Here is a 72,089-nt window from a genome sequence, read left to right as displayed (position 1 = left end):
TCAAAGTAAATGATTCTTCCAGGGAACCAATATGGGATTGAGTTAACACCTGTAGAATGCAATGGGAGTCGTGAGTCCAATTCCCTTCACCACCACTTGAAATCCCAGCACAAATTCTAATGGTAGATACTCCAGGCAGGAAAGTGTTCAGATAAAACTCTCCAGACTATAACCAATTCCAGACAAGATATTATCAGTATCAGTCATCTCTTCCTATCTCTCTGTCCAAGGTTATCATCCTCAAAATGGAAGCCCAACTTCCTTCATTTCTATTTCACTCTTCCATGAAATAAGTAATATTAAAACACATATAAAAAGCTGCTTCCATCTTAAAAAAAGACATAAAAATCATCTTCCCAGGAGCCAAAAATCTGTCAGCATCTGGAATTTTGACAAATGGTTTACCAAAACTTGCTAGCCCAAGAAGGAGCAAAATGTAAATTGACTCTGGTAGCACAGAAGGTGGAGTTTAGGATTTGTTTAGATTTGATCTTGGGTTTTGACAACTGCTGAAGTAAAACAATAGTCTAGCATTAATTTTACACTTATTTGATAATAATCTAACCTCAAATCATCTCTTGTAAACTCATTTTCAATTTCTAAAAAAACTAACACCCAAACCACAAATGAACAGTAAAAATCAACACAAAACAAAACCAACAAAAAACCACAGGAAAACCTAACAATGTCACTTTTTGTTCATGACAAAAAATACCACACCAAAGGCAGGCAGCCCATGCCTTGGGCACTCTGACAGGCCTCTTTGAATTCCAGTTCACATTCTCTTCCTGCAAGGAACTCCCCATAACAAAAAGAACCAGCAATACAAATAAATCTAGTTTATCATTTACTGCCCCAAACTTGCTCTGCCTGAGCGCTGCACTTGAAGCAGTGCTGTGCTCAGTGCTTTAGCAGAGCTCTGTAGTGCTCTGCTACAGCTACCAACCCACACACAGACCCTAAATTCCAGTGTTTCCATTGAAAACGTTCATAGGAAGCATCATCCAACTGTGGATGGACTTAGGGGACCATGCTAACTCCAGGGAAAGGAACTACCCAAAGTCCCAGTTCTGAAATCTACAGGGAGCCTCCTTTAAAGTCATTACTACTTTGTTTCTTTTTCACCTGAATGACACTCGGATTGAAAGTCCTTTACAGCTATGTCTGCATCCTGGTTAACTACAGATGCACTAAGCTTTGAGCAGAAGTTAACACTCATTAACAAGATTACCTGTTGTGATTCAGAACAACCAAAAAACAAACCCCCTTGGAAATGCCTATGACTGAGAGTGAACCAAAGTTTAAACTACTCCCTTAAATAAAGTCACACACACATACCCCTTTAACATCAACGTCTGGACTCTGCTCAAAGTACAATCTCTTTGCAGTTGCTGGCATGGCAGCCCTATTCTTAAAGCAGCACAGTAAGAGAGAGTCTATTGCAACAAGTGCTTCACCAAATTCTTAAATGCTTCAAATGCTGAAATCTTAAATGTTTCAGTAATATTGGGAATCTAATTCGAGTCTCTCAAGAACTCTTTTAAAGGAAAAACCACTCAAATTCATCTCTAAATTCAAGGAAAAGTATTGCTGGTGAGTGAAAATAATTTGTTAGAATCACTAGAAAAACCCTCCCTAAGAAAGTTTCAGTTTAGCAGTTAATTCCAACCTGCAGTTAAAAAGGCACTAGCTGTCAGTCAGTTTTCTCACCCAACTCTATCATGAAAAGAAAAACTGACAGATCACAGGAGCTTGCCTTTGTAAACCAATTCGGGAACTTTCATGCTTCTTATTTGTTAGGTTAAAGGTTAAATTGCTGACCTCTGCCCTCCTGCTTAGCAGCCTTTCCCTTTTTCTGTAAAGCTTTATTTTGGGGCTGTATTTACATGGATTAGTCTCTTTTCACGCTAAGAAGGAATCTGTTCACAGCCAAAGCCTTAGTTCTGGTTGTACAAAAAGCAGTCACAATTATTCAGCAGCAGACAATGACCATATTGTGGATTTACAAAAAAACCACCTCAGCCATGGCAAGTTCTGTCCTTGCTGCACAAAACAATAGAAGAAAAATCTTATCAAGCATTCAAGAGAAAGCAAACAAAGCAGGCCCACTGTGAACTTGATGAAGATGTCAAGCTCCTTTAAAAATATATAAATCAACAAAAGAGTTTAAAGTCTTGTGAGTGAGACTTTCTGTGCTGAATTTTTCCGTCTAGTTAAACAGTGCCAGCATAGCAATATACTGCAGATTAGTAAATACTTGTGAAATAGGAAAGACTGTAGACAGAAGAAGTTAAAGCATGAAGCAAAAAGGCCAAAGAGCTCTCTTCCCACAAAACAGCACACAGCAACAGAGAAACACTCAGTTAGATTTGGTATTACTGGTTTGGGGGTTTATTAAAACTAGTACTATCAATCAGATAAGAATATGCCTAAAATGTGTTCAAAAAAATGTATGATGACTTGTAAAATGACAGATTCTAGTATTTTTTTCATAGGGTGAGTTTCTCTTCAAATTGAGTTCTGTATTTCATTTATACTGTAAAAACCAAACTGTAAACTGTCTTCACAAAACACAGCTCAAACTGTGCTATTGACTTACCCTGACACTGCAGTCCCAGCAAGCTCTTTGTTAAAATCTTCCACCTTGTTTGTACTTACAAGCAAAGCAATCAAATGGAAACAGAAAAACAAAGCAGCAGCTTAGGAGAATTAGAATTCCCAAATACCACCTACCTACTAGCTTTGGTTACTTTTCCAATCCTGCTTTAGGAAGTTTGGTGCAGCAACACAACACTGCAAAGATGGGATGGGAAAACTCGTGATATGGAATTCCAGCCCCCTCAAGAGGAAGCCCTTATTTAATGGAAAAAGACCTGAATTCTGCACTTCCCTTGACATTACTAAACCTTCAAGATTTTATTTATTTCTCAATACATAATGGGCATATTAGAACCAACAAAATGATTTCATCTTAAAAAAATAAAGGCTGCTCTGAAAGGTGCATGGGCAAGGTTTACAAACCTTTGAATGACCAACTCTTAACTTAATCCTAGTCCAGTAACTTGGCTTATGCTCAAGAAAATCCTTCATCAGTTTAGGAGGCACTGCTCTGCTATGTAACATTATAATCTATAACAAAATATAATGGTAGGGAGCAGCAGTGTGTCTGACAGAGACAGAAAGCTGCTAGTTCTCTCTACCTGGGAAAGTCCTACCATAGAAACCACAGTGACAACTGTAGAATAATTTTAAGGCCCAAGTACATCGTGACTTCTCCCAGTAGAGTTAAGGACTTCGATTAGTTTAAGTTATACATTTGTGATCTACTGGGGAGGGGGGGAGGGAGAGAAAGAGCTATTACAACCCAAGGCTAGAACATGAAAAGTAAAGAAGGAAGTACTTAAACTACTCACAAGCTTCTAGTAGGAACAAGATTAGTAGTACATGCTACTCTAGGAGCCAATTCAAATGCAAATTTCATCCTTTCACTCAAACAATGATAAACTACCTCAGAGTTAATAGTTTCCTTCTAAGATTCATCTCCCTTTTCAACCTAGCGGTATGTTTTCGAGAAAAGAAAGAAGCACATGGAGAGTCTTACAGCAAGACCTTTTAAATTCTGTCATAAAAGAAGTAGCATAAACTACGTTTCCTTTCCTAATCCAGTGAACATTTGTTAAACTCTAACATACCTACACTTTGTCCATGCGGTCGCGTTTAGGCTTCTAACTTACCATGGTTTTTGAAAAAAACACTCAGAAAGAAATCCTTTAGCTGTACTAAACCATTTCAGCTTTTTCCTTGAACACACAGCAAGAATTTATGCTACACTCACAAAAAGATGAAAGATGAGGTCCTTGGAGAGAAAGGCCTTTTGGCACACTACATGGTAAAGCTACAGATTTGACATACTTTTATAATGTCTGCTTTGGCAAGAACACAAAAACCCCACACAAAAGCATGGTACGTCCTCCCAGACAGGGGTGTAGGGGGTGTTTTACTCTTGTGAGCATTTACTTTCAAATGCTCTTACTTCAGAGACTATTTTGATCGGTTACTTTAGACTAACAAATTCTCTTTTGCTATATGAACAGTTTGACAGTCAGACTACAATTCTCACAGCCCTTTCTAACAAGAGAGAATCTTTGGCTGAAGTCCAGCAACAGCCTTAAATTTGTCACATCCTATTTTTGATGAATGATCTGCAGCAGTTTTAAGATCATAAAGTGCTTTGAAAGTTAAAAGAAAAATTTCACAAGTAGTAAGCTTTCACTTTCTTTATAAAGGTATTTAAACTAAATTTGCTAGGAGATCCTTTCTACTTCTGCATCTCAAAAAACCCGCACAAAACAATCTTCTGGCTGAGATTAAAAACATAGGAAACAGTTGCAATGCACTTCTCTACAATGTGTCAATAGCATAGAACTGGATATCTAGGAGTGCTTAAGTGAGTTTCAGCAGTTATCTTCTGTAAAAGAAACAATAAAAGTTCTTTGTAATTTACTACCTCAGTTTCTGTGAAGTTTCAGTATTATGAAATGCCACAACAAATACAAAAATCACAATCTTTTAAAATGCTTTTTTCCTTCCTTTACACAGAGATTAAAAATCAGAAAAGAAATCCAGTAAAATAGCTGTATTTCATGAAAAGCTTTTAATTATCCACATCATGTTCCAATGCATGAGAGAAGATCATGCACCAGAGTCACAAAAAATATTAGCTTTACTTTAAGCCAACATTTTCCCTAAAATATTTCATTTTTACAATAAAACCATGGCTATTTCCCCCTCTTTTTCTGAAAGCAAATGTGTGGGAGATGGTGAGAAGCATGAGAATTGCAAAGTTCCTGCTTGACATACTTATACCTGACACACACAACATAGATTTCTCACTAGACAAATTCCATGTACTGTCACTGTAAAAACACAAGCTCTGTTCTAGTTTGCAGCTTCTCACTTTTGGTGAGGAGGCTCCAGAGCAAAGCATCCCTACAAAGAGGAAATCAGGGGACAGGAGGCCTCTAAGGATGAACAAGGCACTCCTGGACAAACTAAACAAAAACAAGCAGCTTCCAGAGGCTGGAAGCAGGGAAACATGACCTGGAAGGAATGCAGAGGAACTGTCTGAACAGCCAGGCATCAGGTTAGGAAAGCTAAAGCCCTGCCAGAAGTAAATCTGGCCAAGGACACCAAGAAAAGCTTTAATAGGAACATTGGTAATGAAAGAAAGAACAGGACGAATACATGTCCTCTCAGAAAGGGGAATTACCAACTTCCACTGAAACACCAATCATTAGGCAAACAAATGATTTGGTGTTGTCTTCTCCTAAGGAAACATATATTTTAATATGAAATACTCATCTTCATGTGGCCAGTCAGAGCTGAAGCTATCCTGCTCCACAGTTCTCCAAAAAAAAAAGGACATCACATTTACTTAAGTAGGAAAAATCTGTAAATTTCCAAGTAAGACCTGTGAATTCAACAAAGAACAGCACAAAAAACACCTTTAAATACAACTGAATGCTGGAATTGTATAATCTACCAAAGATTTCATGTACCAAGAATATACAATGCTGAGCACAGATGATTATTATTTCTAAACAATCCTGAGGGGAAAGGACAGTGAGAGCACAGGAAGCTGATCCAGTGATCATTTCCAGTCTCAGTTCACACATTTCACTGTGGTTTAGCAAAGTTCTGCCTGGACTGAAATAAAACAATGTTTGCTTTTTCAACTTCTTTGGTTTCAATGACATTTTTCTCTTTGCACCTTATTAAGTGTACAAAATATTCCCCAATGATCCTGAAGCTTATATTTCTACTAATCAAATCTTAGGATCACAGGATAATTGAGGCAGGAAGGAACCTTGGGAGGTCTCTAGTCCAAACTCCTGCTCAAACACAGGCCAGGTGTGAGGTCAGACCTGGTTCTTCAGAGTTTTGAAGCAGTTTGGTCTTGAAAACCTCCAAGGATGGAGATGCACAACACCTCTTGAGTGACCTGGTGTAATACGTGACTCCTCGTGGTGAACAGGTTCCCCATATTCACTTGGAATGTCTCTTGATCCAGCCTGTCTCTGCTCCTTGTCCTCCTGCCATGCATCACATGGCGAGCCTGCACACCTCATCCCGATGGGTACACACCTCCCAGGTATGGAATGCTGCTGCTCAGCTTCCCTGGAGCCCCCTCCAGGGCTTCAGCTCACTCAGCACCTTTGCAGCCCTCCATTGAACTTGGTCTGGTTTACCAGCAGCTTTTGTGGAATCCAGAACAGATTTTTTTCTTCTGCAGTTGACTGTGAACTTCAAAATACATTAAAGCTTAAAATTTCAGTTGATACTTCACAGCCACATGGAAACATCCTTTGCTACTTTCTCACTTTTCCAATTTGCTCTCCCATCCCACCATGGCTGGGGGAGCGGGTGGCTGCGTGGGGCTGAGCTGCCAGCTGGGGTTAATGCACGACAGCTACACTCATTTTTGGATAACAAAATGGAGGCAAGTTTTACCATGCCACAAGCCAGACAATCCCCTACACTAGGGCAGTTACAGCTTTGGAGCAATTCTTCTTCTTCAAGACCAAGTCAGAAGACTGGTACCAGAATTAAGCACTATTATACAAGACACAAACTTCAAAAACAGCTGCCTTAGTTAATTTTGGGACCAATTAAACAGGGAGAAATAGTTTCAATCCTGCCTGACAATTTGCTTCTTACTCAACTTTTATGCATTTTACTTTTCTCAACAGTAGCTGCTCCTTGCCATGTAACATACATTCCCTGACTACAAAAAAAAGAGAAGTTAATCTATATTGTTAGGGTTTTGGCATGGAACAGACAGCCAAAAAGTGACACGGACTACATGGAGGTTTCTAGGTGTGTATTTCTGGAATGGTGATTTGCCTGGGATACAGTATGCAGCTGACACTGCAGAGAACAAGACAACCTTCATTCAGAACAGAAGGACAAAATATTTGGGTATACACAGATCTAAGGCTCCTGAGAATAAAGAACACTGTTTAAGTATAAAAAATTCGGTTGGGAAAAATCTCTTAAAAGATTCTTCAGAGAGAGCAACTTCAAAATATATGGCTAGTAAAAACAATTATTAAAATTATTTTTTTACTCCCTAAAAAGAATTTTGGAAGATTTTGCACCTACAAGTGCATACAACAAACCTAAAAACACAACTAAGTGAAACTCCCATAGAATCAGTTGGTTTATAGAACAAAATGTATACTAAATTCTCCAATTAAAAACCTGTAAAGTAGTTTCCGTGCTTTTTAACCCACCTTCCCACAGCAGGGAATTAATCCCTCCAGGGGGATGCAAACAAACTTCAAAGAGAAGATTATACCCAGACACTAGTACTGTACAATGTAATGTTTATGGTCAAATTTGTTCAGATTTTCTGGCACTAGAATCCAGGTCAGATGTGCAGAAACAAAGACCAGTTATTAAAAGGGCTCCTGCAGTTACATCAAATAGTTGTGATGGCACAGAGCAGTAGGACAAGCCAAAACTGTATTCCAGCTACAACTCCCATGGAGGCTTTGGCAGGCAAGGAAGGAGTTGCAGCTATTTGACTTTCACAGACAGTAACAAATACAGATATAAAAGGAGGTAAGTGGCTTTCCAGTCAATAAAATAGAGAAATCCTTTCTATTGGTCCATTACACCATATCTATCACACACACGTGATTGTTTAATAAAAGACAAAAGAAATACTACTTCAGTACATGCTGACTAATCATAATTATTTAATTCTGGCAAACTTCCTTTTATATCATTCTAGGGACTGAACCCTCATAACAGTACCTTGAACTAAATTTTGGCATTATGAATTTCAACCTTGGCTTTTCCTGCTTATTTGATCAAGTTCCTCAGGTGAGAGAAAAGTGCAATCAAAAATTCCCAAATGTACTTACATGTTGGTTTCAGCAGTTACAGGACTTCTCTATATTATTCAAAAATAATATTACAGAAAAATACCTGTGTAATTATGACTTGATAACAATGGTAAAAACAGTTAATCAAATCATATGGTGCATCCATGCCTAATTTCCAGATAAAGTAATTTATTAAAGTGAGAATTCTGGGAGCAGATAAAAATACTTCTGTAGACAAGTAAGAAAAAGGAAGAAGTAAAAATAAATTCCAAACAGGATGCTTTAAGAATATTTTTTTGGTTTAAAACTACCCTTTTTACATGAGCAGCAAACACCAATCTGAAAAAGCACTTACTTTTTCAACCTAATCAAGAAAAGAGTTATTTCTATTTTAAAAGACAAAAAGAGACAAAACAGTCACAGAAACCTGAAAATTGTCCACAATCAGGTACAGAACCACAAATTTCTAATTTTTAGTCCTAACTGTAAAAGATTCCATAGAACCAGTAATTAAGATATTTTTAGAAGGTAGAACAGCATAATGTTAAATACATTTCATTCTCTCACAATCCATGGTCCTTAAGAAGAGTTTTAGCCAATAAATAGGTAGAAACAGTGCAAACAGTACCTTTCCCAATGCAACTGACTCCTGAGTGGGTCACTTCTGCATACACCTCAAAGGTAGTTTCTGGATTTTGTCTGAAACAAAAGAAGGCATTTAGCACACTGAGAATTTGGTTTAAGTGCACTTGCAATGAGGCAGTCAGAAAGGGTTCTCAGCATGCACACAGTACAACAACAACTAGAGAATCTCCATTTCTTGGTTTACAGCCTTGAATGATTTCTCATCAGACCTTTGTAAGGTGCTAAATACAGGGATTTTTTCAGTAAAAAAAAAGGATTGGGAACTTTTCACCAAACTGAAAAGTCAAACTGTCCAACACTGAACAAGCAGCACCCAGATTCACATTTTCATTACTGAGATCCTTGGGTTCAACTTCATGACATCTATTTGCCCAGGAAAAGTAGGGAAAAAAAAAAAGTAGATGCAGTCGAGAGGAGGCAAAATCACTTTCTGCACACACTACAGAAAAACTTAAGAGGCTGTGTTTAGGATGAAGACAGTGCCCTTTTTAATACCTGTCAAAATATTTCTACCTCTTTGCCAAAAAAAGGCCATGCTGGAGAATATTACAAATGCACGAGGTTTGGTCTCATGAGACTCCAGAGTCTTAACTCCAGAAATTTGCCAGATGCATGGAAATAAGTGTGACAGTCAAAAACCATACCGCATTGAGCTAGAAGATGTAAATTATGCTTGAGGAAAGAGATTTACTTTGCCCAAGAGTTAGAAATACACCAGTAGTAAAAGTAAAAAGTTAATGATATTACTACAAAACAAATAAACAATTTAGTGTATCTTTTCCGTTCTCACTAATTGAACTCTCTGAGTGATGCTCTGGAATTACATCTCATAATGAGTATGCAAAGGCAGCAGGTGATCATATATGAAAGAATATTTTGACTTAAGTCTTGACTAACAATTTTAGCTACTCCAGATATTTTTTATGAGAGTAAAAAGACTGTAATCCTGAAATAAGTATTTTGCAGGTCTGAACATGTGACACTCTATTCTTGGACTTTCTGGTTAAAATCAAGAATCAAAATTGCATAATTACTGCTCCAAATTTACAGCTGCTTGTATAGTGATAATATTGTCTCCTATGTGTTAATGCAAACTAACATTAGAAAATTGCTGTGGTGTAACTTGTGAATTTTGTAACTTCCTTACAGCTAAGGACGAAAGTAATGACAAAACCCATAAATACACATGCTAGAATTCCTAACTGAATGATAATTTTAAAATTAAACTCATCTTACCCAACAATTCAAACCAAACATATAAGCATGCTGAGGAGTTCAGCTTAACTCTTCAGAGAATTTCTATTATTTTTAATCCTACTTTAACACCAAAAGGATTAAGGAAAACATTTCTAACCGTGCCACAGGCCCACTTAGCCTAACTCAAGTGGCTCTAAGCCAAACCCCACACCTATTTAAACTGACAGAAAAGCTACCATGGCTTTCAGTAGCACAGGATCACACTCCTCAGTTTTACAGAGCACCTCTCAGGAGCAACAATGGTTCACAACTCAATTAATGGTAATTTAATTTGCCACCAGTTCCCAACTGGTTTGTCGTAAGTAGCTGTTTTTTCAGAAAACTGCACTCATAAGTTATGAGAAATCCAAAGTCAGCTGTTATTGTGCAATATAAAAGCAAACTTGCATAAGTCTCACTGTGCTACTCAAGTTGCAGCCCATAACCTGCAAATACTGGGGTTTAGCTGCATTCCTACAGCCACGCCATGGGCTGAGGATGGAACGACACCCACAGAGCACCAGAAATGTATTTTTCCTTTTATACACACTGCTGGGCAGCCTAATCGTACCCTCCTTGTTTGTGTCTTTATTTTTAGCACCCTGTTGCCTTAATTAAAAGTTTATAAACTTTATATTTTTACAGCTAATGGTTAAAACAACAAACACCTTTTTAGTATTATGTTAGAATCCAAGTTCAAATTCTTAAGTAAAAGCACTGGGTAACACAGCTGGCAGGAGCACAGACTATATTCCAAACCTTTCAGACAAAAAGACATCACATTTTGTATTTTAATTTTCCATGACAAACGGCAGTTTATTTCTATGAACAGTGAATTAAAGTAGCCTTCCCAAGTGAGAATTTCAGTATTAAAGGTTGCATTCAACAACCAACACCTCAGTATGAGAATGAAGTCATTGTTGGATTGTGGATATTTTATAACTTTTCAGAGGCATTAAGGAAACAACTCACTATGAGACTTCATACAGTTTGCAAATACAGCATAAACATGATCAGAAATGTGTATTCTGTAGTCCAGTGTCACCTGAGAATTGCACAGAAACCCCAGCCCCAGCAATCCCCCACTGCACAAGAGCCTTGAACACACAGCAAGTTTTCCCTCCTCCCAACAATCACTTACGGACCCACGGTCACTTACCAAGTGAACAATAAGATGCAATTTTAAAAAATACATAGAACACAGAGGTACAAAGAGACATAATGCCTCACTTATTTGAGAACTAGGTAATTTCACAAGGAAATGCAATACTTCTCTGTAAACACTAACTGAGGAAGGAGCTATGAGGTATGAGAAAATAATACTTCTATGATAAATGCTAGTTGTATGAATTACTTCAAATCTCTGATCTAGAAATAACATCCGTTTCAAAGCAATCAATATGAAATTCAATTTTACACTGCAATAAGATATTTCAAATAAGACATTTATGCACCTTTTATGATCAAAAAATGTCGTTTTTATCAAACTGTAAGAGATTTATTCAGAATAAAATTAAATCAAGCCCTCCTCTGAAGCTGGATGGCTGGAGCCTATTTCAATTCTGTCAGGAGCATTTTTGGTACACACAGGAAAATGCAATAGCACTTAGGACAGAAAGTATCATTCTGCTGAAGAACTGAGGCGTAAGAATCTGACACTACCTGATAATTAGTTGTCCTGTAACAAGATTTAGTTGCTCAACTCTTGCAGAAAGTAAATTATTAGCAGAAACCTGTAATCACTAATTCAATTCAGAAACTATAACTGAAGCCTTGATTAATTTCCATATATTTAACTTTTTTGCCTGGTATTCCCTAGGTAGATAAATTTCATCTTAGTACATAACAAACGTTCTGTTAAATCTCTGAAGGCCTTCCCAGATGTACACTTGGCATCTATTGTGTCAGCAGTGAAATACAACCACCTCTAGAAAGGGACATGCCAACTGTTTTTACAGTGCAATGCCATTCTACTGAACAGATTGGTATTGACACATTACTTAAGACAAATAAATAAGAAATCCTTTGTGTCTTGTAACACGGAGTACAAAGGCTTGGGAGCAGTGACAGCAGCAGGTTAACAAGGCTCCTATGCTACCTCACCTGGCTGGCACAGAGTGCCTGGCACGTTCCCTGAGACATGCCCCAACAGAGAATTAACCCAGCACAACACTCAATGTAGCTTTTTTTTTTTTTGCCTGCAGCTATACAGAAGCCAAAAGCTTACAGGACTGCTGGCAATTCCTTGATTTCTTTCACTTCAGTCTGATGCAGCTACTGATACTTTTCTCTAAGCAATCTTTCACTCAAATGACTCATTATTATACACCCATCAGAAATCTAACTGACAGATTTGCCCAGGTTTCATGCAGAGTCTATCACAGTGCATGCAAGGGATCCTGTGCCAAGCAGTTTAATATCCCTCATAGTTATCAATCTACTGCAAGAAGCAAGGGATCTGACTGCTGGATGTTTACTGGGGCTCCAGCACATACTGGAGACACCCCTAAAGGAGATGTGCCTCACCCTACCCAGTTAACAAACAGTTCCCCCATTCACACTTCCAACCTGTCCCCATAGGGAAGTTACTTACCAACGTTAAAGTCTTTGTTGGATTAAACATCCAGCTCAGAAAGGCAGACCAGATCATACAGGCTCTCTCACTCTACATACTTTAAGACTGTTTTGAAATTTTGTCCGTACACTACTCGGGCACAGTGTTCTGTCCAAAGTGGAAAAAAGCAGTTTATTAAGTGTTGCTCGAGGCAAAGTTGCTTAATCACTCCGTGGACAAAGTGCTTTCTCACAAAGTCCAAGAAGAATGAAAAGCAATGTTTACCTGGGTTTATTATCTCTGCTGCTCTGGTGATTGGGAAAGACAAGTTCACACTGAAGGACTTAGCACAGAAAAAGTCCTTAACTCCGCTGGCTGCACTAAGTATTTCTAGCAGCTACAGCTCCCTGACACCAGTTCCTAGTTGGAGCATCTCACCTGCCTGATGACATTCTCATTCAGCAAAGTCTGCTCAAAGCCACTGAAGTCCAAACAGCCACCACAAACCCAAGGATGGCAAACACAGCCTGCGTACCACAAATTAAACTGCATTTAAAGTAAGCATCAACCTCTTAAAAGATTTAAGATAAGGTCATCATAAGAAGTAATTTTGGATCATAATCTTGAAGCGATCCAAGCAAGGGTGACTGCTGCAGGGTCTGAAGGTGCAAGTCAGAGATACAGCCTGCTCTGCTGCCAAAACACGTACAGTTTGCAATTCTACCTGTATTTGTAAGAGTTTAACCAGTTTCTCAGGCTTTCATTTCTCTGCAGCAACAGTTGAGAACACATACTCCAAAAAGGTGCAAAACTCATGCCCACAGTATGCTTAAGAAAGGAAGAAAGGTTCATCCCTTTCTGGAACCAACCAATTGCCACAGTGCTATCATTACAAACATTCATTACCCGCTTACATTTTCCTAAAACACCTGGCTGAAGAGACACGTTTTCATCTATTCAGCCTGTGGGCTTGGGAACACGAAGATGCGTCATCACACAAATTATGTCCCCTCCAGTCTTGTATCCAAGTTAAACAAAACAAGTGAAAAGTTAAAGCCCAATGTAATCCTGAAGAACACTGCGTTCAAGAAGGAAAAATAAGTGCTCAACCGCACTCGCTGAATAAAACAGGATCTCCCTGGGACTCTCCACTCTATAACCCTTTCACACACAGGAATGTCAGCACTCCCTGCTTGGCAATAGCTTTATAACACCTCTACCTGTGTCCGAGGAACTGAATTTTCCTGGAATGGCACATGAACAAACTGAGACTTTTAAAGTGACTATACCAAACATACCAACAAGGCTTACCAATAAATCAACAACCAATTTTATGAAAATTTTAAAAAAACCCAACATTAAGGGCATGGAGCTGCAGGCCCAGCACATCAATCACTTGCATCACTCCTCTCCTTCCCCCAAACCTCTTTGCTAATGCACTTTGGCTATTTCCTAGCCAGACTTTAGTCCTTCCGTCAGCACGCTCTGGGCAAAGAAATTTGCACTCCCTCGACCGCTCCACACCCCCGAACAGGCGTCGGCTGAGCTGGCAATGAAGATGTTCCCAACACAGCACCCCCGCCCTCCCTCAGGCCTGCACCGATAACATTGCACTGCCCTCCTCGCCCGGGCCGGAGAGCGGGAGGGGCAGCGGGCTGGGTGTGAGGCAGGGTCGGCTCTCGCCCCTCTCCTGGGGCAGGGCCGGAGGGTCCCGCCGGGGTCCCGCCCGCAGTTGGGGTCGTCCTGCCCGTCCCTCCGGCCGGCGGGGCAGAGAGCGCTCTCTCCCCTTCCTTCTCCCTCTCCTTCTCGCCCAAGCCGAGGCCCAAGGGCTCGGCCAGGGTCCCGCCCGCGCGGCCTCACAGGGAGCGGAGGGAGGGCGGGGAAGTCAGTCCCCTTCTCGCTCTCCCGAGGGCCTGAAGCAGGGCTGGAGAGCTGCGGAGGGCACTCACTTGATCCTGGATCCCATGGTCTCCGGGGGGCCGCATAGACCCGGGGCGGAGCGAAACACAGGCGGGGGCCGCAGGGCCGCGCTCTGTCCGCCGCTCGCCCCTCACTCCATCCCGGTCCGCGCCGCGGCGCCCCGGCCGAGTCACGGCGCGGAGGTTGCCGGGAGCTGTAGTGCGGCGGGGCCCGGGGCGGGCGCTCTGTCCCTGTCTGGGGCAACCGTCAGGGAAAGACCGGGGGGTTCTGCTCGTGGTGCTGAGCCACAGGAAAACAGGCAACGGGCAGGAACTGATGCACAGCAAGTTCCACTCGAACACGAGGCAGAATTTATTCACTGCGCGAGTGCCCGAGCACTGGAACAGTTTGTCCCGAGAGGATGTGGAGTCTCCCTCACGGGGAATATTCCAGAACCGTCAGGACACAATCCTGTACCATGTGTTCTCATGACTGTCGGGACAGGGAGGTTGGACCAGATGCCCCAAAAAGTCCCTTCCTACCCGACCTATCCTGTGTCTCTGTGACTGCGGCCGGGAGCGCCGGGGGTCGGCAATGGCAATGCGGAGTGGCCCCGCTCCCCTCAGGGAGATTCAGGCGGGAACCCCGCGGCGGGACGGGCCCCGCTCCCCTCAGGGAGATTCAGGCAGCACCGGCCGCGCTCCTTTCGGGATTCCTCAGCTGCCCGCCACGTTTAGCAGCTGACGAGCGGCCTGGAGTGACACCGAACAGCAGGGCCAGGCCGGGACTGACGGGGCCAAACCGCGTCACCGCTTGATCCCGAGCCCTGAATATCCCCTGATATCCAGGCCAGATGAGGAGCAGGACTGCCCATTTTGGAACACCCCGTGCAGAGGGGAACCGTCCCCATGGGCACAGGCTGGAGCCTCAGGCAGGAGCAGGTATTCCATGTCCAAGGATTGTGGAAGTCAAAGGAAAGAGGCAGAGGAAGAGGCTGGGAGGGGTGCCTTGCAGAGCTGTGACAGAGCATTGTGCATTGTGGGCACAGAGACCAAGGCCACTAAAAAGACATTAAAACGTGACTAGAGAGAATCTCAAGGCCAAGCAAGGTCATAAAGGGGACTGGAGATTTCTCAGAAATGGAATGCAGTCTGCTGAAAACACATCTTACATTGACTCAAAAATCACAGATAGACAGCTTTTGAAACAGCCGTGTTGGAGTTGGCAAACAGGAACAAACAGGTACCCAACTATTTCATAAAACATGATTTACGAGAAGTTTTCAGGAAGGTTTGGAGGATTTCTAGTATAATGTAGCAATTTTAAACTTTATTTAGAGTTGAGTATGATCTACAGTGAGAAATGAAAGAATTGAAAATTTGCCTTTAAAAGGCCTCCAAAGTGCAAATCATTGTGGACACCAAGTGTTTGGCTGAAGAACTTAGATAGAAAGATGGGAGAGAGTATATCCCATCCGAGATCCTTTAATACCCCATTTGCTCCCCAGAGAGCCTGGGTGGGAAGAATCATACCACCCTCATTCAAGTAATAAATTTAAAACGTGTTAAACACTATGCACAAAGTCCTGGAAGATTTATTCACAGTTACAGTAAGTCAAAGACATGTTTGGGGAGATGAGGAGGAGTGTTTCTGGTACTAATTTGAGTACTTGAGATGAGGTGCTTCCACCACAGGTTCCACCCACAGCCTCTGCCACAGCAGCCATGTGTAAGCTCAGACCTCAGCATTGAGCCCTGGCTTGTTCTGTGCTGGGGATATACCTGTCCCCAGCCCTGAGTCGTTGTTTGATCTGTAGTGCTGTTCCCTGTCTCCTTCAGTCATTCCCATATCCATGTAAAGGAGCTTTGTAACTAAAATTACAAAAAATTACAAAACTACAAAATGACTGTTCAGACAGGGATATTCTAACCCTTTAAACATATCTGTGCACCAAGGGTGGCACATATAGCCATCAAATGGTGGTGAGTTTAGAGAAATATTGTAAAAATTGGTTGCAAAAGCAAAAAAAAATGTCAGTAACGAGTTAAAAAATAAGAAAGCTGGTAAACACAGTTCTGATGCCCTGTAAAATAACGATGTGGAAAACCCCCCAGCATTTTAGGAGTGTCTAACAGAATTTCTTACATTCATCACTGTTACATTTCATCACATGTTTCTTTTTTGGAACATGGATTGACATTAAATTCAAGAGGCAGAGCTAGAGACTCACAATTTTAATTTTGGTCTGTTTTGTGAAGTGAGCTTTTTAAAGATTTAAAGGTAAACTTATTAATATGAACAGATGTAGTAAATATTTAATGGGGACATGTGTGCAAGAGTGGTAGACTGGTTTATATTTCATTGTTTTTAGACTGAACATACTAAGGAATAAAAGGCTGGGTGATTCAAATGAGCAATTTAAACCTCTGCCACAGAAAGTGCGTGGTTGGGAAGTAGGCATTCAGCCCAGTTTGGGGAAGACAAGATATAAAAGGTGGGTTCTGTGAACTGGACTGGATAACTGAGGTGGGGATGAACTGAGAGTGGCTGGTAACTATCAAATGTCAGGAAAAATAGAGTTTGGCAACTTCATTTAAATATGTCTTGGTGAAATACCTGTTTTGTAGGTAGTCACCTGATTTGTAATGAGCGTATTTTCCTACCCCAGGGAAGAATTGTAACAGCAACCTCATGTTGGTATCTGTTCATCAACAGTTTCTCAACCAGGGTCTTGTGCAGGTGTGTGCCTGAACTTTTGAGCAGATCTTACACCCACATGGGTCATGTGATAAGCATGAGATAATACATTTGAAAAACAATATTGTAGTGTGTTTCAGGAGGAGGATTACCTACATCAAATTCACCGTTAATAAAGAGGAGTTTAATTAATAAAAAGAAATGGGCATGTGTATGGAAAATTGTGAGGTTCTGTCCTTGCTAAAGAATTCACACTTAATGGGTCTGGAAACATGTGAATTCAGGGTATGGAAGCTCTTTTCAAAAGACTGCCTAATAAAACAGGTGTGAGCTTGTAAATCTGGTAATGCTAAATCAGAGGAAACCAGAAAGGTGAGGACAGGATGAGCGTGCAGAATTTCTTCTACTTAAAAGACAAAACAGACGCTAATACAGAATTTGTACTGTGCTTTCTAACAGTGTTTTGTATATATGATGCAAGAAAAGCCAGGTATATTCCAGAATTCACAATACTGAATATGCTGGTACTCCCCAAATGTTGATAATGAAATAGGAGAATTCATTCAAAATCTCAACTGAATAAATCCTGAATATTTAAATATTTGTTCAAATTGTGAAAACTATATTTTCTGTGGAAAAGAAGGGGGGGGGGGGGGATGTTAAACATAATGTAGATGTTCCTGTTCAAGTGCAGGAGATTTTTCTCTTTTTCTGCCTAATAAGAATTTATGTTCTGAGCTGTAGAACTTTTTTTCCTCTGCTTTACCTGGTGTACTTATGTAAATTAGCTGCTCATTAGATACCCCAAATCCCATTTTCTGCAATTGTCGATGGCCCCCCCGTTTGCAGCTGGCCCAATGGTTGATGTAATTGTGTGGCAGTGACAGGCCAGCAGGGACAGCAAAGCCCCTGAGGAGAGCGAGGGGTTCCAGCAATGCCTGCTGGCCTGGCCACGGAGCCCTGGGTGTGAGTGGCTCGGAATAGATGAGCTGATTAACTGTGAATCACCCTCCCAGAAGAGATGAAGCATTAGTAGCAAACAAAAGGGAAGCAGAAGGGAAACTTCAGGCAGAAGAAAATAATCCAGGAATTAAAAGCTTGGTGAAAGCCTTAGGATGCTTCCAGATTGACCTGAGCATCTAAGTTCAATGCCTTAGAAATAGAGGTCTGATACTCTAGGATGGATGTGGTGAATGTGGCTGAGCCTGTATTTTAATATATAATACACTCACAGCACCGAATGTACATGAGAACACAGTTACAGTTTCTGCTCCACCGGTGACAGCTCTGCTGAAGCACAATGTAACCTGAATTTACTGGGGACATTCTCCCTGCTACATTTCAGCCAATGAGAATGGCGAGGGAAGAGATGCAGACTTCCGAGATCAATAGTAAAGCTTCATCTGAAAGGTTATGCCGTGGAAGAGAATATCCTGCTATCTGACTAATATTGATTATAATGTTCATGTACATTTTTCCTAATTTGTCAGTGGATGAATATTAGGAAAATCTCTACCCATGTTTAGAAACCAATGAAAAGCTTGTTACAGATATTTTTTAGATGTGAAGCAGGAGTTATTTCATCAACCTTAATTTGGTAATCCTTGTTGTTATCAAACAATGAGCCTCATGAGTTATGGATCAGGTCATGGCAAACAGCCTCCAGAAGTGTTCACATATGTTACTTGAGAAAAAAGCCTGTTCTTAATAGTCCCAGACTGGGATTCATCAGGCATTGTTAGGATAGCTGGTTACCCTCAGAGACATTCGCTTATGCCCTGAAAAAAGAGAGGTGTTTAAATCAGCCTATGTACCTGTTTGTGTGGATGGAAATAGGTTATATTGACTAGATTTCCATTACAAGTTAAGAAACAATAATCTGTGACTGCATGGAATAAAACGGATCTTTAGAAAATACAGAAGAAAACATAAAAACCAAAAAAAAAGAGGGAAATCTCCACCAAAATTCAGTTACAAGAACATAACCAAAGAGTTAAATCAAAAGCATTCTGTCTCCAAAACTGGACGCTAGGAGATGTTTAAGGAAGAGTGTAAGAATGTGGAAATATGTAGAAGTCTCACAGCCTCCAATAAATTAGTGTGCTTTCTCAGCCACGGATGCTGCTTCAAAATAGCAGCTGATGTGGGATCGGGCACTGGGCTCCACTTGGATATGGAGCTGAGGCACTGACCACAGCTCCGTGTTGACTGTCACCAGTCATCACCTGATTTTCCACGTGCCTCAGCACAGTTTCCAAGAGGTCTGCTCCATAATGTTGCCCAGCACAGAGGTGAGACTGATCATCCTGCCTTCCCATCAGGGGGAACATCGCTGGATTGCCCTGACTCCTGAAATACAATGGGTAGTGGCTCAGCAACATCATCCACCAGTTCTCTCAGGGCCTGTGGATGTATCTCAGTTCCCATGAGCTTGTGCACCTTCAGGTTCTTTAGATGGTCTCAAACGTGATCTCCTCCCACAGCTGGTGGTTCTTCATTCTCCCAGTCCCTGCCTTTGCCTCTGCAGTGTGGGCAGTGTGGCCAGAAGATGTGCCAGTGAAGATTGAGGCAAAACCATCTCTGAGTATCTCAGCCTTCTCCATGTCCTGAGTCACCAGGTCCCCCATCCCCTTCCTGAAAGGACCCACTTTTCCCCTGATCTTCCTATTATCAATGTACCTATAGATGCTTTTCTTGATGCCCCTGACATCCTTGGCCAGAACTAATTCTATCAGGGTTTAGCTTTCCTAACCTGATAGCTGGCTGTTAAGACAATTTCTCAGTATTCCTCTCAGTCTACCTGTAGTTGCTTCTACCCTCTGTAGGCTTCCTCTTAAAAGCTAAGCAAGCAGTAAAATACTTTCCCTTTCAAGTGTTTGAAGTACCATACACTGAATGACCTTTTCATTTTCCATTCACAAAGAAATAAGAAATAACTATTCTTATTTCTGATACCTGTGATTATACCAATAGCTATAACTCAGGCTTGTGAAATCCTTTAATGTAATGAGCCATGCTGGAGAGTCATTCCTCTAAAGAAAAGAGCTCAAGATGATTGACCTGAAATGGCCTCTTCATTTTTAATGAAAGGAGATCTAAATATGGCAAACATTTCCCCGTGCTACTGTCTCTCAACAGACATCTTCCTCATCAGAATCTCTTATGATTAACAGAATTGGTTATTTAATTTTAGGAGGAAACTAACATAAAGTCTGTGAGAACTATCTGGGTTTTGTCTTTAACTGTGCAGTGATTTTTCTATCAGAGGTTTTTTTTCCCTTTACTGATTCCATTCTTTGTGTAAGAGAGAAGTAGCCCATTTGGCATCAGGAAGTCAGTGCTTAGACAAGTATTATGGTGAAAGAGTAGACACCTTTTTTTGGTTGTTTCACATTTGGTGTGTGCAGACACCATTTTTACACTGTCTCCTGCCAGCATCTTCCCTATAATCACTTGTGTTCTCACCTGCTGGATCTGTTTGCCTGCATCATCTAACACAGCCCTTCTCTAATTGCAGTTCTTCCCTTTATAAACGTGTTAGGCTTTTACCTTTAGCTTCACCTCAGAACACTCTGTAGCCAATAACAGGAGTTTTGCACCCAAAATATATCCAGCTCACCATGAACATACCTGTGTGAGTTACCAAAGACACCAGGAGGTGAAATAAAGAAAAAGCATAGGAAAGAAAAAGAAAACTGGTGAAACACTCAAATCTTTAGAAAAACAGGAAATGCCCATCTTTCAAAGGGACAGACAAAGTTCTGCAGCATTGGTCCCACCTTTTTTTTTAAATGCAGTTCTAACTAGATGGAATAGGCTTTACAGTGTTTATCCCCCTCTTCCTGCAGCCTACCAGAGCTAGCAGAACTCCTGTGTTTCTGCTACCTGCTACTGTCTCACACATACTTCATTCTCCAAATTTTCACCCAAGCAGCTTTAAATTAACACTAGGTAGGTAATAACAGTAGGTTGCCTACTCAGTGGTTTGCTTTACTCTGGGGCTTATAGACCCATCCTTGCATGTTGCAAAAATCCTCTGGCTCTGGCTCTGGCTTCTTGGAACGGCTCTGCCTCCCCAGCACAAACACTGCCTGCCTGGTTCTTGCTCTGAAGCTGTTGAAGACACTATTTCATCTGCCAATAATAAAGAAGCAACTGACCTAAGTTACTCTTCTCTGTTCACCTTGCTGTGATGGCAGAGTGCTGACTGTACCGTTATTGCTCTATAAAGTGAAGTCAGATTTGTGAAGCAAAATCTATGATGGTGTGATTCCAGCTAGACGAAAAAAAGCCCAGTATGAAAATAGTTATTCATATCTGTGATAGCCTTTGTCACAGAAAAGATAACCCTCCTGAGCTGAAAGGAATAAGATCACTGATGTAAATCAGACTGCTACATTCAAGTCCCTCTAAGTTACTAATGAGCCTGGAAGAACAAGGATTCTTAGGAGAAATCCAGAACAGCAAGACATAAGTTGTTGGAGCAGGGGGAAGTACTTACTTCAGATAATACTAAACTCTTGTACAGTAGTGCCCGGCTTAAGCTGGTAGGAGCATGAAAGGGAGGGAAGGAAAAAGAAAGAGATAAAAGAAGAAGTAAGAAAGGAAGGTGTGAACAAATGAATGAATGAACAAAGGAATAAGGAATTTATAGAACGCAGTGTTTCTAACTTGGTGATGTTTATTATTTGAAACATTTGTTATATTTTGTTGCACTCATTCTAGAAATAAGAATAATAAAATCTTGGTATGAAGCATTGGTGTAGGCAGTGTTATTTTCTTTGTGTTTTCCCCATCTCACAGAATTGATGGGATCCTAGTTTCAGAGTTTCTAGTAGCAATTAAAACAACTTTTTTATATAAAATTAAAGCATATTTTGAGCCAGGCTTCAGATGTAATCACTACAATCACCATAAATCAAAAGACCACTAGCAGTGTCAGCTTCACTGCTCTTCTAAGGAGGAATCACTTATCCTTTCTGCCACAGGATGGGGGAACATGATAACTATTGATGGCTCACTACTTATTAAGTTGTCATCAGACAACATGTTGTCATAAGCTATTATTTTTAAATTGTTCTTAAGAAAACATCAAGTGGCACTTCTGTAAAGTAAGCTGGTTGTTTGAACAATGGAAAGGTATGTGTTGATATCAAAATTGAACTGCATAATGTTAAAATCAAGATTTAGTTCATGTTCCTATGTAGGAAATTGACCAAATATTTAAATTTCTACCATCTTCAAAAGCGTAACAGTGTTGAATAGTAGGGGTCTGAGTCTTATGTAGTGTATACTCATTTTATATGAGTCTAATTCCATATGATTGCTGAAGCATGACATTCCAACTTACCTTTCTGGCAACAGCTTGTGCTAAGCAGGCAGTAACTGTTCTGAACTTAAATATATAAAATGGAGTTGATGGCCTACAAATTTCTTTGAGTGATTTTCCTGCTTTGATGTTCAGAAGACATCAGTAATGTTACCCCTGATTGATACTGGGGTAAGTAAGTTCCAGATCTGTCCATTCTTGTTTGTACTCCCATTTTGTCCAAGAAATTCAAATAAGATGTGTCTGATGTCCTGTACCTGGTGGGGGAAGAAGCCTGGTCATATTAAGAATTCAGAGATTATTAACTAACTTGGGGATTGTCTTTATATTGTCATTGCTTGTGTCTGTAGTTTACTTAATCTTTTAAAACATGTAGCATTGTTCTTCAGTATGACAGGATAGCTTTCTTCTGAACCTGTAGGCATTGTTTAAGGAAAAAAAAAGAGTGGTGCTTTATTGCTAAATGTTACTTTATTTCTAAATGTTACTTTGATGCTAATGATCCCATTATGTTTTGGGGGGTAAAAACCAAACACAACCCAAAGTGCATTTACCTAGACACTGACACTTACTTTATACTTCACAAAAAGTCCATTTTATTTGTGTAATTACTGCAACTATACATGATCAAGGTATAACGAGGTGATACCATGAGCTAGCAAATACAACCTCCTCTGAATTCAATAGAGAAACTTTAAATAGGCAGTACTGCAAGCCAGCAAATATGCTTTCTTTCTCTGAAATGGGGTTAACATCCTGCTGGAAATGCTCTTTTGAGTCTAGTTCTGACACTTTTGTGGTATAATTTAAAATTATAAGGTGGGGATACCAGTATGCTCCTGTCCTGCTGCCTCCAAACGGAGCCATCGTTAACTGTGGTTTGATTTGTCCTGCTCTTACAGTTAATGAAGACTGGGTGGTATTTCACCAGGGTTAATGCTCTTGGTCCTTGTTATTAATTCCCCTGTAAGTACTCACCTTTTTCTAGACTTTCCAGTTAGTCCTGTAGGATGTTAAAAAAATGTTTTGATACATATGTTCGTTGTTTTAATCGTAGAGCTATAAAGAACTAAGTCAAGAAAAGCCTCTCAAGTAATACACAGGAGTTAGTTTATAAAGTAAGTAAAGCTGAACCACTAAGTAATAGTGACCACAATATAATTAACTTCAACATCCTCAGGGGAGAGATTGTACAAAAAATGAGGAAGCTAGTTAAAAAGACCCTAAAGTCAGAAGTGAGGAAATTAAAATCCTTCGACTCAGCATGGAGGCTACTTGAGCAACCATAACAGGGTAGCAGAAGGCACGCATAATCCCAAACAAACACGGATGCTGACAAGCAAAAACAAGCCGTGGGGCTGCAGGAAGGTTCACCAAGATTGTATAGTCAAACATGCATTTTTCTGAAGGTAAAATTATAACTTGTGAAGTCAATAGGGATAAAACACAGTGGCTAAGATACCCAGTGGAGATTAGAAGGATGACAGAGGATTTGAGGAGCAGATAGCCTGACATGAAAATAAGATTTTTTCAAGTATTAAGAACCAGCAAGCCTGCAAGACGTTTTGTAAGTCCGGTGGGCTATTTGGTAGAAAAGTAAGAAAACTAATGAGAATACAGTGCCACTGAAACGAAGGTAAATGACTTGTTTGCATTTGCATTTCCACACAGAATTTAGGGTAAAATAGACATACTACATTTTCTCTGGTTATGTAATATAGAAGAGGTTTTGTCAAATGCAGGAATTAAAAGATGTGCTGGAACAAATTCTTAAATTAATTAAAAATAGGCTCCTAAGACTGGAAAGTAACTAAATAAATTCTAAGGGGATTTCAAGCAGAAATTTCTGAACTACCAACAAGAACAGACAATCTGATTAAAATCAGTACACATAGTAAAGCAGAAAGCATTTATCCCCTAAAAGGTGTGAAGGGTAATCTGGAAATGTCAACACAGAGGTCCATATACATAAGAAACATAAACTCATTAAAAAAAAAATTTCCCATCCCTTAAGTTAGAATGATGTGATCAGAATTTGGAGGCCTGTTCTGAAAGGACATGCTTCTCCAGCCTCCAGTGTAGTGACCTCCAAACCTACAAAGCTGTTTCAGTGTTTTAAAATGTACTCATTTCCAACGAAAAATGGTCTCATGGGACACCACTGGTGGAATGAGAAGTAAATGTGAGGCCTGCGTGTGCTAGAGGTGTAGGGGGGCTGGCCTGACCTGGGCTGTGCAGTAGTGAAGAGCCAGGGCAGTCTGGGCTCACTGGCCAGCCTGTTACCAGGAAAACCAGACAGCCCTCATGGCCTGGGATCCTACCAGAATGGGGGGATCAATCCCTCTCTGCAAGTGCCTTTTTCTCTCTGTAGGGTTGGCAGCTCAGTGCAGTTGTAGGATATTAACTACTGCTAACTCCTGCACATGTGAGCAGAAATGAGCCATGTCCCAACTACCTGGAGTTAAGGAGGGTTTTCCCTGGGAAACGTACTGAGTGTTCTGATAGGAGCCATCTTTTCTGGGAACAGGCCACTGGGTTAGATAGGCTACTGATAGACTGGGCCATTTTCTATTCTCCTGGCTTGCTGTAGAATACACTGCTTTTCACAATTAAGGAGATTGCAGTTTGAACATTATCTAATGTTGTCCTTCTAGACTGAAATGTTTCCAGAATCAGCAAACTGGCAAAATTCTGTGGTTTGTGAGGTGAACCTTTAGGAGACTGATGTTTTTGCATTACCTTGGCTATTTATTAGATAACCAAAAACTGTTGGAAAGAAACCTAAGGATGTTATAAAGTGACCAGCAAAGAAACAGAAAATGGAAAAAAAAGTAGTAAGTCTGATAGTTTATTGAAATAAAGCCTACTAAATTCTGAAAAAACATTTGGGGAAAGGGAACCTGCAGTGTTTTTGAGAAAGTACATGTTGCTCAAGTCTGCATAGTTTTCCATAACTGAGAGGTCCTGGGATTCAAATTAATTCTATTTCTTTGTCAAGTTTATAATGTTACATTGTTATACTCAAAATTACATTCTGATACAGTTGAATGGGCTTGTATTTCTAGAGAAACTCTTCTATTTCCAGCCCTTAGCTACCTTGTGTCAGAGTTGATGTAGCAGTTGTGCTGCTTTCTGAAGTCACTTGCTGCCATCAAACCGGGGGGCTGTGCACAAACACAAGGCAGTGAGTCCTGCTGTGGGATGGGATTAGAGATCTAGAATGAGAATTGTGTTACAGGCACACAAACCTCTCTAAGAGGTGAATACCCGAGGTAGGCTGATCTGTGCACAGCGCAGACTTCTCTGTTAAAGCTGAGAAATACTATTCCAATTTTGTCCTCCTTTACATTTCATCATTCCGAATTTTTGACTGAATTCCAGATTTTGACATCTTGTCTTTCATGATTTCCCTGACCTTGTCTTTTCATGGTTCTTCAGTTGCCTCTATAATAATTTCTACATTTATCCTTCATCCTGACATCACATCTCCAACTCTCTGAAGATATTTAGCGGAATTATATTTTTTGCTGCCTTCTCCCCCTTCCAATCCAGTCTTATTTTGGTGTAATCTCACAGTCAAACAGATTCAGCTATCATCCCTATGTTCCCAATTGTCAGATCCACTTATTTATTCTGAACCTGTCTTCTCCTGTTTGTGAAAGTGAAATCTCACTTTGTGTTCTTGAAATGTCTTTGTAGATACCTCATCATCATCATCTACTGTTCAAAATGGGACTAAACAGAATTCCTGCCTTCTTTCCTGCTCTGCAATCTTCCCCCACTCTTTCCTAATCACTGTATATGTACTGCATGTCATTCAGCTTCTCACCATGTGTGGTCAATGCCTCTGGTTTCGAAATGTATTTAACTTGAAGAATGTCCAAAACACTTTACAGTAACAAACAAACAAAACAAAAAAGCCCACAAAGGGTAGTTGAAATCTCGAGCAAGGTAAGACATGGAGAAGCCTGAATATGGCAGCATTCTGCCTACAGCACAGGTAGAGCACCAAAGGGGAACAGCGGCCTCGTGCATCGCCCCCGGGGCTGCGCCTGTGACGGGAGGGAGTTCACTGCCAGGGCCCGTTCAGTCCTGAGCTCCTCTGCAAGGCCTCCCAACACGGGCTCCAATTAGTGCCACTTCTATTGGGGGATATTTTTTACAGACCTGCTGAAAGCAACTGGAGTAAGAGTCTCAGATTAACTTTATACAGGCCACAGCTCCAAAGCCCTTGATCATTTTCATTCAAGGCAGATTTTGACTGCAGTCTCTAGGAGTTTTTGGCTAATGAAGGATCAGGTCCATCCTTTTGGTAGCTTTTTATCATTACCTGGTTCCTATCCTGCTAGCCACTTTTCAGTTTATATTTTTATTACCTTTCCTAGAAATTAGGAATAGTAATGTTTACTACTTCTGTTAAGTGCTTATAGTTATATCAATAAAAACCAGGTAATATTTAATTTCTAGAATTACCCACCTGCCACTGAACTAACAAAGCCCATATACATCATTCCAAATGAGCACCTTGAGAGATGTCAAGTCCCAAGTTAAACATTATAAATGCTGGAAAAATGCAGAACAGAAACTAAAAGGTCCATCAGCTAGACTTTTTATTAAAAAAATAAAAGGTAATTATTCACAGATATCAAATCACACTAGTATGAAAAAAACAGAGGGAAAAAATTGCTTAGTAGTCATCCAACCCTGAATTTGGGGGGTTGTTGTCCCATCATTATTGTCTTTTGGTATGACTCAAATATGAACTATAGATAGAGAGAAAGAGAGAGAGAAAGAGAGAGAGAAAGAGAGAAAGAAAGAGAGAGAGAAAGAAAGGAAAGAAAGGAAAGAAAGGAAAGAAAGGAAAGAAAGAAAGAAAGAAAGAAAGAAAGAAAGAAAGAAAGAAAGAAAGAAAGAAGGAAGGAAAAGAAAGAAAGAAAGAGAGAGAAAACTGAGCTGAAATTAGCCTCCTGCTCAGAAGGCACTGGGTTATCTTGTCCATTTCTTATCCAGAGACAGTAAAAAATAAGCTTAAAAATGTGTGTAGTTTTCGAATATACTTGAGCTAGAGCATATTAACTGTTAAACTATCACTTATTTGTACTGACCACTGTTTAAAATACAGGAGAAAGCATTAGCATTGTAAAATGTTAATTGGTTATGTTGATCCCAGGAGCCAGGCAGACATCCTTTGTGCTGATCAACACTTAAAGCTGAATTGTGTTGCTTGAGTAAATTACAAGAAAAAAGCACAGTAAGATTTGTAAATAAGTGAAATGATTGATAAAATACAAGGAGGGGAAACATAAAAATAGAGAACAGTATCTTCTGTTTAGGAACTGATAACTGTTCAAGCAGATAATGACTTTGCTCAGTGGGACTAAAGGCAAGGACCACTGCCGGAGTTGCTGGCTCAGAGCAGACAAAGGCGAATCACACAAAACTATTTTAAGAGAAATTGCTCCTTGCCATGTAAATTCCTGCTAACCAGTGATTACTCACAAATACTCCATCGGGGAAACTGAAATCATTAAGTAAACAATTTAAAAGCTGAAGTAGAAAGTGCTGATTGCTCTAGCTCAGCTCACCAGGCTGCTCAGATACAGGACTCCTTGCCAGTGTAACAACATATTTGGAAATAACCAGAGTGCCCGTTTTGCCCCTTGTAATGAGGTGGTGAGGCCAGAAGTGGTAACTGGTGGAAAGACAATGAGGACATGAGCAGCTTCTGTTGCTAATCCAGGCATTGTCCCTACTCCGTGGGGAGAGCAGAAGACTATAATCAGTATTTCGTCCTACTGCAAAACATGTTATTTAACATGTATTGTTTAACACAATGCCAACTTTATGGATCTGCTATGAAACTAATACTTCTAGTAAGTTTTAAAACCGAGTGCTTACTACCTCTGAGTTTCTGGGTTTCATTTCCCTTTCCCCCCTTTTTCTGATCTCTGCCCTGCTGGTGGCTGAATAAAACAAAGGATGTTTCCCTGTCGCTGGCGCGGTGCTCGCAGGAGTTCCTGCGTACCTGTGGCGTTTGCACCCTCGCCGGATGCCAGGCAGTGTGTGGCACCCTGCCCTGCCGGGATGCGGTGTCCCCGTGCCCGGCGCTCCCTGGGAGCGGCGCGGGGGCTGCGGGGCCGGGGGTGCCGGCTGCCTGCAGGACCCGGGCGGACCAGGCTGGATTTAATGAGCGCGTCTTCACTGACAGATTCATTATTTGTGTTCGGTCGCTTCAAGTCAAAACTGATTAGTTACACTTACTGCAGCAAAGATTTAATGATTTTATTGTTTATCTTCAATTTATTTTGATTAACATCTCCGTTCTTTTCATTGCAAGTGCAATTAGGTGTAATATAACAGCGACTACTTTAATTTTGCTGAAATTAAGATGAATAAGTGACGGATTATGGCACTTTGTTTAACAAATAAATCATAGTTAAGAGGGCTGTATTAGTAATAAATGAAAAAACAGGCAATCTAATTAAAATGCACGGAGCTGATTGTTCAAGTTTCCAGAAATGTAATGAATTTTCATTTTGGAAATCGACTAGATTTCGGTGCAGTACTTATGTATTGACAGTAAGATGACAGAAAGGCACATTATTTTGTAAATCATCTTAATTTCTTTTATTATATTGGTAGAAGGAAGTACAAGCGATGAAATGAAGATGCACATTTAAATTTTTTTAGGAGCTAGGATTATTTTGTCAGAAAACACTGCAATTAAGGTATGGTAAAAAGAGAGACTGAGGGACTGAAATGAGGGGAAAACTCATTAGTTCAATTCTCACATGTTCAGACTTCAGCATTTTCTGCAACAGATTAATATTCTCCAGGTCCCAACCACAATTTTCTTTTAAGTTCATAAGATTCAATTCACTGCCACACAGCAACAGCCTCAAGACACGTAAGATGGAAGAAAGAACTAACATGAAGAAAACTGAACTCAACAAACAGTGAGCAAATCAAGATTGCTCTAGCCAAGCATCCCCAAATCATGGGGCAAGTAGCAGGGCAGCAATCCCAGAGCCAGCTTACTGTGGGGGTCGAATGGGCTTAACTTCTGATTGAGGAAAACCAAGAGGAAAACGAACCCTTCAGAATCAGAAACTTTATCCCTCTGATGTTTAAAAGACCTTGTATTTGACAGGACAGCTTTGAAGATAAAGACTGAAGCACTCTCCAGCTACAGGCTGTTCAGCACCCCACACTGCTGTCTGCAATGCACTTCAGTTTCACACAGTTCACTCATGGTAGGAAGGAGACAGGGGAGACATTTCTGAGTATAGTGTGCCATTTCTTGATGTCCCTGTGTCTGGCCCAGGCTCTCTTTACAGAGCCTGGCAGAGCTGGGCTCCATTCTGCCCATTTCCATCATGCCTCTTTCCCACCCCACGGCACACTGGCCAGTTGCTCTCAGATGGCCACCGTGTGAATGGGTGAGTTCAGACATGCACTGCCAGCCCTGGCTGCAGCCCAGGAGGTTGGCACTGGCCATGAGCGAGGATGAGAAGGGACTGCTCCCTGTCCTTAATGTGCAATATTCTATTTTTGGGGGGGCGTAGGAAGATTTTATTCCAGACATTAAGGTTACACAAGACTTAAACAGAGCAAGATATACTCTGTTAAGACCCTGTTTTGATTTTTTTCCCCCTGTGTGTTAGGAGTTGGGGAGAGAGGCGTGGTCAGGAGAGAAGAGAGGAAACAGAGAATGCAATTCTTACGATCACAAAATCTGCAAAAGAGTACTTGTTCTTCCTAAACTTTTAAGCCCTCTTCTTCTATTGCTGTTTCTCTTGTAACTGCTTTAAAACACTTTTTCAGATATTCAGAAGAAAGTCAGCATTGAAAGAAGTATTTATTAGGATTTAGTAGCAATTTTTGAGGGTTTTTCCTACCTCATTTAGAGCTTTATTAGTGTACACTGCTTGAAAAACAAGAATTTCAGTGGCAATGCAAATTTGTTTCAGGCAAGGAGCTTCCTCATACCTTTAAAAGGGACCTAATATCATATTTTAACAAATATCTGCAAAAAAAAGAAAATTGAAAAATAATTCCTGTCCTATGGATATAGTGGGAAAAATCAGTGAGGTTAGTTTTTATTGGTGTAAAATAAATATAGGGAAGGAGGAGGTGAAGTGAACATCTTCTAAGGCCTCCTTTCTTTGTTCCTGATTATACTGATCAGATCAACTCATTACATTAAAATAAGTAGCTCTTCCTAAGAGTACCAAATCAAATAAAAAGATAAATCTGGATTCTTTTAGCAAAGAAATATACCAACTTATTTGCAAATGTTTCTGGTTATCTCAATCTCTCTTCTAATATTAGTTTTCAATATTTAATAAATAAATAGATGGTAGGTAAAGACAGAACAAGAGGGGGAGATAGAGAAGAAGTGATGCTAATGACCAGATCAACCTGTAAAAAGCAGCCCTGCTCTGACTGGAGCCCCCGTCATCAGCTGAGTGTCATGTAGGAGAGCCCGAGGAGCCGGGGGAGGCTGTGAGGGCTTGCTGAGCTGGAGACTGGCAGCACCATTGGTTTGAAAGGGCCGTGATTGATTTGTCACCAGAGGCCCATTTGACTGGGCGAAAAGCCCTTCTGATCTCAATCTCTCTCTGCCTCCTTACCTCTGCTGTCCCCTCTCCCTTCTCCTCGTTGGGAGGCTGGCACAGCAGCTGGGCAAGGGGGCTGCAGTCGGGGCTGACACACAGCAAAAGGGTTGAAGGTCACGGCTGCTGAAACTCTGTAAGGACTGACAGGGGACATCCAGCTCATCCTACTTCTCACTTTCTGTCTTGCCTTTAGAACCCCTGAGGTTTGCAAAGCCCCCAGTACACATCCACACAAATTCACCAGCACTCCATTCCCCAAGCAGAGACACAACCAAAGGCTCTCTCTGCCTCTCTCCTTCTCTCTGCCTCTGTCTCTCTCGCACACACTCACACACTCACGCACACGCACACACACGCACTCTGTCTCCCCACCCCTTCCACCTTCCTGTTATCTGGCTGGCAGAAACCTCTAGATCTACAAATATTAATTACAAAGGACAACGAAAGGTAAGAAGGCGTCAATTATCCAAAGGTGTCGTGATGTTATTTCAAGTCAATTGCAAATGTGTGAGGGGGAAGATTTCGCCCCAGTGATTCCTGTCTGCTTGGCTGATGGGGACCGGAGCTGATTCCCTCCCAGAACTGCTGCAGCTATGCCTTAAACCACACACTTTCCAGCAGGAGCCATCAGCATGGGCCTTTCTGAATTCTCTTTTTATTTCATTCATTAAGGGCATTAGGCAAGTTGGAATTTGTATGAAAAGGATCCTATGGGAATACTGTCTCCAGGGTAGGTATTTTCATGACTTTCCACATCCTGGGGCTCTCTCTGTATCTCTTCTCTTTCTCTTCTGTTAGATGGAGCTTTAAAGGAGGCTGCCCTCATCTTCCACCTAATCTGGGGAAAGGAAATATTTTGAGCTGCATATATTAAGTGGCAAAATATTTTATTTATTTTATGAAGTGAAAGCTACTGAGAAATTGTGGAACCTTTCTTGCTTAATTTTGTGAATGGGCTTTTTATTAGTATTATTCCTATTCCTGTGTTCAGGTTTTTCTCACACAGGAGTTTCTAATGACAATTGCCTTCATTATCCAAAAAGAAAGAGATAGCAGACTGGACAACAGCAAAATAATATTAATCAAACAAAGGCAGAGTTTAAATTAAAAGGTCTGTTGTGTTCTCATAAAAGCAGGACAATCTCAATACTCTAGCTCATTTCACTTGGCAAAAGAACGTGGCATCAGTTTTTTAACTTTAAAATAGTTTAATGAACACGAATGGAGAAATAATTTTTCTGTGTATTTAGCAGTCTATAAAGAAGAGAGAATGCTTTAACTTTGATCGCCACAATTAGTTCCCTGGGTATCTAGAGGGGAACAGGGCAGCCCTGGGAGCCTCAGTTCTTTAGATACAAAAGCATTTAGATCGCTTTAGAGCAGTTAATCCTGAGACTGGCTAGGGTCCCTTTTGTTTTCTAACTCCATTGTGGGTTTTGTTCAGTTTTTTCTATTCGCATGATTGACTGCCCAATGGATGCTAATTATCCAAATGTCGCTTCTGTCCTTTGAGTGACTTTCTATGTATTATGGGCAACTGTCATGCATTCTGTCATTCTATATCATATTACATGTATTATCATATGAAAATGGTACTCTGCATAAAGGAAGGTGTCTGAACCAGCAGATGCTGCAGATATTTAGAGGACTTGCCTAATTTGAATGGATTTTCTATAGAAAAATTGGTCAGAAAGCATATAGGGGAGAGTCAGAAATTGAAAGTTTATCAGGTAATTATTTTTGTCCTTTTGCTGTTTACATGATAATGTACAAGGCATTAACTGTCTCTGCTTCTGAAATCTGCAGCCACCTTCCTCCTCCCGAACCAGGCAACCCGTCTGTATTTATTAGAGTATGACAGCTTAAGCTAATTAAACTGATATCTGTCTAAAATAATAAGCCCAGAAAGTTAGAATAAACATTATGATTATAAGCAGAGAAGGCAGCTATACAAATGTAGCATCAGTGTTATAGTTTAATGATAAACTAAAAATTCCTGTATGAAAAACACTGGATGTGGAATTACGAACAATAATAAAGTTCGGCAAAGAAATTTTTCACTGTAAATATTTTTTGCTTAGATCTTTATCTCTTTCCATTATATTAATAAGGCTGAGGGCTAACACAGCTGTGAACATGAATATTTTTTTTTTATACATATGTGAACATATATTTAAAAGGATATCAAGGGAAAGATTTTTGCTGCAGTTTTTCCACTAAAATAAACTTAACACACCTCAATGAAATGTGCATGCCAGCACTTAACAGGAATGCAAGATTTATAACGATAGGGCTTTTTAGATTTGCACTCTGGGGTCCATTGAATCCATAGGCACATCCAGAGTTCCCTATCCTAAAATGTTAGGATACTGTTTTATATTTGCCATTCGTATGAAATACTCTGGATATATAACACTGAAATTCATGATCTTGAGCTTCATCAAATATATGTGCAATAAGTTTCTATTAATGGTAAAGCTAAATCATGGGAAATATGTGCTTTAGGAAATAACACAAAGATGCCATAGAAAGCCTTGCTCTGCTGTATCAAGGTGCTTTGAAATTTTACATGATCAAATATACATGATCAAGCTGTGCTTGTTAGGGTACGAGGGGCTCCAAATGGTCAATGGCTATTGATCAGGCTGTTAAGTATTTGTTCATGATTCTTTATATCCCAAAAGGTTCAGGGAAATGAACAGTGAAAAATTGCATCAGAGCCCACCTTTGTTTGAGATTGATGTATCAAAACAGAGTATTCATTTGCCAAATCTATTGGAAAAAATGTGCAGTAAATTATGACATGAAGACTCCATGTACAGAGTATTTCCCTTTTTTTAATTATCTTTGTAATATTTTAAGTGCTAATTAAAAATGTAAAGACAGAGCCTTTGTAGAACGTGAATAGTAAATTATTGATAAGAGCAGATTTACACAGCAAAAACAGAGATACAATCATAACTTATCAGTTGACCTTTACATTTTACTTTACATTTTGCTCATGCCAAAATTTTTTTAACTGAAGTTGCAATAACAGTGATGCAGGAGAATCCATAAAGCGAAAATGGAAATTTCTGCTACTCTTAGAAAACAGCAAATCTTACTGGGATCAGTAAGTTACTATCTTTTACTATCTTTTAGTAATTGAGTACATATTGCTTCTCATGAAGAGTTCAAATTAAATGTGGTGGGCTTTTAAATTATAATGTCATTTGGCAAACATCTTAAAATATTTGAATAATAATAATTCTTTCTTGAGATTTCTACAGTAGGTGTTTCTACAAGTTCATCATATGTATTGTTTATTTTTAAAATATCTGTAAAGTTGGTTACATCTTTCAAAATATTACACATGTCGAAAGAGAACGCTAATGTATAATTCTTGCAAAATCATACAAGGCATACTTTATTTGATTTCATAATCCTATACATTGCATAAATTCATAAGATCTTTCCTGAACACAGAAATCTCTGAAGAGAAACTTACTGCACACTAAAGAAAACTACTGAACACAAAGAATTATTTCTGCAGATATTTGCCTCTAAGTAATTATAACATATGTCTGTGTCTGAATCTGCAAATAGATAGCTGGTTACACACACATATGTTCATCCACACACACACAGCCTCATACTGTGATATCTCTTATACATATTTATATAAACAAATTTACATACTGCATCTTTGGAACTCTTAAAACCAGCACTATGTATTTTGTGCCTCATTTTCAGTGCTAATTCCCTCAAAATTAGTTAATATTTTCCAAATGAGAATTACATTGAAAAGAATCAGCCACGCTGATATAAAAAGTTTGCAAAGTATAAAATGGGCAAAATGTCCCGGATTGGTGGGAAATGCCCTCTCACCTTCTCGTGTCTGACCTGCCACTTAATTGATCTGCTCTTGTGTGGGAGCGGGCAGTGGGAGCGAGGGCAGCACAGCAGCAGAGCCTCCAGCCTCCCAAAGTTCTCAGAGCCTTCAGCTTTTAGAGAAAATCGCCTAACTCCAGTACATGTCTAAGATTTCCTTGCCACTGTTTCAATTTGCACCTTATCTAACTTCTTGCTGCCAGTATTTGCACACAAGGTGCCCCGTGAGTCCCTGGCCGTGTCACTCCTCTGTCCCCACTGCCCAGCTGCAGCACAAAGTTCCCTCTGTCCATACCTGCTCCTGCGCTGGGAAGGGGCTGCAGAGCCAGGCGGTGGCATTCAGGTAGTCCTGAGAAGGGCTTGGAGTGACAAAATATTGACTGGATTTGGTATTCACTTCTGGAGGATGACGTTAGTGCCACAAAAATCCCTGTGATGTACAGGGAATAGTTAATTAATTAAAGGACCTGCTAATTGCTACTTGAGGTACTGAGCGGAGCTGATGAAGAGTGCTTGGTGCAAGGTTAGGTTCTCAGTTTTGAGTGAACATTTTCATTTAAAAGATTTCTTTAAAGTACATCCTAATTTTTTAACGTTTTTTCAGGTTACTGTATCTAGTTCAGACTCAAGTGTTCAATTGAGCTTCAATTAATTATAATATATAGTCAGGGTTCTTTAGCTGGGATAGATTGATGGAGAAGCTTTGTTTCATTTGGTGCAGGTGGCACTGTTTAATAAGCACAGGAGAGAGTGAATAATGTAGTGTTTGCAAAGAGAAATAAATGCAAAATAGAGAGGTGCAATTAGATCAGCTCAGAGAAATAAAGGATAAATATTAAATGGTCAGCTATCTTGCAAATATCAAATAAAATAGTAATAAGTATCCAGTTGAAAACTGCCATTTTAATTTATGACTATCTGAAAGCACTGCTTTAAAATAAATCTAGTGAGAAAATCTTCTGCCTTCATTAGGCAGGCACATTTCAATATCTGGAAAACACCAGACTGCTAATTTTTAAAATTTACACATTGTTTTTCTGATACTGAAGTATAAACAGATTCTAAATTTAAAATACAAACACAACTACTTCAAAAGTTAATTTTCAAATTGTATTATAAAATGCCTTAACCTTAACCTTTGGCATTCTTTTTTTTTTTAATTGGATCTATGTCATATTGGGGAAAAAAATAATCCCATGGAAAATTAATCTGGGAAAACTTGGAAATCATTATCAGTAATGTACTAGCCAATGAGGGGCTTCTTTGCATGCACTAAAGATGAAAGAAAGTTGCAGAAGATTATTGAAAAGAACAACAAAATTGTAGATTAAAAAAGTAAAAAAAGCCAGCGAAAATGAAAATTTTCTAATGGCACACAAAACCCCAAACCAAGTATATTTCCCTGAAAATAACAAATAAGAAGAAAGGGGAGAAATGTTATTTGACCTTTAAAAAAAAAAAAAAGGGATCTGGGTATCTGGTAGCTAAGAGGATAGTCCTGTAAGCTACTTAACAAAAGAATGTAAATGTATTAGGCATTTCAGCAACACTTCTGCATCTGAGAATTTCAGCTGTAGACAGATTTTCCACAGACGATTCCCCCCTACTGCTAACCTCTTAAATATACCTATAAAATACAAAATGGTCCAAATCACCTCCAATAAAGGAAGCTTCCTTACATTAAATGCATTGAATATTTGTGTTAGAAATCCAAAGTGCTTTCTGATGTGGTTAAATTCACAAAGAAATGTGGTTGTAGAACAGAAAGGAATGTACTGAGCACATCTCTCTGAATATTTGCAGATGGATACGGAGCTGGGGAAGTTTACTTATAAAGTATGGAATTAATCATATTCTCGGGCTCTGAGCATTCAAAGGAGGCAATGCTATTGGAGTCTTTTCTGTACAAACCTTGTTTTTGTCATGCAGCCGTGTTTACCAAATCCCCGGTACGCCCAATCGGGGCAGGCTCCCGAGCCCCGCCGATTGGTGGATGCTGAACTTGTAAAAGCTTTATGAGGGAGTGTTTGCTGCTCCTGCAGCCCGGGGTGCCCTGCTGCCAGCGTGGAGCTGCTGCACACCCAGGGGCTGCAGGGGCTGCACGGGGGGAGCTGGGCAGCCACGGAGCCCCTCTCTCAACTCCTACGTGTGTTTGGGCAAAGCAGACTTCACCCCAAAAATAACCTTCCCCAGTTGGTTAAAAAATTAAAATCTGTCCATTTACATTAAAACCATGTTCCTACAAAGGACCTTGCTACAATTATTTGAGCTCTAACTGTAGACCAATAAGATTAGTCTGCAGTAAACAGATTTAAAATAATTAATAAGAAACAGCTACACTAGTAGATGCAAAAAAGAGACATTTTTGTGATCTTTGTCGTGTCCTGTGCATGCATTTACTGAATTTCTAGTAATTGCTGCTTCATATTTTGTAAAAGTTATTTTATTTAAATTATTTGTTATAGTAGATGCTTGTCAGGCAATCGGATCTAAGCACATCACCAAAAATGTATATTCCCCAAAATAAAACTCCAAAGCTCTGGTAAATATACAGCTCCTGACCTTCAGAATCGTGTTTTCTGTACCAATTCACTGTAATAAAAATGAACATTTTGTCATCACTTTGGGAAACTGTGCCAAACACCTTAAAACACATGTCACATGCCAACTTTACTTCATTTTTGTCCTCAGGGAATAGATACATCTGGAATCATAATCACAGATAAAAACCTTGACAAAATTGCACATGAGCCCAGCCCTTCTCTCCAACACCTACCTTTTCATAACATTTAATACAATATTAATATCGGTTACTAAAAAGGCTTCCAACCTTTACATTTCTGACATAACATGTTCAAACCCATATTTCACACTTCTTGTTCTGTTTTAAGTTCAGTGGATTTAACAGGACTCTGGAGAGAAGATCATGTGGTTGAAGATTTCCCTCCCTCTTTGACACCCGTAGAGGCAGTTTTGGAATTGTTTAAATAGCTGTGGCTATATAAACTGAAATATGTGAGACGTTGGACATCTTATTTCTCTCTCACATCTATAGATACGTGCTTGTATTTTCCTCTGAAATCAATTGCTTGTACCAGGGAACAACAATTTCAGCACATCTGGGCAAAACCTTCAGAATATTTTCCTTTTAAACTGTATTTTTTCTCTTTCCTGCATGTGCCTGGTTTACCAGACAAATACAGTTAGCTAGTATATATAATAATAGTATTTGGTCTTTTTTTATCTGTGATTGACGGGTTTTCAAATCAAAATAAAACACATTCTTAGTCGATCATCTTCTTGAGCGTGCACTCCTGTTTTAAGCTCGGTTTGCTTCTGAAGACAGCCAGAGATCTCACTCCATCAGGGGTAAATGGTGGAATTATAGATCCACCAGATCCCCTACTCTCTGAAAAATGCTCGGCTTAATATTTAATAGCTAATTCCTGAACTGATATTTTTACTGCATGTTTTTATCAAACACTCATCAGCTGGTATTGCAAAGAAAACGAATCAGAAAACTTTGAAAATTTCCATTTATGATTGTGTTTGTAATTAATCCCATGCTGGAAGTACCTCGGGCAGCTCACTGTATGGCTTTGTTCGTGTCAAAATGGGGAGAGCAACCTCTTTTTGTTACATATTTAACAGCTTTGAAAGACATTTTTTTAAACAGCAAATGTACTAGACAGCTTTAAAGCAGAGGACATTAAATAGGGGCCAATTATTCATTCAGCAGCTCTACGTGCATCAAAAACATGCATACCACCAAATTTTCCTGAGACAAACCACTTAATTTCCCATGACTCAGACACCGTTTCAGTACTAACTAGATAAGGATAGCAATCATTTACAAAAAGAAACAGATATAACATGTTTCCTACCCTGGAATAATGAAAAAAATCTTTTAAAAGATGTTCATTTACAATTTGGGGACAGCGTTGGTGGCAAGAAATGTCCTATTTTTAAATGGAGCAGTGTTCCTGGTTAGGATAATTTCATTATTCTCTTTCACTTTAAAATGACCCCAAGTGTCTAACTCAGTATATAAGAAGTGCAGAAGGTGATCCATGAATGGAGTAATAATTTGCCCGAACCATTTCAAGTGAGACCACGGAGCTGCTGGTCTGTGTGCAGCAACCTGGGGAGAGGAAGAGCTGAGCTGAGCTCCTCTTGCTGACAGGAAGCAAACTGGCTCACGTTTTAGGAGAACAACATCATTGCCTATAAAACTGAAGAAGAGACAAAATATATAAAACCAGTTAATGTTGTAGTTAACTTGCAAATCAAGTAAATCTGTTGGTACAGCATTTTAGAAATAACCGATAACAGCATCACACCAAACACACATTTCTGAACATACACGCATTCTGATTTTGATTTAATGGTATCTCAGCGTCAACTATTGCTTCCTTTGCTGGTACACACTTCCTGATGCCTACTGTGAAGGGTGCCCATATTTACAACTGAGTAAGATGATTAATTACACCTTGTCAATCACGGTGCATGAAGACATAACACCACAGCAGACAATGAAGAAGATGCCTGAAGCTACAATTACATTTTAATTCATAGTTTATTGTATGTTCCCATATATTGCAGTCTAATAACCGTAGGGGCATCGAAAACATATGAGATATCAATCACTCTGCCCCCTGGTCTTTCATGTTTATATTATTCCACAGTCTTTAAATTACCATAAGTAGTTGCTTATTTTCTAAGCTTTCTTCTCTTCTCTCTTACCTTTTGCTTCCATTTATCTTTTATTCTTAGTATCTTTATCCAACAGCTATAAGTATTTGATAGAAGTTTGTAGCTCACTTAAAATCTGTAACAGACAACCTGAAACCCAGCAATTAGCAAAGACAGCTTAGACTTGTGTTCCTTTGTTGAAGGAGGCGTTGAATCTTTTGTTCTGATTTAGTCACGGTAGCTGGGTGGAAGCTGGTACCTCATTATGTGGTTGGTCTGTTTGTCTGGTAGGTAGCAGATGGTACTGGAGATGACGTTACCAAGAGAGGCAGGGTAGAGAAACTCAAGACCTGTGATTTGTTCACCTGTCACCTATAACAAAATACAGGTTAAAAGACTTTATTATTAGCTGCACCATTTTTTTAATGAAAAAACTCTCATTTCAAATGAGCCTGCGTTTCATTCTGAAGACGATTTTGCTCCAGCAATTTTTCTGTGGCTCATTATTTGAAAGTATCCTTGATTTTATTCTGAACAATGTAAATGCCATTCATGTGTCAGTGTGTACATTAGCAGCTTTATGTTTACATTCTGTTACTCTCCTTGTGTTTTGGTAGCAAGGGTTGGATGTCTTCTTGTGTTTGTATATCCATTAGAAGACAATCAGAGATACCCTGTGAACTGCAGGCCATGCCATACTTTTTCAGCGTGCTCTTGGTATTATTGGTTCCATCCACTGAGGCAATTCTGTAACATAAAATACTGTACTTTAATTCTGTTAAGCACCTAAAATCTTTTTGATAATTAGCAAGGTCTGATAGAGCATAGAAATCCATGACCTTTCTTGACTGCAAAAAGTACGTGATCAATTCGGTGATAGGAAATTAATCTGGTATTAAAACGTCTGAGGATAGCACGGTACACAGCTGTGAGGAGGATATTCTGCAGCATTGCTTGAGCAAAGGTGAGGCAGTGCTGTCCCACCACAGGGTCTGTGGTGTCCGGTGAGCAATGATCCACAGCTGCTCCTGGAGGCAAAGCTCCCAGCACAGACGGGGCTTGAAAACGTCTCACAACTGTACGGAAAAGGGAAAGATGATTTTATCAAGATAAACACTGTACAGAGCCACTAATTGTGCTGCAGGATTCTAATCTGAATTCAAACATGAACTTCCATTGTTTCCGAGGTCTGATTTTAGGACAGACTTCGGATAGTTCCCACAGATGCCAAATTAGCTTGCATTCTGTATGGTTTCTTGAGGGGTCTTGTGGCTATTTCATATGCATTTCTACAAGAGACACTTTGTTCTCCTCTGTGACATGCAAATGACTTTAACTACTCAGAGCAATCCCAACAGAAAGATTATAAAAAGCATCAATTATCGTAAGGATGGAAAGGATGGAATGTATAAACCCAGCAAAGTTGGGCTATAAACAGAAGAATTCCAGTTTTAGCAAGGATAATCTTAACTGCACCACACCTGTAAGAGGCAAATCGCTCTGTCAGAAAACAACACCTGATAGGAATGAGCAGAGTGATGTAATAATTCATAGTCATGGATGAGGCAGCCAGTCTCATGATCTCAGATGTGCATTCAGATTTACCTTCCGTTGTGCTACCTTTGCTAACATAATTAGAAGTGCGATATTTGACATCTTTAATACTAATTAGTCCTTCCTTATTACCCACCTCCTGGATAAATATTTAGACACCGTAAACAGTCTCCCTGTGCACTCTTTGTTTTTCCTGGAGAGTTTCTGAAGCTTTTCCTCAAGTTCAGAGACCTTCCTGGCCTGGCTTTCTTACGGTCTACTTGGAAATGAGAGATGCAAGAGGCCTTGGTTTATGGAAGGCTCCACAAACTGGAGTGACTCAAGTTGTTATATTCTAACAGTGAATTTTTTTCATAACGAAGAGTTATTGGGTGCATTCAACTGGTCCTAAATGTTTGGGGTATCGTGAGACGTACTCTAGAACGCCTCCTTCCCGCGCGCTGGAGAAGTTGTGCCCCACAGCCTCTCCGGCGCGCCATGGCCCGACACGTCGCCGACGGCCACCGACAAACGCCAAGGTCCGCGCGGGGCCGGGCCGCTCCCGAGGCCGCGGAGCGAGCGGGACGCGGCAGCGCTCGCGGTGCGCGGGCGGCCGGGACGGCGCGGGGACAGCGCGGGGACAGCGCGGGGACAGCGCGGGGACACCGCCCGGCCCCGAGCACATGCCGGCGGCCCGGGCGCGGCGCAGCCAATGGCGGCGGGGCAGGACATGATGTCAGAGGGGCTGTAGAAAAGGCGCGGAGCCCCGCGCGGTCCCCGCGCTGCAGACGCGCTGCTCGCAGCACCGCGGCGGCTCCGGCTCCGGCTGCGCTCCCGCCCCGGGCCCCGCGGGCCGCGCCGCTTTAAGGACAGAGGGGGGCCGCGAGTGCCCGTCCCATCTGGTGCCCGTCCAACTCTTCCTCCTTCCCCTTGGCTTTTTCTTTTCCCAATGAGCTCCAGCGGGCTGGGGGAGGAGCGGGGGAAGGAGCAAACTTTGCCCCTGAGCTGCCGCCGCTGCCAGCCCTCTGGACTGTGAGTGCGTACGGTGGGCATCCGCCCCAGCCTCCTGCAGCACCAGCCTGCTCTCCGCCTGCTGCAGCCTCCCTCTCCCCTGCTTTCCTCCTCTAAATTTCGCACAGTACGATGTAAGGGGCTTGTCGTAATTTTTTTTCTAATTCTTATTTATTTCTCACCGAAGATGGTTTAATTTTTTTTTTTAATATTTCTACTATTTATTAATCCCTCCCAACCGTAAGCCTGCCCAGCCTTCTGCCAGCTGGGCCAGAGCATAAAGCCTGGGACTGCACCTGGGGCAATGAGCCCTGCACTGAAGAAGCCTCCTAGAGAGATGTGCCGGGGCCGCGCAACAGACTAGATCCAAGCCCCGAAGCTTACACCACCAGTTATCCCCTCTCCTTCATCCCCTTCGCCCGCCTTTTCTGCACCCCATCCCTTGAAACCTCGGATCAGTTCCTGCGCCGCGCTCCGGAGAGCCCTGCCGGGGAAAAACCCGGTGCCCAAGGAGAGACGGGGCGGCCGTGCTAGATGCATGGGGGAGGGCTCCGGTTAATGCAAGTTCTGGGCTCCTGCAGGGACCCCGACAACTGTCAGCAGCAACAGCAATTCGGGCCCTCCTCCTCTGCTTCCTCAGCGATGCTTTTCCACAGTCTTTCCGGCTCGGAGATGCACGGGGTCATCGACGAGATGGATCGCAGAACCAAAAGCGAAGCACCGGCCATCAGCTCGGCTATAGACAGGGGAGAGACGGAAACGGTAGGAGCCGAAGGAATGGGAGAGTCATGCACCCCCCTAAACATGCCAAACCCCTCACAGATACAGCTTCTCCCCTGAAATAACAGATTGGGGAAGAAGCGTATGCAAAATACTAAATCAGAAGAAAATTGAGCATAAAGGCACCCCAAAAGATTAAATGAAACCATGGGGAAAGGCATGAAACTGTTAATTATTAATAATATGCATAGTAATAGTAACGCTTGGGTGAAATGAACGGTACTGCTCTTGTGAGAAAACAGATAGACCAGCCTTTTGGTAGCGTCCAAGAACTCCTTCCCTTCCCCCAGCCTGTCCGGCCTTCCAAAGTTTTTAGGAAGAGGCAAAGTGTGGTTTTATACCGGTAACATTTTGGCATAGCAAATTTTTTTGTCTGCAGAATGGAAACACGAACACCAAAGAATCCAATTCTTTGTTATTTTTCAGGTAGGATGCCTTCATGGAGATAATCTTTATAGCATTTATTTAAGGAGAAAAAAACCAAACACGAGTGTCTTTAAGTTATGGGGTTTTTTAAATAATTTTAATATGTGGGTTTGTAAACATGGCAAAGAGAACTAGAAGATATTTCTCGGGGAGACGGGTGGATGGGAATTTTTATAACTTTACCACATTTCATCTTGTCTGCTGATGCGTAGACCTTGTATATTAATACATTTAGATAATAAAAAGATGCATCTGTCTAACTGGCGTTAAGCTGCCGAAGTGGAAGAAATTTTTTAAGTGCCTTAAGTGATTCAACAATTTATGTATACTATGGTTTTTTTAAAAGAAATTACAATTCTGAAGTGAAATTATCTCGTGCGTTCATTAAACGCTATCTTGTAAACTGATACAGGAGTATGCAAGGAAAATCCATTCTCAGGTTTTCAAACTTCATCAGTATGTGTACTTTCTTGTAATGTTAAATGAAATTTGCTTAAAGGTGACAGTGAGACTATTTAATCTTGAAACACCGGCTGGAGAACGGCCTTTGTACTAGAAGGGTGGGATGCGATTTCTAATCCAAACGGTTTTGGTTCTCTTTTAAAAAGTTAATATTTCTCTGTACAGTTACACAACACCCAATGATCTTTGCTGGAATAAATATTGTGGCATAGATAGTTGTATATAACTGTATAATCTATATGGATACACGTGTGTAACAAATAGTGGGTTGGAATACTGGATCCTTGAATACCATTTCTAGACCGTAGGATATTTTTGCTACTGGAAGAGCAAAGTAGAAAAAAATCGTTATTTCATTTAAAGTGGATTTACAAGAAACTACTTTGGTTATAAAACGATCCCTACTCGGAGCTCAGTTAATGCCTTAAAGAAACAAGCTACCGGTGGGTTCCTGTGACTAACACCAGTGGAGTGCCAGGGTTTTATTTGTGTGGAGTTCTCCTAGTGGGAATGATGCGGTGCAAACGGGAGCGCTCACAGAGATGGGATTTTGTGATCCCCGCAAGCACAGGATGAAAGCAATGGGTTTGGCATGCGCTGGAAAATCAGCTTCGGTTCCTTTCGATTTCCTCCGATTAGCTGTCTTTGCTTTTGCTTTGCGCGAGGATTTAAGGCTCTAGAGGAGTTAAAGCAAACAAACAACTTCTCCCCCGCCCCGAACCAAAACAAGGTGCGTGTTGGGCACAGCTGTAAGGAAATGTTTCGGGTTCTCGTGCACAAGAACAGATCTGCCGTGGGCTTTTGTGCAAAGCGGGTAAGAGTGAGTTGGGACCGAAGTGGAAAGCAGCATATTGCAAGGTCTGCCCCAAACGCTGCTCCACCCGAGCCTCCTCTCCCGAGTGCTGTTTTAAGGTGCCTGCTGAAATAAATAAGCAGGCTTAAACGGTTCCGATATTTCTCCCTCTTTCTTGTTCGGTAGAAGTTGACGGGATATGTATGAATTTGGGGTTTTTTGAGGGTTTCGACTGGATTGCGATTTGACACTAAACTATTAAATTATATAGGGCTTATATTTAGTTTTATTGCTTCCAAGTTTATCCTAGCATAATCTAATGTGCTCTCTTGGTTTTAACCCGCTCTCATTCCTCCACGTTTCCCACTATTTCGTTTTCCTGATTAAACATTCTGCACCTCGGATTTAGTAACGCTCATCTCCTTCGCAGCTTTATTTACTGATCCCTTTAGCGCTTTGGGTCACAGCAGATCGCGATCCGTGTTGTTTGGAACCAGCTTGCAGAGAGCTGTGTCTGCAGCACTGTGACTACTGGGGGTTTGATCGTAATTCATTCGGAATTTTATAGCTAGGAAAATACACACACAGACAAGCTCCACATAGACGCACTCACACAGCATTAACTATGCAGACACTCTCAGTATATCCGGAATTCTAAATTTCAAAATGAACTATCTGTGATTTGCCCTACTCTATTATTATTGCGCCTGTTTATTGAACAGCGTCTTTTCTTGGGTTGAGACTGGAAAATCCACCAGAAAACAAAAGTTCTGAGTCTGGTCTGGACGCCTCCCCTAAAAGCCAGGGTGGTTTTCTGTTTGTCTCGCCCGCTTCCCCGCCTCCTCCCGGGAAGGTGGGATGCGGCGGGACCCTGGGGACCGGGCGCGGGGGCCGGGCGGGGTGGCCGGCTCGCAGCCCCCGCTCCTCTGCCAGGGGAGCAGCAGCTCGGCCCCGGCCGGGCAGGGGGAAGGGGGAGCCCAGCCGTGCTCAAGAGTTTCTCCCTCACGCTAACGGTCTGTAATTGTTTTCCCCCAGCAGACCATGCCTTCCATCAGCAGTGACAGGGCTGCCCTGTGCGCCGGCTGCGGGGGTAAAATCTCCGACCGTTATTACCTCCTGGCTGTGGACAAACAGTGGCACATGCGCTGCCTGAAGTGCTGTGAATGTAAACTCAACCTGGAGTCCGAGCTCACCTGCTTCAGCAAGGACGGCAGCATCTACTGCAAGGAGGACTATTACAGGTACAGCCTGCCCTCGGCCGCCAGCCGGGGACGGGGACACTGCCCGCCGCTCCCCCCGTCCCGACGAGACTGCGGAGGGGATCCGTGGGCACGCGTGGGGCAGGCTGCGAGCTCCTACAGCCTCTCCCTGGGGAGGGAGACCTGTGGTGAGGATGAGTCCCGTGTTGCCGAGAGGGGGGCACGGCCCGGGCACAGCTTCCCCCCAGCCTTCTTTGGCTACTGGGGCCTTCACCAGGCGTGCCCTGCTGGGCCTCCTGTGCTGGGTGCGGGGCCGGGGCCCGCAGCGGGGCCGCTCCTCGCCCGCCGGCGGTGCCTCCTGCGGCCCGGGGGTGCGGGCACATTCGCGGCCCGGGGGTCGGTGCCTTTTCCTGGTGGGGTCTGGTGGGGCGGGAGCTGCACTGCGAGGTGGGAAACGGGACGGAGACTCCCCGCACTTTCCGTCCCGGGATGCCTGCCTGGCTGGGCTTCACAAACCTCCTGGCTTTGCGCCGCTGCCCTGGCCGAGGGGCTCGCGGCCCTTTGCCACCCTTCGGGCAGAACCGACGCAGGACGGGGTGGGGGGGAATGCGGCTCTCACCGTCTCCTCTGGCCTTTCTGTTTTGCAGGAGGTTTTCGGTGCAGAGATGTGCGAGATGTCACCTGGGGATTTCTGCCTCCGAGATGGTCATGAGGGCCAGGGATTTGGTATATCACTTAAATTGCTTCACTTGCACCACTTGCAACAAGATGCTGACCACTGGCGATCACTTTGGCATGAAGGACAATCTGGTGTACTGCCGCCTCCATTTCGAGACTCTCATCCAGGGGGAGTACCAGGTGCATTTCAATCACTCGGATGTAGCCGCTGGGAAGGGCCCGGCTTTGGGAGCGGGCTCTGCCAACACTTTGGGACTGCCTTATTACAATGGCGTGGGGACTGTCCAGAAGGGGAGACCCAGGAAAAGAAAAAGCCCGGGGCCTGGAGCAGATCTGGCAGCCTACAATGCAGGTAAGAGACCCTTCCCCCAGAGCAGTTCAAATGGTCTGTTTCTGTTCACTTCCAAAGTGGGATTTCCGTTTATTTTAGCTTAAACTGTTAATAATAGTTTAGCTGCGGCATAATTATTGAGATCAAGTGCTGTCAAACTGCAATTACAGAAGCTAATATGTTAGCATTTTTCACTTCAGCTGGAAATAAAATGTTTTGAAGCAAGGTCATCTGGTTAAGGGGGGGAAGAAGGGGGAGTGCAGCCTGAAATAAAATCTGGAAACCAGAGATTTTAAGTTAGCACTTCAGAGGCGCGTGAATTTTCTTTAGTGGCTACACTCTAAAGCTGCTGACGGGTGAATTGTTCAGCCCTGTCCTGAGCTCTTGCACCCCAAAGATTTGGAAGGAAAGAGAGAAAGGAAGTGGCCGTTTCCCAAGGGCTGGAGGGGGCGGGTGGTCGGGGCTGCAGGGCTGGCTGTGCCCGGGCAGGGGCCGCGGGCAGCAGGTGTCTGCGGGCAGCACAGAGCCTGCTCACTCTGGGGCAAGTTCCGCTGGAGTTTTGTTCATGAGAGGTGACTCGGAGAAGCCTCGGGAAACTCGCAGCATCCCCTCTGCAGCCCCTGCCCCTGAACCGAGCCCAGCGGCACGAGGAACGGGAGCGAGCCTGGCAGCAGCCGGGACTCTCTGGATCCAGCAGCAAACTTTCCGACGTGTTTCCTCGTTTAACCTCCCCACCGCCACAGCACTGTAATTTTACAGGCAAAGGAATTCGAGCTGCCTCCTGCCCCCTCCCTCCCCATCCCCGCTCCCCTGTGCCCCTCGCTGCCCTTCTCCGTGTGGCTGCCACCAGAACGGCTGCCATCCCGGGGGCTTCCTGCGCTGCTGCTTGTATGCAACGGGGAAAAAAAAATGCTCGGACAAAACAAAATTCTTAGATGTTGGTTTTATTCGAGGACTTGGAGGCGGAGGAGGGCTTCCCCCAGTCCGGCGTTCCCCGAGCCGGGCGCTCGGGCCGTCCCGCCAGGCCCTGGGCACCGAACTCGTTCCCCCGCGTCGTTCTGTGCCTCGGCGCCCTCTGTGCCTCTCCGCTCGTCCCCAGTTGTTTCAGGCTGTTTTCTCTTTTAACCTATCTGCTTCGGACGTGTTCCGTAGGGCACAGATTTGCCTTTAACATGTCCTTCTTTTCCGGAGATGGCGTTCGGTAAAGGCCAAGATTGCTGCGGTTTGTTCCGAGCCGCGCCTCTGCGCGCCCCGACAGCTGCGGGCTGCGCCGGGCGGCCGCCGCTCCGCCTGCGCGGGAGGAGGAGGAGGAACGGGGGGAGGAAGGCGCGGGGGGGACACCGAGAAGTGCAGGGGTGGCGAGGAGCTCGGGCTTCGGGCCGGGGGAGGCAGCTCGGGACCGGGGGGCTGCGGGTGTTTTGCGCCTGAAGGGAGTAACAATAGCTACGAAATGGGACGGTTTGTACTGAAAACGGCAGGGAGAAAAGGCGCATCTCTAACCGCCAAACGCACCTCGGGAACGAATTTGCCAGCTAGTATTGGTTGAACTAATTGCTGAATAATTTGGAAGTAGTGCAAAAAGCAGTAGTAGTCCCAGTGGTGAAGGTTGATGAAAGGTGGATGTAGTGTTCTCGCGAGTAACAGTACAGCTTTAAAACATGCATAAAATATACATTTTTCCCGTTAAAAAACGTCTCCTTTTCGGAGGGATTAGCTTTTAATTGTCCTTCCGCTGTCTCCCCGTACAGGGCAGATGTTCAGATTCAAAGGACCTGTAAACAGAATCAGCGGCATCTGTCCTGGATGGGAGCACAGCCCGAGAAAGTCTCACTGCTCCCTGACTTCCCAAATAAACCGCCTTTAAATGCATTTTGAAAAATTCGTTTTCAAAATAATTGCCGTCTGACTTTTAGTCGTTGTTTAGAGCCTGCAACTGAAACTTTAGAGATCTTCTTTGAGTAACCCTTGGCTTCTTCGCTTAAGCTATTTATCTACTTAACTATTTACTAGACCTATAATCGACTAATTTATGCGGTAATAAGTGCCATTGATCTTGGAAATCAGACTGGGTTGCTCGTTGATGTAAAATTCCACAAACGAGCAAATTACTGCAAAGCCTTGGATTTTGTGCCTTTAAAAGACAAACCATCTAAAAATGTGTTAGTTTCTCTTTTTATTTTTAGTGGAACTTGTTATTTCCTTCTCAGATATGCACTACAAGTGCACAATGTTGTCCTCTGAGGGGATCTGTTCCTGGTGATTTGTGTACAATACTCTGTGTAAATAAATCTACACCCAGAGGTGGTGGGAAAAGGAGGACCCATAAACGTGGCAGAGTAGAGACTGAAATAATTTTGTAAATTGCAGCAAATATTCATCTGCAACACGAATTAGACTGACTTTTTTTCTCTTTTTCTACTTAAACGAGACTCCGTTTGCAGGGGGGTGATGGGTTTAGATGTGGATAGAGCCTGACAAGTGGAAAATAGCTTAGAAGGATGCTGATACTTCAAAAAGACTTCTTTTTCTTTCTTTTCTTTTCTCTCTTTTTTTTTTTTTAAGTGTGTTCCTGTGATCATAATTTCCTCCTTCACTTGCTGGAATAGAGTTTGATGGGTTTTTTAGGTCAGTAAATCAATGGCTGAAAGCTTGCTGAACACAGAAGCACCTGTAAAGAATTCTGAATACTCCCTTTGTGAATTAGACCCCAAACCTCCCACAGTCTGCTATGTTTTATTCATTTGTATCTAGTCTGGCTTTAAGACACTAAAATATCCTGGAAAATGACAGATGTATTGCGCAAACTTGGGGCACGACGGGCTGATAAAATACCCATAATCTGTACAAACAGCCAAGATATTAAGAAACACTTCGTTCCCTTGCTAGCAGGAAGATGCCTCGTGCTTCACTGAGAGGGTGACGGAATATCCAGGCGGGATAGGCGTCCTGGCGGATGGGAACTGGGGGCGGCTTTTTGCCGGGGGAGGGGAGGCTGCGGAGGCGCCGACCCAGCTCCCGGCAGGGCTCGGGGCAGCGCCGGGGACGCCTGGAGCTGACCCTCTCAAGTGGCTGTGTCAAAAGTGGTTTGGGGTTTTTTTCCCCTGACAAAAATGAGAAAAGCCTGGAAAGTTTTGAAGAGCGAATCCCTCTTTCTTCCTCGTTTCCCTTGGGACTAAAAGCTCTCAAGAAGCTTCCCTGTGACTACTGTGACAGAGCGAGCAGACGGGAATCGCGGCTTAAAATCGGATGTCTTGCAGAGATTTCCGAGGAAAAATTAGGGTTTACCCCTTTCCCCGCCTCTTCTTGCTTCCCCCCCTTCTCTCCCTCCTTCCTGGCTGTGATCACCTTTCGGGTCCCCGGGCGCATCTGGCCCCTCCCCAGGGGACTGGGGCTGGGGTCGGGGCCGGGGCAGGCGCAGGGGCTGGGGCTGGGGTCGGGGCAGGGGCAGGGCGCGGGCATCGCTCCCTCCCCGAAGGGCGAGCGGGGCCCGGGAGCGCTCGGCGGGCGGCGGCGGGGCCGGGGTCCCTGGGCAGGCCCGGGGAGCGGAGCCCGCTGCAGCCCCGCCGCCAGCCCCTACCCCGGCGGGGCGGGCAGCGCGGAGCCCGGCTCGGCCGGGGCCGCCCGGGTTAATCGCGGCGCTCAGGGACTGACCGCGCACTCGCACCGGCCATTCAGCGCCATTCAGCTGGCTTAATTGAGGGGAAAAACCCTGGCGGCGGTTCCTCCCGCGGGGCCCGGCCCGGCCGCCCCTCCCGGCCCCTTTGTTCTCCCGCCCCGCAGCCCCGGCCCGGCCGCGCTCCCTCCGGGGGCCGCCCGGCCGCGGGGCCCGGGCCTTAGGCGGCCCCGGGGGGCACCGCGACGCGCAGCCCCTTTGTCCGAGGCGCCCGGGGGAGGCCGGAGGAAGAGGGCTTCTAATCCTGCTCTCCTCCGTCCTGGCCGTGTGATGCTCGGCCTGGGCTCCTTAAGACTCACGGGCTTTATCTCATCAGAAACACTTCTTGAAATGTCAAGGTTGAGGCAGCGCTGTTGTGTCTGTTGCTCCATGGCTTGGCAGAGACACGCTCCTTTTAGTGCTGCCAGGCACCTCAGAAGCGGCCAGGGGTACCTTGCCTGCTCCCAGTGCCACAGCTTCACCCCTTTTAGTGCTTGTGGTGAGAATTGCAGGAATCTGCCTTCTCTATGTGTCTTCTCCTTCCTCCGAAGAGAAAGACTATGTCTGTTCCTGTCCCAAGTACCACTCTGAGGGCTCTGTCTCACTTCTGTCCCCTTTGAGGACAAGGCTACCACAAAGTCCTCTACACACTCCGAACCAAACAACAAATGAGGCTGCACCCCTGCCCGGTCTAGTTAATCACAAGTTCCCTCTCCAGGCAGCAGGAGGTTAAAACACCCCCTTGACTCCGATCACAGAAGGAAAGGGGTGTATGTTCCTGAGCCACTATTGAGAGATAATGCACACCACAACGTGTCTCTTGTTTCATCACTCTTTCAGAATCAGGATTAGTTTTCTTTCTTTTGGCATAATCTAACATGTCAAGCACAAGCTACTAAGAACAAAATTTCCCCCAAAGGAAATTTCTCTTTCTCATCTTCATGTGCCATATCCTTAGCAACCTACTAACTGCTAAGCGCACACTTTGCCCTGAGTCCCAAGCCATGGGGGGCTCTGGTGATCTGAGGGTGAAGCAATGTTCCCAAGTTCTCCTCTTCTAACAGACTTTGTTACAAAAGCACCAGCACAGCCTGCTTTATGCTCCTGTTGTTGTGTTTAGGGAGGTGTTACGCATTAATCTGCAAAGGGTAGTTTGGCTACCAATATCAAAACAAAATGTTTTCCTCTTAATCTGTAGGGATGTAGTGATCTGCCTGTGGACATCACCATCCTGTGACCAGGTGGCCCATATGGGGCTGAGGGTGTGTGTGCTGCCACTGCTGCCCCAGCCGAGGTGGGGAGGGCAGTGGCTTGGCTGTGGGGTCTGGAGAAAGGCACGGGGCCTTAGAAATGTTCTAGGGTCAAAAAAGAGACTTGGCACTGCTTCAGAATTTGTTTTATCAAAAAATAGAAGTGAAACACTCATTAATTTAAGGCTCCTCTATTCGACTGGAATTCTACCAATTGTATTTCTGAAATCCCAGCAGGAGCCTGAGATACTGTAATGGAATGGAAATGTTACATATGGATAGTTCAGCGATTCCTTTGGGAGATACACAGGACACCACAAAAGAACAGGGAAGACAGTGCCTGAAAAACAGAGGGTTGCGTGAGGAGCATGTACAGTGTTAGTTTTACACCCTGATGCCTTTTGCAGAAACTCCTCAGCTCTTAAAATCTCCACTTACACCCTTGGCCCGTTCTGTGTATCTGTGCCTGCAACACCCATGGACATTGCAGATTCTGTGAGAGATGCAGATACTGTTAGACTGAATAAAATAGCCTGTTGAGGATGGTGCCAGGCACCACAACCAAATACAAGAGGGGAATTGGCACCAGCTAGGACTATTTATGTGGTATTGGGTGATGCCTGGGAGCAGTCAAACCACTTGCACAAGACAGCGAACGGCACACGCCCTCGTGCACTTTCAAAATCTGTTCTGCAACTTCCATCGCAGACAAGGACATTTTGCCACTCTCAAATGGTACATGTCTACTGCCATTTTAATATTATTTTTACTTAGTAGATCATGAGGAAAAATGGTGAGAAATTCCCAGAGTAAGTTGTTCCTTTTCCCATCGGGGCTTGATGAAAAGCTGACACCCTCATTCCATTCTGGGAGGGTTTAGAATCAGTTTTATATCCCTGGATTCCGAATGTATCTCATTCTCTATGGGGCACATTAAAATCCAGCTCCTTGCAGCCCTAGGCTTTGTTTAGTTGCATATTAACAGGAACCAGACCTCAGTCCTGCAGACAGATATTTTGATGCATTTCCTCCTATGTCTGTCTTGCTATTTCTTGGAGGGTTCAAAAGCCTCTAAGACGACACACAGAGGTCTTTTCCATTTCTAACATCTAAAATTGTTTGGGTACATTTTAAAGACAAGCATGATTTGGTTTTACATTTCCATAACAGAATTTTCTATGAGCATTATTATGTTATTTATCCCCGTGCTCTTTATATCAGGAATTGTGGCTATGAAGGAGACTGGAGCACATGCCATGACTCCAGATGGGCAACTGGGTCCCAGATCTTTAACCCAAGAAGATTTGGCTACATCCCAAACAGCTCCATTACTACTCCACTGTTACTCTCTCCCTCGAAGTATCTTACACCTTTTAAATTCAGGTGCTTGCAGTTTTCCATGCTGCAGGAAAATAAGCAGAAATGCTTCTTATGGCCAAAATTTGGCACAAGATCCAGAGGTCTGGAAAGGATTTATACAAATGTATGCACATGCACGCACACACGCACACAGACACACATTTCTGGATACAGTACCATTTTCTTAGCTACTTTTTAAATTATAGGAGCACAGAAACAAAGAAAAGTTTGAGGCTTTGGACACTTTGGGCATATCTGTAAACAAACATGCTTTTGGGCTTGGAGCTGAGTTTTTGCAGGCCTTGCTCTGTATTGTGGCACAACTTTTTAGCAGGTTTTGAAAGGCTGAGGTTTCTAAAGCAGCTACTGTAGCTACTGCAAACCTGCTTAGGGAACCTGTATGCATCTTTACTTAGGAATCCGTGCATTTTATTATCTGTGTATTTTTTAAATCTGTTCTTAATACAAGCCTGTCAGAATGTGTGTGCTTTCACTAGGGCTGAGACCCACTGATGGACAATGAATTCAAGTCACATCTACAGATGTACTCAGTTGTAATTAAACAGCAATAGTGGACAATTGAAAACAAGCCTGTTCCTGTGTTTAAGAAACTTACCAATAATTCCCGTTAAAAAGAATTTTTTTTGGTCATTTTTCTCATGCTGTGTAGAACAGAGATAGCAATTTTTCATTACTTTTAGCATAAAACTTGTAGGAAAGGAAGAGGGACTTGTAGATATTTGGACAGGAAAGGCTAAGTAACAACAGTTTGTCACTGCTAATTTTCAGTTATATTCCTAATTTTTAATTGGATTTAAGCTCGGTTCTTAATGTTATTTTAGCAAGGTTTCTATGGTTTACTGTATGCACAAATAAATGAAAAACTACTTCTGCTCTACAAGATTGTTTTGCTTGGCATTCAATATTTAATACTTCTTGATAATCTTTACAGTGTTCTTTTCTCACAGACCTTCTTCTTGAGCTTGGTTTCTGCACGTGTACCAAACAGTGTCATTCCTTGATTTCAAAAGGATATGGCAGAAGTGATCATTCAAACTAGTATTTGCAAACACTTAAAAAAAAAAATTGAAATATAAACATTTAATAATTAAAAAGATTTTTCATTTGCATGCCAGTGACTATGTTGTATTAACAGCTTTATTTCTTTAGCTAGTCAGATTAGAGTCATAATTTGCTGTCTGGTAGCCACTAACTTTATTTCTTTTATAGTGTTTTATTTAATGGTCTCCCTTGTACTCTACAGGGTTTAGTTTGATAGAGGAAATAATTATGATTTTAACTAGTCTGTTCCATTGAGATTTAACTGGAGTGTACTGTGCAGCTCTCTTTGTGTGTTGCAGTGCAATTTCTGGTGATACCAAGTACAGTAAAACCCTTTACGGAGCTGAGGACAGCTCCTGTCCTCCCACAGAAAGTGGAGGAAAAGTTCTGTGGAGGTGCAGCAGAGGGGAAAGGGAGCAGAGCTGACATTTTAAAAGCCACAGAGGGGAAGGCCAGGGTCCTTGCAGACTGGTTTTGTAAGGGAATGGCTGGAAGGTGCAGAAATATGATCCAGCTGTGCCCAGGTGGGCAAGAGCCCAACGGCCCCCGGGCTGTGCTCGCCCCAGCGCTGGCACTGCCAGGGCACCTCCAGTGCTGGGGGCAGCTCTGGGCCACTCATGGCAGGAGTGACCCTGAGGGGCTGGGTGTGTCCAGGGAAGGGAATGGAGCCCCAGGAGAGGCTGAGGGAGCTGGAAAGGGACTCAGCCTGGAGAAAAGGAGGCTCAGGGGGTCCTTGTGGCTCTGCACAGCTCCTGACAGGAGGGGACAGCCAGGGGGTCAGGCTCTGCTCCCAGGGAACAGGGACAGGACAAGGGGAAATGGCTTCATGTTGTGCCAGGGAAGGGTCAGGTTGGATATTAGGAAACTTCCCCAAAAGCTGAGGTGAAGCCCCTGTCCTTGGATATCAAAGCCATGTGGATGTGGCACTTGGGGACACGGGTTAGTGGTGGCCTTGGTAGGGCACAATGACCTCAGAGGGCTTTTCCAAACTAAACTGCTCTAGAAATCCATGAAATGGAGCAAAGGCAGGTAGGGCTTGTGCCAGTACATGCTGGGTGTGTCATTTGAATTGCTGCACTGAGGGAAATTGCAAACAATATTGGCTGTGGAGCAAGAGATTCACAGGTCTTCTCCTCTTGTTGCCTTAAGCTTTAAGTTGCAATGAAAACGATGGAGACCACCTGGACAGAGACCAGCAATACCCCAGCAATCAGAAAACAAAGCGCATGAGGACGTCCTTCAAACACCACCAGCTGCGGACAATGAAGTCATACTTTGCTATTAACCACAACCCTGATGCCAAGGACTTGAAACAGCTAGCTCAGAAAACTGGCCTCACCAAAAGAGTTCTTCAGGTAAGAGCCGTCTTTTGCCTTGGAAAGTAACCAAAATATCAATTTTATATTTAAAAAGCCGTGGCTTTTGCTGGTCTTTAAGATATTCTTAATCATTCGTACCTTCTCTAAGTTAATTCCCAGAAAGTATGAGAAGAGTTAGCTCTTTTCAGTTTCTCAAGCAGAGCAGATCACTTGGGTTCTAAATTTAATGAGAATTGAGAAGGTTTGGGGCCCTGCTTGTTTTCCTGGAGTTCTTTAATTCTGGTGCATGTTTTAGCTTCCAGGCTGCTGTACAAAAAAAGTGACTTAGTTTAGTTAGTGCTCACTGTACATAGAGAGCTTTTAGCTTAGAAATTCAGAAAACATGTCAGTGCTTACCTTTGTTAGAAATTAATCAACAGTTTGAATTCATTTTATCAGGACAAGGAGGAGAGCTTTTAGTTCATAACTGAAGAGGACATAAATTAAATTTTTTCGAAAACTTTTACTCATAGTTTAGTAACTTAGAATGAAATGAAACTGCATTTTAAAAGTACTTCTTCTTGCTCATGGGAACACACTCCATTTGAGCTATTGTGGGAAGGAAAAGGAACAGTATTAGTTGATTCAGCTGCATTTTAATGTATAGTTCTGACTCAAGAAGTCAGTTTTAATGAGCACTTACCCAAATGCCTGTACCTAGAGATAAACTTGGGCATATAGGAACCATGGCATTCCAGGATTTATTGCTGAAAGTTTTAAATGGGTCTTAATTGTAGAAAAAGGATTTGTGACCTTCCTAGAGACAGGTAGGGCTGCGAGCCCCATCCTGGGAAGCATCGTGGACAGCTCCCAAGTCCCAGGCAAGTGGAGGGCAGGAGACAGCTACTGAGGAAAACTGAATTCACTGGAGGGATCCTGGAGCTTTCAGAGCTAACACCTACCAGAAGAAGGAACAAAGGTTTTGTAGGCTTCCCAGTAAAATGACAAACCGTATGTAATGACTTCTCGTGGCTCTGTCCTCACAGCTGGGTTGAGTTTGTTCTTCTGAGCCTGATTTGCTGTGGAGGAACAGATTCCTCTGGCAGAGTGAACATCAACTGTCCTTAAACCACACACGTGACCAAAGTAATTTACTGCATTGGTCTATCCTTAGACTGACCCTACTCCTCTGTTTCACCCTCAGAATTTAGAGACTTTGGCAATACCAATTCACACCTGAATTGCCTGAAAAATGGCAAATCACTGCCTAGGAAGTGTCTTTCGATTATCTTTCTGTTCTCTCTTGTCACTCCACACCAACTTTGATTTCTCTTCTCTTTTCACTGAATGGGTCTTTCCTTGCATATTTTTTCCAAGTTATTGTCTCTGTTTCTTCCTATTCAGAACATATTTCCTTGTCTCCAAAATTGGACTTCACCCCATTTCTTTTCTGCTCCTCTTTCAGTTTCTTCCTTGCTTCACTGCTTCTTCATTTCATCTTACACATGTCACAATTTGCAGTTTTAAGGTGCTTTGTGGTTCTTCTTTTGTTTGTTGCAGAACTTTACAATTAAACCAAAGTTTTGCTATCCTTTTGGTATTTGGTGTTTCACTTCTTTTACTTTCAGAGTTAAATACTCCTTTATGTCCAGTCTCCCTTAGCTGCAGTGGTGGAAGACAATAGTTGGTGGTGAGGATTGTTCCTTGGGGATGATGCTGTAGAGACAGCCCCCCATGTCATGTAATGAGAGGACTTCATAGAGGAGCAGAGAATTGGAGGAGTTTCTAAATGCTCTGTCATATTGGAGTTGGAAGCCCTGACTGATGTCTTTGCTTTGTATGCAATTTGTCACCAGCTGCACATGTCCAGTGGTGGGATGGCCTGGAAATGCAACACTGTTCTCAGAATGCATTTCCTTCAACACCTTTGTAATGCACACTGTTCTCTCAAAGTAGTCACATTCTAAACATAGCAAACTTATTTATGTTTTTAACATCTATTTTTACTTTGTTTCCTTCCAATTTAAGTTTGCATTTGCAATTTAATTAATATATCTCTTGTACTACAGCTGGGGAACACAAGCCCTTTATTGTAGGCTATCATTAGTAATTAACGGCCCCAGCTAATTGTGAGCTAGCCAACCTAGCTGGCATAAATGCTGCTCTCTGGGGAACTGATCTTTCTTCCTGTGAGTTTAGAAAAGGAAGGTGGAGGTAGGTAGCCCTGAGGAGGTGTGATGTGTTAGCTGTAGGTATGTACCTCTTCTCTCCCCAGATGTCTGGAATAAGATTATCCACAGCCTAAGCACTTCAGGAACATAAAACATCATTTTTCAGTGTGTGTCTTGTACACCACTTATTTTTTTCTTGAATCAGTCCCCAGTAAAGTCACTACCAGAATCCTACAGAATTCGCTGCATGCATTTGGACTCTGCTGCTCCAGTTTCCAGTAGTAAACAAGCCTAAAATACTTCTATCCCATGTGGGAATCTATGCTGCCCTTTAGTGAAGACTTGCTTTAGGCAGCAGGCTCTTCCTGAGCTCCCCTTCATTAAACATCTCTTTGAACAGTTATTAATTACAGCAGTGATCACAATGTGTGTGCAATGAGTGAACACAGTCTGCTTTGTGGTGTTACATCCTCCATGTTTTGTTTCTCCACTTACTACTTAGTGAAACTCAGAGAACCTAAACGTCTCCAGGTAGCTGTGTGAATGAGCAAAATTGGTTTAAAAATTTGTTTTTAGCAGAAGCTGTTCACACAGCTAATATGTAACAGATGCAGCAATGGAGGTGTTACAAACTAGAAAATAAAGTTATCTAAGGTGATGATCCCATTAACTTCAGTATCCAAATCCCTCCCAACACTTAGTGGGTTTGTTTTCAACTTTTCAACACTCCCTTATCATATGGAGATGTTATTTCATTCCTATTTGACTTGGTAGAGACAAAGAATTTGCTCCACAGATCACTGAAGAGGGAGTGCAATCTTTTCACCTCAGTAAGTATTATTCTGCCTAACTGCTGAGTGCCCAGCTCCACGCATCCAGCCCCGCTCACCGGAGTGTGGCAGCAGCAGTGGTGGGTCTTGCAGCTGCTTTTCATTTTTCACTGGCAGTTTTGGTCTGTATTTTCCCCTTTGATTTGAAATAGCTCAGCCTTGTACTGATCCAGTTGGACAGAAACCCACTAAATACTTCCCAATGATTTTGTTTATTCCTCAGTCCTGAAGGAATTGTGTAATTGATGTGAGATAAGTCCTTCTGGAAGGATTCTTCCAGTCCTGTGTGGCTGGGTGGTTATTTCTGCCATGCCCTTCCAGGTGCACGGCCTGAGCTGCCCATGGGAGCCTCAGGGCAGCCCCAGGATCGGCCCCACAGCCCTGGGAACAGCCCTGCACACTGCTGTCCCTGCTGGGGTATGGCCAGGGCCAGGGCAGGGGATCAGCCCCACGGGCAGGGGAACAGCCCCAGGAACAGCCCCACGGGCAGAGGAACAGCCCCACGGGCAGAGGAACAGCCCCAGGATCAGCCCCACGGGCAGGGGATCAGCCCCACGGGCAGGGGATCAGCCCCACGGGCAGGGGATCAGCCCCACGGGCAGGGGATCAGCCCCACGGGCAGGGGAACAGCCCCACGGGCAGGGGATCAGCCCCACGGGCAGGGGAACAGCCCCACGGGCAGGGGAACAGCCCCAGGATCAGCCCCACGGGCAGGGGAACAGCCCCAGGATCAGCCCCACGGGCAGGGGAACAGCCCCACGGGCAGAGGAACAGCTTTGCTCCTCTCTCACCACTCTCTAACACGAAGGCTTTGCTGAGGATGTCAGATTTAAAGCACATGCCAGAATATCACTATGGTGGAAATAATGTTATTCCTTCTGTCATAAGACAAGGTGATTTCAGAATTCAAATAATTAGATGTATTTTCAGTAGTAATACAAATATTTATTACAATACAGTTTTAAAGAGCCTTGTAACCATTAACTGATTAACCTTGACAATGTTCCAGTGGGGAAGGAAGTAAAAGCAGTTATATAATCTCTATTTTCAGGTAATGCTTGCAGGTTATATGATATTTACAATGCCTAACATGAATTGCCACTAATACAGAGACAATGAACCATGTTATATGTGCAGCTCCTGAAAGCAGTATGGGTGGTCATTGGTAAGGGCAGCTGAGCTCAGGTATTCATATTAGTGGAAGGTGAAGGGAAATCCATAAACACTAGGAATCTTTCTCACTTTATAAACTACATGTTTCCAAAAAGTGCCATAGAGCCTCTTGCCCTGGCAAGGTTAAGGAGCAGCTGGACATTCAGGAGAGTGTCATATTTCCCATATTTGGAACTACTGAATGTAAAAGTATGGGTATTTTAATGAACATAAATGTGAAATTATGCAGAATTAGGTGTATCTACAGCTGGCCAACTGGTTTGTCTGTTCTCTTTTAACTATGCCGTGGCTACATGAGCACACACAGCCACAGTGGCCAGCTCCAAACTCCATTTTACAGCTGTTATCCTTTATACCATTGCCAGAAGGTATTTTAAAGAAACCAACCACTAAATTATTTTGTGGAACAAATAGAAATTATTTCTACCTGAAAGGTAAAAAGTCCTCTGAAAGTTCCAGCTGCTGTTTTTGCTGTTCCTGAGCAGTTGGTGCTTGAGCCTTTGTGGTTTAAGTGACCAGAGCAAGGTGCTTGGCTTCACCCACAGCCCCTGCACACGAGGGGCTCTGAGCAGTCCCACGAGAGGACACTGCTTGGGAACGTGTCAGGCAAAACCACCACTTTGGGGTTTGCCCCTTTTTGACCACACTGCTGTCTGTAGCAGGGTCACTGCTATACTGGACTCTGATAAAATCGTGGGAATATTTTACCTGTGCTGGTTTAAGAGAATTTTTGTATATGAAACTGATAAACAGCCTTTAAATGAGGTGTTTAACAAAGCAAATGGCAACATGAACTGGGCTAAAATACTGAGCTTTCAGAAGGAAGGACCTGTAGGGATGTGATTTATGCATGGCCCTTGAGTTTGTGCCTGAGGATCATTTCCTTGTGGCATTCCCTGGAGAGAGTGTGAGAGGCAGGGTGTGCGCATGAAAGACCTTTGGCTGGGGAAGAAAGCTTTCCAAGGAAGGAAGAGTGCTCGATAGGGCGAATTTGGAGCTGGATCATCCCTAGACGTGAAGAAAGCAGGAGAGAGGTGAAGCAACCGAGGCAGGTGCATCAGCTGGGACTGCAGCGGGAGCACCGCCAGCTCCGCCCGCCTTCCTGCGGCGCTCCCTCCCTCCCTCCCGGCCCTGGGCTCGGAGCCCGTCCCGCGGCAGGGCCAGACACCTCCAGAGCCAGGAGCGGAATCTCTGCACGGGCTGCTGTCCCCTCGGCACTCACTTTCCCCGTCCTTCACTCAGATAAGCAAAGAATGCAAGAAGTAGAAACCTTGGGAAAAAATTGTGTGGTTGCTATTGCAGCAGAAATCACAGTTTTTGATGTAATGCAGGTCTTTAATACCTTTCCAGTCCCTTTCCCAATGTTAGAACAGTGCTGAAAACATTTGATAAAGGAAACAAGCGTAGGCAAAGGAAGCTGGAGCATTTGAGAAAGAATAAGAGAAGATTAAGAAAGAAGGACAGTCCTTTCCAAAGAGGGGAGCACTGCAGGCATGTGAGGGAGCTCCTGGGGCAGCAGGAGCCCGTGGGAAGGCAGGGTGCCCTGGGCTGTGCCAGCAGCACTTTGCTGGGAGATGGACATGAGATACAAGGGGGAAACTCCTGATTTTGTGCTCATCAGGTGTGTGGTGCTGGCCTCACCCAGACCAATGCTGCTGGGATTGAGGGCTCTCGAGGTTTCTGCACGCTGCCAAAATTCTGAGCATCCTCTCACACACCCTGTGCAGTCAGCCTCCAGCCTCCATGCTCAGCCCACTCCTGGCCCGGGCAGAGTGTTTGCAGGGATTGAAGAACAGGGAGGAAGGAATATTCTGCAAGCAGAGGCCATTTCTCATGGCTAGAACTACTTTTCTAATTGTTACCAGCAAAAATGTATTTCCCACTTCCAGCATTGATGAATTTGTGAATATGCTTTTGCATTTTTACACACTGCAGGTCTTTAAATGCTGCCCTGTTATATTAAACTGTTTCAGGTTTGGTTTCAAAATGCTCGAGCCAAATTCAGACGGAACCTCTTACGTCAAGAAAACACAGGGGTGGATAAGACTTCAGACTCAACACTCCAAGCAGGGACCCCATCGGGTCCTGCCTCAGAAATATCCAATGCCTCCATGAGTCCATCCAGCACTCCCACTACTTTAACAGACTTGACTAATCCCACTATGCCAACTGTGACGTCGGTCCTGACATCAGTGCCCGGAAGTCTTGAGGTTCATGAATCTCGAAGTCCTTCACAGACAACTCTTACAAATCTTTTCTGATGACTCTTTCTTAATAATTTCTTTAAAAAAGAAATTATTCTTAGCTGAAATTCCAAGTGTATTTTAATAGAGGCTTTGAGCAACTGACTAACCACAATTAGGATCTCTCCTAAAAAACAGAAGGAAATGTAGTGTTCTGGTATTATGAAGTATGGACTGAAGAATAACTTGGAAGATCTATTGCAACACAACATTTGTGTAACTGTACAGTTTTGTGGACTGAGCAAGGGAAACAGCAATTAATTTAAGTTGGCTAAAGCTTCTGTATTTTCAAAGACTGCCATGTGCCTTATATACTGTTTTATCTACATTCTTTGGATTCCATGTCCACTTCTCTCTTTTTCTCTCTGTATATTTATGACCAGGGCAAAAAATGTTAAAGAGTTTGTTACTTTGAATAGTCCTAAGCCTTTCATTGGTTGCTTTGTTGTTTTAGAATTTTAAGGTCAAAGTCTGTTCGAATACCTGAATTTGTAAAATCTAACCAGTAATAAAACCACTTATGGAAACTACTTGGTAACGGCTGCAGTTCCGTTTAACATTCGGGTCCCAATCGAGGTAGGCTGACTGGATCTCAAAGGGTTGGAAAAATGCACTTCAAACACAGTGTCTGCCTAGGAAAAACCCTAAATAGGATGGACACATTCCTCTGGTTCCCAAAGTATTTATGGGTGAGAAATCCAGCTTGTACAACAGTCTAGGTATCTTCCTTGTAGAGAAATAATGTTAGTTGCAGGTAGAAGTTATCAGATAATGTTAAAACTCAGAGAGAAGAGCTGTGGTTCATTTTGCCACGTGAAGGAAACCTGACTTTGGCCAGCATGCATGAATCTTGCTTTTGTGCAAGGTGTGGCTTGTCCCATGTCCTGGAGGAGGCCAGTGGGGTCCCACAGCTGTGTGGCCACAGCTGGTCCATCACCAAGGTGGACACTGGGAGAGGTTTGCCCTGCGAAAAAGGCAGAAGCATTTCAGGTTATTTTACAACACCGGTGGGCAAAGTTGAGGCAAAATTATGTTTTATAAAGTCACAGCCTTACATTTTTTGTAATGTTTTGAAGGAATAAAAAGCCAAGGAAGAATATGTTATTGACACTAAAAGTGGTTATTCCTTTAATGAATATGGACTTTTCAACACAATTGAATTCCTTCTCCCCAAAAATCTCTGCAGAATACAACTCATGTTTTGAGTTTTTTCCTATTGTTTTTAAAATTGCTTCTCTGTAATAAAAGAAATACCTCAGCAAAGTTTAAATATGTATAAGAACAAGTCTACACTATGCTGTTTGCCCAGTAGGTTTAGAGGTTTGGAGTGGTACATAAGATGCAGATGGTTGTTCCTTTTCAAACCTGTTCCAATCAGTTCTTTCAGTCAGATGTTGGGTTGTACTGGCCAGCTCTCTAAAACTAATCCCTCATTCCCATTGGATCAGAATTACTAAAAGATTGTTCTAAATAAACAGCAAGATAGATGCCAAGATTTGTGTTCTTTGCCCTTCTCAGGGCATTGAAGATGATTTTGTAGGCTGGACTTTTTCTGAACAATGTTCTGGTTTTAAAAACCCTTCATTTATTCAACTTTCTGAGCTGCAAATTTGCTATTCTTGTGCAAGCCAAATTCCTATCAAGATCAGGGAGAGATTTCAGAGCAGGAGGACTATGGGACAGAAAAGCTGACTTAATTGGGTCATTTATTAACCTTTTTAACACTTCAGCTTAAACAAACCCCAGAGGTGAGCTATGGGCAAAGCAAGACAGTCCTCAAAGATGGGAACGAGCTGAGATCAGTGAGAGGGGTTGGGGTCTGGTCACCAAACCCACGGGTGGCAGGGTCTGTTGAGTTTATGCACAGTAATGAGACATTAAAAAAGATTATTTGTGTTGAATTTATAAATGCTACAGGTTTATCCAGGACATTTTTCCTCGTGATCCAAACGTCTGATAAGGATCTTGTGCTGGTTGGTGGACTGTAACAGGTACATATCTGCCTTTCAAAGCTGTTCTGACATGGACATTCTGCTGTTTGTAACATTTTGTTCGTTGTCAATCACCTTGGAGTTTGGTTTTTTTTAACATGGTAAGCTGGATCTTTTCTTGATTTAAAAGGCAATTTTGGTCCACTGTTAAATGGTTACAGCCCATAATTAAAACCCTGTGTATTAACCTGTGAACAGTTTAAAAATACTGAATCCTGAAATCTGAAGTGTTACGGCAAATGTAGCAGAGAACAATTCCAATAGTTCTTTAAATTGTACTGCTATTATTTGTGATCTTGTATCTTAACTACCTGAATCCATGTGGATGGAAATACCTTTCAAATCAATTCTCAATATTGCCTTTTCAGACACCTGACCTTCATGAAGGGGAATACTCTCACTTTAATCTTATCTGAAACCTACACGAGACAATTAGAGAAATTGTCTGGTTTAATCAAATCAGGGATTTTGCATATAAATAAGAGACAATATTCTATGTAGGGTCTTTATGTAGGTGCATTAGGATTCACTCTGGCTCCGATGACCTATGTTGTCCCCATGACTGTTTCAATCCTGTGGTATTGTTTGGTTGTTTAGAGCTTGTTGGTTTTGAATGCTGTACATTTTTTTACTACTGCAATCCTAATGTTTCTTCACATTCTTGTACAGTTCCACATTTGATGTATTAGTCTGAAATTCTGTTAAAAACATGAACAAAAATGGAAATGATATTTCTTTGGAAGTGTATTTTTACTGGATATCTAATTTGAACTAGTTGAACATACTTCTTTACATTTTGCATGATAGGTGTGTAGTTCATTTTTTAAATATGAAAGAGACTTAAAAGTAACTTAGAACAAGAATATAATGAAATGATACAAATATGGAAATACATACAATGATTTGCTACTTTTTGACTCAATAAGCTTTTTTAAATACATTTTACCTAGTTTGTTTAAGATAATGCAGATATTCTGTCTCTGAGTTCATACATAATACAGAATAAGAGGAAATTATGTACTAGAAAATCTTTCAGGTCACCTTGGTACTCACCAGCACACTGGATTATTCTTGTCAAACAGACAAAGGACAATGTATTTTAAGAATGCTGAATATATTTTGATCTACAGCAGAGAGGGATGGGATGGCTGCAAGTGATATGTAATCACAGCTTAAAATTTATTGGCTCTATTAATGGCTACATTTCATAAAACTTATTTTTTTGTTAAAATTATCTAAGTTTGGGAAGAGAAGACCAAGGATCATTATACTAGTGAAGAAGCTGAATGTGTGCCCTGGAAGCAAAAGTCAATTTATCAAATATACTATGGATGCAGAAGGGGCCTCTAAGATATTTTGGTTTTCAAGCTACCTTTTCCTCCTGGCTGTTTAAAAACCCCACATAATTAGGCTGCTTTCCTACAATTGTTTGCTCTTTTTTGTCTGTTGGAAGGAAGCTTAGGCACCTGTAAGAACAATCTTCATCTAAAGGAAAAGGAGAAAAAGACACAAATTAAACTGAGAATCAGGCTCCCTACTTAGGTGTGAGTACTGGGGTGGAGTTTCTCCTGCTCCCCCAGGGATTTATCCCTTCTGAGTAAGGAGGATTTATACCATCCCTGGTAGCAACTAATTTGTGCCTAGCTGAAATCAGCCTGTAAATGGGTTGGCCTGTGCCTCTCTGAGGTCCCTCTCACCTGCTTTTGCAGAGGCTGCAGGTGAAACACCACCACACACACCCCAAACAAATTCCTGCTGGCATCAGACCTGGCCATGTCAGCGAGACAGAGCCCAGCCCAAAAACTCTTTCCACTGAAGCAGCAAATACTGACTGGCCTAATAGACAGAAATTTATATTACTGCCTCTTCTGCTGCAATTGTACTCTCCCCAACCTTTCAGACTCATTAAACAAGTGCTCCACAGCACCATTCCACCCAGGAAAACCAGAGCTGAGCTGGACCAGGGCCATGAGAGGCATTCATCAATTCAACAGTTCCTTTTCTCAAGGACTGGGTAAAAAGATACACTGGGCATTTAATGGATTTCTTCTCAGATTAGTGTGAAGTTAGCAGCTCTTTCTGGCCTAATAACTGGATTTTTGTAGCCAGTAAATATTTTTTGGGTTTTAATTTGAGCAAAACATAGTACTCAAAATACACAACCTGCTGTCAGTAAATTCAGACCTTGCAGTATCATTTATTCTACTAATGTGTAACACTGTGCAAATTATTATTTCTGCAGAAAACCACTTCTGTGCAAATTCTTCTTTGCCCTGTAGAAGGCATGGCTCTGCACATGTATTTACACAGCTTGTTTACATGCTACTGTATCAATTTATTACATTGTAAAATTCAGCACTTAACAGGAAGTTACACTTTTGCAACAACATCTAGAAAAAAGGAAATAATTAAGCTTTTTGTTAAAGAAAGAAATCTGTTTTTTTGCCTGCATAGTTTAGCCCAGCAGCTATGGGGGGGGGGGGGGGGGAGAAAGCAGCCAAAACAAGAGGGACACAAATATTTGGAAAGCATGACTTCACTCTGTGGGGACCTGTTTTAATGGATACATCTCAGTGATGCCTCTCTCCAGTGCCCCCACATCCAGGGGTGGTTGGTGCTGGAAAGCCAGGCTGGGTCTGCAGCACTGCAGACACTGAAAGCACCACGTGTTCTTCTTGCAGTGACACCAAACTGCCAAGGCGTTATCTGCCCATGGCACTGGGATGTCTGTGGGTACAACACTCCTTAGTTACTGCTCAAGAGCAGTGAGAAGATCCTCAGGCTTTGGTCATTTAGTGTTCCTAGGCAAGGGTGTTGATTTTCCATGGGTCTGACACAGAGTGTCAGTGATAAGGAGCTCGAATCCATGGACTCTTTGTGTTGGCTGAGGCCTGTAGCAGACAGCCAGAGATGAATCCTTCCCTGCACAGAGCTAACCCCACATTCTCCCAGTGGCTCTCCAGGCACAGATCATACCAGCTCTCCTTGATGACTGAAGGAAGGAACGAGTCCAAGAGACATATTCATGTTCTTATCAGAGTGCACAGGTTCCAAGTATTCTTTTCTGATTGCAACCTTTAGCCCACAGAAACTGCATTCTCACCAACTATTTCTTTTGCCTTCCCACATAATTTCCTTGTGTTTCATCAGTCATTTTTGCTGTCCTTCCCCTGAAAATGAAGACTAACAAAAGAGATACTCTGTAATATGGCTTTGCAAGCTGTGATTGAGCAAGAAGCTGATGCCAAGTCTCACCCAAGTCTGGGTGGAGATTCTGGGAATGTGGGGAAGAGCAATTTCTGAGAGGCCAGTCTGTCACCCACAGACAGATAGGAGGGTAAAGAGACATCATTGCTTGGACCAAATCTTCCAAGATATCTCCTCTCTTGGACCCAGACCTTCTGAGAATTTGTTAATACTCCTATGAAGGTTTTTGAGGCAGAAGAACACTTTATTTACCATTGCTTGTATGATCATCCCAGACAGGCAGTTTCAGCCCACTCCCACTTTCTGCAGGAGCACAGGCTGTGGCTGCTGGATTTAACCCTGCTGACCACAGACTTGCCTTTGTTAGTTCACATGCACGGACCCCTCAGAAGTAGCTCAAAAGCTTTTGTATCCACTTTTGTTCCTGTATGATCTGACCATTTCTGAGAGGCTGGCAGAGAAGTGTGAGCTGCCCATGGACTGGGGAGAGGAGTGGTTTCATAGCCAGGATCTCGTGCTTCTCTTTAAAGGAGGCTCTTCCCCCCAGTGCTGGCTGCAGTGCTCCCCTTCACCTGGCCAGGGCTTCTAGGAGAGTCCTTGGGATGGCCCCTGCCAGCTGCTGATACATTTTGGAGCTGATGTTGTGCATAAAAAAATCAGCCATGGGTGTTCTTACCACCTTGTTCAGTCACCTCTAGCTAATGCAGACCAGACTTTCTCCATTTCATGCCTGCTGGCTCTGACTCCTCACCCAACAGGCTGAATGACAGCAGCAGTGACACCACAGCCAGTGCCACTCATGCTACAGGGATAAGCCCAACCACCCACTCTGAGAGGCTTTTAACCTAACGAGGGCCATTTGTGGCCTTCATTTCTTGGTCTGTCTTTTCCAGTTCTGCCCCCATTGTGTGTATGGAATTAGGAATCCATGTTAGATTAATCTAAAAGCTGTACAATGCTATTTTCTGTTATTCTTTACTCTTCATCTCCCTGAGTGCAGACAGTTCCTACTCATGTTTTGTGTCCATACTCTCTTTTTCTATCGCTCCATTCTATCCCAGAGATTATAGATTGTGCACATCAGCACTCACTGGCACTGACAGGATTCTCCAGAGTCCCTTCTGGCTATTCCAGCACAAAAGAAGAGTCTCAGAAAAGACATTGGCAGCTATTTGCAGAACTACTTTCTCCTCACAAAACAGCTCCAGCTCCTGGGGATCTGTGTTGGGAGCACAAGGTGTGTTGCAGGCACTTACCTGCAGGTACCATCATTATCAGCTGCCTTGGAACAGACCAAAAGCTGGGCTGCTTTTACAAGATCTGCATGAAAGTATAATCCATTTTAATTCTAGAATTATACTGGAGCTGATGCCAGCCATTAGAGGGAAGAATGTGTTTCTGGCAGGACTCCAGGTATTTCTGTTCTTTCTTTTTCTGCCTGTTGGCTGGAGCAGAGGCCAGGGCAGCACTCCTGCCTCCTGCTTCCACCGCAGACGCTCTGTGGCCAGCCCAGGGAGGCTGGCCAGAGGTTACTTACTGTTATTTTGAGAAAGTGCTTTGAAGTCCTTGAGTGAACAGTGCCAAACTGGAGCAAAAGGCAAAGTGGAAGTCATTACACTTCCCATGGGAGGCCATGAGAAAATGGCACTGCAGCAGATGAGTGTGACCATGCGTGTGCACCTCCAGTCTCACCTCTGAGTCCTGATTGCTGCTGACCCGGCCCTGCCGACGACAGGGGGGCCTGGGTTACATTATTTTGGAGAACAGAAACCAGAAACTGCTGCACCTCCCTTCAGGGATTTGCAAGATATGTGAGAAGGCACAAATCAATCCCACACAACAGACTCAGAGGAACTGGGATTGGAAGGTACTGAAGGGGATCTCTGTTTTCCAGGAAGGAGGCACTAGATCCTAAGCCTGGTACCTGGAGATGAGAACACAGGGACCTGTGATGCAGGGCTGTGGGAGCCTGAACACAGCCAGCACAGGTATGCCTGAGAGCATGAGCACTCTGTCCTCTCCCTTCCCTGACAGACAGGTAAGTCCAAGGAGCTTTACAACTGAAAGAAGGCAAAGACCCATTTCTGTACAAAAGCCATGGAACAGGGTTTGGGAAGGGCAGTGGGCCTGGAGGTCAGGAGTGCAGCATTCCTGGGATAAGGAGAAGTCACTGTCTTGGAGATGATGCCACCTCTGGCCTCCAGGAAGGCTTTTGGTTTGAGGAACAATTTCAGACTCCTGCTGCACAGGTCAGGAGGAAGCTGGCTCCAGTGTGTGTAGCAGTCCTGGGGGCTCAGGAAGGGAAGGGGTGTGGGAGTGTCAGAGCAGAGGCTGTGTGCTCTCTTTCACACTGCCAAGTGCTCTGTCAGAAATGTGGAGGACACCAACCCAGCTACTGCACATGCTGCCTTTGTATCCCAAACTGCTCTTTGCTGTTGTAAGCTGGCTCTCTTCATTAAATGTATTTACTTAGCAGCAGATCTGTTGTTACATATGAATAATTGACAAGGAAAATGTCACTTACTGCACGGGTGCTGCACGATTCTGACTGCTGAGTTTCCAACACTACAAAGCCTGGAACAGGAAGCTCTAAACCCAATTTCACCTTTTACAGAGTTTAATTTTGGGTATGTTTCTTATCTCGGTGCGTTACCAAACTGTTGAAAGTGACAAAACCAGATGTCATAAAATGCAGGGAAAATGCAGCTGGACTAACCTCAAGTATTAACAAAGCCAATTCCCTTGACAGACACTAATCTTATACCTTCAAACCCAGGAAAGATTCAGTTAAACTCACAATCATTTTATAGTCTCTGTAGAACCATAGCAGCTTAGGGATCCTTTGTTATTCCTCCATAAAGAGGAAAGTTATAGTGAAAGTGCCCTTCTTAAGTTGGGTGGTTTTAAATACTAACGTTTATTGCTCTGCAGTTTCTCTTTATGTGTGCACAGAGAACAAGAACACACCTCACTCCACAGGCCTATTTTTAGAAACAATAAAAGAGCCCTCTGTTAATAACTGGTTACTCTTTTGCCATTTGCATGGCTGATCACTGCTAATGATCCAGTTAACAGATTCATTAGGGAGGATGCAAGGCTTGGCTTCTGCAGGATGGGCTCGGGGTGCTCAGGGGTGCAGCACGTGTGTGCAGAGCTGTCACCTCTCTGGGAAACTCCTGTGGTGGGACACACAAAATCCCCCTGGCTGGGTCCTGTGGGCCAAACCCGTCCATCCCCACCATTCCATTAATTTCCAAAAATGGGCTGATGGGGCCCAGCTGCAGCAATTTCTTTGGATTAACACCAAATCTCCAGATTCTCCTGCTACTGAACATAGTCTTTCCCATAGCTCCTGCTTTGAGTTTACACTCCTCTACACAGGGGCACAGCACCAGGAAGCAAGCTGGTGTTCAGACTTCCTAACAGTTTCTAGGAACGTTTAGGATATATGAAGAACAAGAAGTAAATACCTAAATAACAACTCCTTTATTGTCCTTTCTGCTCTTGGACACAGATCAAGACTAAAAGCAGTAGCCTGCAGCACAAAATTGTGGGGGTTTATCCAGTGACCCCCTGATCAGCTCTGTGGAGTAGCCAGGCCATGTTACCAGGTGGTGCCTGCCCCAGCAGCCCCTGGCCCACAGCCTCCAGCCCCAGGCTCGGTGGGACCCCCAGCCAGGCAGGTGGAGCTGGCTGGGAACCCCTGCATCATCTCCTGACTACTGCATTGAACAAAATATCTCTTAAAAAAAGCAGCTGTGCCTGTGCTTTCCATAAGACCATCTCTGCAGTTTTAAGGGGGCATGAATGAAAAATGAGTTTATGTGTTCTTGGCATGGCATCTGGATTGTCAAAGCATTGCACTGTCGACCCCGAGTAAAGGTCTGAATTATGACATAAAAGGAATACCAACAGATCAGTTTGTGTTGTTGCAGAGCTCAGCCATAGATCTGTGTATAGGGAACACAATATTTCGCTTGCAAGCTGAGCCCTGTGCATCTCACAGGACATTAATGCAAAAGTGGGAAAAATCCAATCTTAATCTTCTAGAGAGTGAAACACTGATACAACATGTCATGCCCTGTCATCACCTGTTGCTAAGGGTTGAGATATTCCCAGTGTCAGAAGGAGACTGTGAATGAGGAGTGCATTTTGATGAGTGCTGAGGAGGGGAGATTCTCAGGAACTGTTGGAAATTCTGCTGTTTTATAGTGTATAAAATATACCTGACCTGAGGCAGCGGATCAGCAGGGCAGCCTGAGGTGCACGCACTGGAAACATCTCCTTTTGAGCTACTGACACATTTAGCAGCTGCCAGTCAAGGAGGCGAGCTGATCCTCTCTCAAGCAGACCTCCTCACAACCTATTGTTGCAAAGGCCTAAACCGTGGCTCCTTCTCCAGCGTTCCCTTGGCCCAGATGGAGCATCTCTTCCAGCTTCATATTCTCCTTACATTCCTCTTTTCATCTTTTGTGTGCCGCTGTCTCGCTTCCACCTGCCTCCTCCCCAGTGCCACCTGCTTGCCTCTCTGCCTTAGGCTCCTTTGTTCGTGTCCCTCGTCCCTGCTCCCCGAGGAAGGCAGCACGGGGGTGCATTGTCCCAGGTTGCTCCCCCAGGGCTTTTCTTACTCGCTCGTTATTGCAACCGCAGCCTCGCCGTGCGTCACCAGGGCCCCCGCGGCACAGACAAAGCCGGCAGCGGAGGCAGCGGGGAAGGAAGGAGCCCCAGCAGGCAGGGCGCCAGCACAGCAGCGGCACAAACAGACACACGAGCCCTGCGGGATCACCGGGCTCCAGGGACAGGCAGGGCCACAGAGTCGGAGCAGCACCAGCCTGAAGCTGTGGCGGCTCCACACCTACACACGGAAACATATGGCAAAGCCAAAGAGTCACAACATCTTTATTTCATAACCAAACATCCATCTTGCCATTCAATTCTACTGGCAGCTCCGTTGTCAGCTGCAGCAGTGGGGCTGAAGTGCTGCTTGCACCTGCGTTTGGCTGTGTCCTTGGCTTGTGAGGGGCTCTGTGCTGTGGGCTCAGGCCCCTGGCCCAGGTGTCCCCCATGATGAGACACACAGTTCTGCTGGCACCACCACCGTGCAGATCAGTAATATTTACATTAGTAGGGGTTCCATTACTCTTGTTAGTAATAGCAGCAACTTAATGCACTGCTTCCTGTGCTGTCTGGGAAACAGGGATTCCCTTCCTA

The 72,089-nt window shown here is 43.1% G+C and overlaps 2 protein-coding genes across 10 annotated transcripts in view; one reads left to right on the top strand and one right to left on the bottom strand.

The window, feature by feature from the left end:
• Positions 1 to 14,428, bottom strand: part of DENND1A (DENN domain containing 1A) — a 147,530-nt gene extending 133,102 nt beyond the window's left edge. For all 9 annotated transcript variants that reach the window (XM_059864833.1, XM_059864837.1, XM_059864834.1 and 6 more), the window contains exons 1-2: positions 14,274 to 14,428; positions 8,518 to 8,588 (exon numbers count right to left, since the gene is read on the bottom strand). In XM_059864833.1, coding sequence (XP_059720816.1) covers positions 8,518 to 8,588; positions 14,274 to 14,290 — 88 coding nt within the window. In that variant the 5' untranslated portion in view covers positions 14,291 to 14,428. The remainder of the gene's footprint in view (positions 1 to 8,517; positions 8,589 to 14,273) is intronic.
• A 25,240-nt stretch (positions 14,429 to 39,668) lies between these two features.
• On the top strand, positions 39,669 to 61,698 carry LHX2 (LIM homeobox 2). The gene is made up of 6 exons (XM_059865187.1): positions 39,669 to 39,684; positions 42,614 to 42,735; positions 45,473 to 45,675; positions 46,281 to 46,663; positions 55,115 to 55,320; positions 61,411 to 61,698. The coding sequence occupies exons 2-6, from the start codon at positions 42,616 to 42,618 to the stop codon at positions 61,696 to 61,698; spliced, it is 1,200 nt and encodes a 399-aa protein (XP_059721170.1). The 5' UTR covers positions 39,669 to 39,684; positions 42,614 to 42,615.
• Positions 61,699 to 72,089: the final 10,391 nt, after the last annotated feature.

The sequence above is a fragment of the Haemorhous mexicanus genome, chromosome 21, assembly GCF_027477595.1.
Source record: "Haemorhous mexicanus isolate bHaeMex1 chromosome 21, bHaeMex1.pri, whole genome shotgun sequence".
Lineage (NCBI taxonomy): Eukaryota > Metazoa > Chordata > Aves > Passeriformes > Fringillidae > Haemorhous > Haemorhous mexicanus.
Note: the sequence above shows the minus strand (reverse complement) of the source record. Positions and strands in the feature narration are given on the sequence as shown.

Coding starts and splice junctions, on each gene's coding strand:
- LHX2 (XM_059865187.1), top strand. CDS start 42,616: ATGCTTTTCCACAGTCTTTCCGGCTCGGAGATGCACGGGGTCATCGAC. Junction 46,664..55,114: donor TCTGGCAGCCTACAATGCAG/GTAAGAGACCCT, acceptor TGTTGCCTTAAG/CTTTAAGTTGCAATGAAAAC. Junction 55,321..61,410: donor TCACCAAAAGAGTTCTTCAG/GTAAGAGCCGTC, acceptor AAACTGTTTCAG/GTTTGGTTTCAAAATGCTCG.